General features: G+C 40.0%; 1 protein-coding gene and 1 pseudogene across 1 annotated transcript; both read right to left on the minus strand.

The window, feature by feature from the left end:
* Positions 1-19,206: 19,206 nt before the first annotated feature.
* Positions 19,207-20,547, minus strand: LOC129813495 (uncharacterized; annotated as a pseudogene).
* An 8,916-nt stretch (positions 20,548-29,463) lies between these two features.
* Positions 29,464-49,663, minus strand: LOC129813496 (uncharacterized). The gene is made up of 5 exons (XM_055865796.1): positions 49,369-49,663; positions 48,284-48,423; positions 42,213-42,376; positions 30,128-30,177; positions 29,464-29,931 (listed from the first exon to the last, which is right to left on the minus strand). Exons 1-5 carry the CDS (start codon positions 49,661-49,663, stop codon positions 29,564-29,566), a joined length of 1,017 nt encoding a protein of 338 aa, XP_055721771.1. The 3' UTR covers positions 29,464-29,563.
* Positions 49,664-72,089: the final 22,426 nt, after the last annotated feature.

Raw genomic sequence — 72,089 nt, forward strand, 5'->3', positions numbered from 1 at the left:
TATGATTAAATTCACAGATGAGAGCAAGGATTTCAATCCATATAATAACTCACTTAAAAAAGCTGAAAAGAGAAGAAATGAGAACAGCAACATCGTGCTATACATTTGAGAAACATGCAGACAGACAGCACTGAGAGACCTGACTGTCTAGCTACTTCCTGAACAATAACATCCATAAGCTACATGTGGATCTTTGATTATACAGCGCCTCCTCTTGACTCTAACTTGAAATGTTTTCTGTTATGGCTTTCTTTCTACAGTATATATTGTCAGGTTTTTGTACAGCATTTCTGGGTTTCCTTTCACTGTGGACCTCAGAGCACAGTAGTACAGAGCAGAGTCTGTCACTTCAGCGGATTTGATCTCCAGATCTACACGTTTGGCTTTTTTGTCATGATTTAGAGTAAAACCTGAAGTTTTTTCAATCATATGTTCCATAACCAGTAACTGTGGTGGTGATTTGGGATATTGTCGATACCATTGAAGAGTGTCACCAGCGGTGTAGTTACAAGAGAGTGTAACTCTGTCCGTGTCCAAAGCCAGCACTGCATCAGTATATGGTGCAATTACCTCTTCAGAAATGAATCCTGCAAAATATAATACCGTAAACCCACATGGAAGATTGATATTATTTCCTTGGATAGTGTTTGTTTTATTGTCTATATATATGTATATAAAATATACAATAAAAAAAATATATTGTACAAACACTGTCTCTTACCTTTAATTGTTGTTAACAGTAAAATAGAAAAAAGTAACATAATGGTCTTTGTAAGAAAGACAAACTGACAGTAACGGCAGCAAATCAGACTGATTCCTGTTCTTTCCAAGAGTGTTCTACTGTTGTTGCTGTTGCTATGGTTGTTGCTGCTCCTCCTCCTTAGATTGATTTTATTAATGTAGATAGAATCATGTCTTATAACAAGGATCCATGATCTAATCCTTGGCTTTAGCTCCCCCTACTGACAATATTAAAACAATTAAATGTTATATGTACATTTGAAAGCATTTACCACAATTGATTTATTTACTACAGACTCTACTTGATGGCGTTGCTTTCAAACAGTAGACAGCAGGTCCTTCTAAAACCACAAACGGACAAGTATCTATTCTGGTGAGGGCTGAGTCAGTGAGTTGTCACAGCACAGTCATACAGAAACAGGTTTTAGTAAAGTGTTTCTGGGTTCCCTCTCACTGTCACTCTGGGCTCCACAGCACAATAGTACAGAGCAGAGTCTGTCACTTCAGCAGAAGAGCTACCCAGATCCACACGGGTCTTTTCATCATTTAGTTTCACTGACAGTGGAGGATCCAGACCTGGAGCCTCTGACGGAGACCCAAAATCATGCAGGATAAGCAGGATATACTGAGGATCTGGTACGCAATGTATAATATTAAGGTAGTCTCAAAGTATTGCTCCCCTGAGGTAGAGTACCTCATGATAAGCTGTACACTGCACTATCTACCAAGAGAGTGTTCATTTATATTTTTCTTAACCGTCTATTTACCACCACAAACCAACTTTGGCTCTAAGACCGCACTCATGAGCTGTGTAAGGCCATAAGCAAAGAAGAAAATGCTCATCCAGAAGCGGCGCTCCTTGTGGCCGGGGACTTTAATGCAGGTAAAGTTACATCTGTTTTACCTAATTTCTATCAGCGTGTCACATGTGAAAACAAAGAGAAAAAAACTCTAGACCACCTTTACTCCACACACAGAGATGCATACAAAGCTCTCCCTCGCTCTCAATTTGGAAAATCTGACCATAATTATATCCTCCTGATTCCTGCTTACAAGCAAAACGTAAAACAGGAAGTACCAGTGACTCGCGCAATACGTAACCGGTCAGATGACGCGGAAGCTACGCTACAGGACTGTTTTGCTAGCAGAGACTGGAATATGTTCCGGAATTCATAAAATGGCATTGAGGAGTATACCACATCAGTCATCGGCTTCATCATTAAGTGCATCGACGACGTCGTTCCCACAGTGACTGCACGTACATATCCCAACCAGAAGCCATGGATTACAGGCAACATCCTCACCGAGCTCAAGGCTAGACCTGCCGCTATCAAGGAGCGGAACACTAATCCGGACACTTATAAGAAATACCAGGATGTGTAGGACCTATCTGAGAATGCTGTTCATTGACTACAGCTCAGCGTTCAACACCATATTGCCCACAAAGCTCTTCACTAAGCTAATGACCCTGGAACCAAACCCCCTCCCTCTGAAACTAGATCCTGGACTTCTTGACGGGCCCGCCCCCCGGAGGTAAGGGTAGGCAACAACACATCTGCCACAATGATCCTCAACACAGGGACCCCTCAGGGGTGGGTGCTTAGTCCTCTCGTGTACTCCCTGTTCACCCACGACTGTGTGGCCAATCACGACTCCAACACCATCACTAAGTTTGCTGAAGACATAACGGTGGTAGAGCTGATCACCGACAATGATGATACAGCCTATAGGGAGGAGGTCAGAGACCTGGCAGTGTGGTGCCAGGACAACAACCTCTGCCTCAACGTGAGTAAGAAAATAGAGATGATCGTGGACTGCAGGAAAGGGAGGGCTGAACACGCCCCCATTCACATCGGCGGGTCGAAAGTTTCAAGTTCCTTGGTGTCCACATCACCAACAAACTTTAATGGTCCAAACACACCAAGAAAATCGTTTAGAGGGCACAACAACGTATTTTCCCCCTCAGGAGACTGAAAAGACTTAGAATGTGTCCCCAGATCCTCAAAAGGTTCTACAGCTGCACCATCGAGAGCATCGCCGCCTGGTATGGCAACTGCTTGTCATCCGACAGTAATGTGCTACAGAGGGTAGTGCATACTGCCCAGTACATCACTGGGGCAAAGCTTCCTACCATCCAGGACCTACACACCTACTCATGTATAGGTTTTTCTTTATTTTTACTATTTTCTACATTGTAGAATAATGGTGAAGACATCAAAACTAAGAAATAACACAAATAGAATCATGTAGTAACCAAAAAAGTGTATTTTATATTTGAGATTCTTCACAGTAGCCACCCTATGCCTTATTGACAGCTTTACACACACTTGGCATTCTCTCAACCAGCTTCATCTAGAATGCTTTTCCAACAGTCTTGAAGGAGTTCCCACATATGCTGAGCACTTGTTGGCTACTTTTCCTTCACTCTGCTGTTTAACTCATCCCAAACCATCTCAATTTGGCAGGTATCCTAGTGGTTAGAGCGTTGGGCCAGTAACCAAAAGGTTGCTTGATAAAATCCCCGAGCTGACAAGGTAAAAATATGTTGTTCTGCCCCTGAACAAGGCAGTTAACCCACTGTTCCTAGACCGTCATTGTAAATAAGAATTTGTTCTTAACTGACTTGTCTAGTTAAATAAAAAAAGTAAAACATTTTTTTTTATTGGATTTGAGCTTGGGTAGTTGTGGAGGCTAGGTCATCTGATGCAGCACTCCATCACTCTCCTACTTGGTCAAATAGCCCTGACACAGCCTGGAGGTGTGTTGGGTCATTGTCCTGTTGAAGAACAAATGATAGTCCCACTAAGTGCGAACCAGATGGGATGGCATATCACTGCAGAATGCTGTGGAAGCTATGCTGGTTAAGTGTGCCTTGAATTCTAAATAAATCACAGACAGTGTCACAGGTAAAGGACCCCCACACCATCACACCTCCTCCTCATAAGAGCCAGTTTCTCCATAGCACTTGAAGAAATTTGAAATGTTCCGTATTGACTGACCTTCGTGTCTTAAAGTCATGATGGACTGTCATTTCTCTTTGCATATTTGAGCTGTTCTTTCCATAATATGGACTTGGTCTTTTTCAAATAGGTCTATCTTCTGTTTACCACCCCTACCTTGTCACAAAACAGCTGACTGGTTCAAAAGGGAAAGAAATTCCACAAATTAACTTTTAACAAGGCACACCTGTTCATTGAAATGCAGTCCAGGTCACTACCTCATGAAGGTGTTTGAGAGAATGCCAAGAGTATGCAAGGCTGTCATCACGGCAAAGGGTGGCTACTTTGAAGAATCTCAAATATAACATATATTTGTTTAACACTTATTTGGTTACTACATGATTCCATATGTGTTATTTCATAGTTTTGATGTCTTTACTATTATTCTACAATGTTGAAAATAGTCAAAAATATAGAAAAACCCTTGAATGAGTAGGTGTGTCCAAACTTTTGACTGGTACTGTATATACTAGGTGGTGTCAGAGGAAGGCCCCAAAAATTGTCAAAAACTCCGGTCACCCAAGTCATATACTGTTCTCTCTGCTTCCGCACAGTAAAATCAGTAAAACTCAGTAAAAGTCTAAAAGTATTTGGTTTTAAAAATACTTAAGTATCAAAAGTAAATGAAATTGCTAAAATGTACTTAAGTATCAAAAGTAAAAGTAAAAGTATTAATCATTTCAAAATCATTATATTAAGGAAACCAGAAAGCACAATTGTTTTTTTTATTGATGGATTTCAAGGGGCAAACTCCAACAATCAGACATAATTTACAAACAAAGCATTTGTGTTTAGTGAGTCTGCCAGATCAGATGCAGAAGGGATGACCACAGATGTTCTCTTGATAAGTGTGTTAATTGGACAGTTTTCCTGTCAAAATGTAATGAGTACTTTTGGGTGTCAGGGAAAATGTATGGCGTAAAAAGTACATAATTTTCATTCGGAATGTAATGAAATAAAAGTAAAAGTTGCCTAGAATATAAATAGTAAAGTAAAGTACAGATACCCCCCCCCCCAAAAAAATACTTAAGTAGTACTTTAAAGTATTTTTACTTAAGTAATTTACACCACTGCCAACCTGTACCCCCCAACATTGACTTGGTACCGGTACCCCTTGTATATAGCCTCATTATTGTTATTTTATTGTCTTACTGTATTTTTTTCTTCTATTTTTCATTTTTTACTTTAGTTTTTTAGTAAATATTGTCTTAACTCTATTTTCTTAAAACTGCATTGTTGACTAGGCCCCTTTTTTATCCATTTCCACCTGAATGACATGCCCAAAGTAAACTGCCTGTAGCTCAGGCCCTGAAGCCAGGATATGCATATAATTGGTACCATTGGAAATAAAACACTTTGAAGTTCCTAGAAATGTTAAAAATAATGTAGGAGAATATAACACAATAGATATGGTAGAAGAAAATCCAAAGAAAAACCAAACCAGATTTATTTTTGAGAGAGACCATCCTCTTAGAAATGCAAGAGAAAGCTCATATTGTAAAATAGCTTCCTGGATGCAATTCCTATGGCTTCCACGGGGTGTCAGCAGTCTATGTTGAAGGTTTCAGGCATGTAACTTCAAAAACGAATAAGAAATAAACGTTTTTGTGTAAGGACACAGTCTTAAAAATCTGTGTCTTTGCGCGCCATGATAAAGTTGCGCACCTGCTAAAATCGGTTTCCTATTGAACATACTTCTTTACAAAATTAATTTTATAATTTTAGGGTGTCTGAGAAGTAAATAGAAATGTATTTTGACTTGTTGAAACAAAGTTTAGGTGTATATTTTCGGATTCCTTTCTCTGCAAGTTGAACGAGTGGATTACTCAAATCAATGCCGCCAACTTAACAGACTTTTTGGAATATAAAGAAGGATTTTATCTAACAAAACTACACTACATGTTATAGCTGGGACCCTTTGGATGACAAATCAGAGGAAGATTTTCAAAAAGTAGGTGAATATTTAATCTTTATATTTTCCACTGTGCCAGTGGAAAAATATTTTGATGTGGGGCGCCATCCTCAAACAATCGCATGGCATGTTTTTGCTGTAATAGCTACTGTAAATCGGACAGTGTAGTTAGATGAACAAGAATTTAAGCTTTCAGCCAATAGAAGACACTTGCATGTACCTAAATGTTTAAAATCTATAATAACTATTAGAATTTATTTGAATTTCGCGCCCTCCAGTTTCACCGGAAGTTGTCCCGCTAGAGGGACACCGATCCTTAAGGAGATTTATTTTCAGAGCTTGTAAGTAAGCATTTCACGGTAAGGTCTACACCTGTTATATTCGTTGCATGAGATACCATTGAATACCATCTGCAGATGAGTAGGTGCATGAAAGTGTAATATTGCTACACCTCCTCTCTGATTGGCTCAATGGTCTGCAAAGAGATGCAAAATATATTCTTCTTCTATTATTACTTGTTATCAACCTTTTTTCAATGCTTCAAAACTTAGTTTTGATTATACATAAAACAATTAAGTAGATTACTTACAGTACTGAAAGGTAAATAAATGTGGGTATTGACATTGTGGCTGAAACTGGAAGTTAATATGATAACACACAGCACAGCAAGATTTGTGTTATCAGTTGTACTGCTACGGCCATTACATCTTCTGTTGGCTGTTATACACTCTCTTCTGCTCAGCAAACTGAAAAGAAAGATACATATATCTTCACAACATATAATAATAATGTATAGAAATTAAATGAACAAATGCACAGAAAGAGACAGATGAACAGAGTGATGTTATACCAAAGCAGCATGCAGCCAGAACATGCAGGATCAGCCAATTTCTCATGACTAGTCAGTCAGTTTGAAGTGGAAAAGGTAAGGAGCAGAACAATGTTGATCTATCTATCACAGAGCTTTGACACCCTCTGTCCTACTGTTGATGCTTCATGTTGTTCTGTATTACATGCAGTAGTAGACCATGGGGAGATGTCTGTCTGTATGGCATCCTCTGATTCAGGGGTGTGTGTGCTTTGTTAGGTTGTCCCCTTCAGGTTGACTTTCATACTACACCACCAAGCCGGTGTGAATTGTGAGGAGGAGTAACTACAAATAATAATAGTGTTGCACTTTGTCATATTCCCAAGTGATTATCCAACCAATATTAAAAAACCTGTCTAAGTGGAATTGAAGACTAATGATTGAGTGAATAACACATTTTTCTCACAGAACATTGAATAGGAAGACAGGGAAACACAATTCTCTGATCTCATCCTCTGCCATTATGAAATCAACTGTGGTTGATGTTTATGATTTCCACTTCATCAAAGCATTCTGTATACCACCCCTACCTTGTCACAACACAACTGATTGGTTGAAACGCATTATGAGTGAAAGAAATTCCACAAATTCCACAAATTAACTTTTAACAAGACACACCTATTAATTGAAATGCAGCTGTGTCTGCCAGGGTTAGGCTTGTCATGACCAGTTCAGTTGATGTCTGGGACGTTGTGGAGGTATATCTCTTATCAGGGATATGTTCCCTATCGCTCTGTGATCTGGCACCTTTATACAGTAGAAATTGTGGATTCTGGTAAGGATAATGCCTGTAGCTGTAAAGCAGAAGATATTCACTGCTTGTATAATATGAGCAGCTCAGAGTCACAAGTTCTCCCTCTGTACTGATCACCTAATTATTCGCAGGAGTATTGTGATCCCCAACAATCTGTCCTGTAAAGAAAGAACAGTACAATTGTAACAAAGTGTAAAATCTACGTGGGGGGGAAATGTATTACAGTAATAGTAATTATATTTTAACAAAGTAAAAAGGACAAAAACATATAATTATACATCACAACATGATATAAAACATGATAATAAAAATTGTTTACCTGAGGCTATAATGAGAACCAGTATCAGAGAGTTCTCCATGTGGAACATAGAAATACCAGATCAGATCTCTGCCTTGGTTACTGGTTTCTGTTGCTGCAGTGCTTGCTGCTGAGAGTTTTCTGCAGAGAGAAAGGGGATGTACCTTACCCAGACAGGAAATGTTGTGTTGTATATGACATAAAAATTAAATGTCTATATGCATGTGTGTCTGATTATGTTTTTGTACAGTGTTTATGTGTTTCCTGTCACTCTGGGTTGCAGAGCACAGTTGTACAGAGCAGAGTCTGTCACTTCAGCAGAGAAGATCTCCAGATCCACACGTCTGGCCACTTTGTCAATGTTAACTGACAGTTGAGGAAAGACCCTCATGCCATTTTGAGTGTCTCCTTTTCATTCTCTGTAACGGCTGGTGCTCTCCTCATCCTCGGACGAGGTGAGGAGAGAAGGATCTTCAGACCAATACGCAGCATTTGGGAAATAAGCCATCTTTATTATAAATGCGATGGCAACACGAAACGAAACAAAACACTTTCCAAACTACAAAACAAGAAAACGACGTTGACGAAACCTGAACATAAACTTACATAACTAAACATAAACTTACGTACAGGAAACAGACGACATCGAAACGAAACAAACAAACGCTACAGTCCCATGTGGTACGAACATACATACAGACACAGGAGACAATCACCCACAACGAACACTGTGACAACGCCTACCTAAATATGACTCTTAATTAGAGGAACGCCAAACACCTGCCTCTAATTAAGAGCCATACCAGGTAACCCAAAACCAACACAGAAACAGAAAACATAGAATGCCCACCCAACCTCACGTCCTGACCAACTAACACACATAACAACTAACATAAATAGGTCAGGAACGTGACAGTACCCCCCCCACAAGGTGCGAACTCCGGACGCACCAGCACAAGGACTAGGGGAGGGTCTGGGTGGGCATCTAACCACGGTGGTGGCTCAGGCTCCGGGCGCGGTTCCCACCCCACCATAATCCATCCTAGCTTCCTCCCTCCAAGAATGTCCACCCTCTTTTCTCCCCCACAAAATCCTCTTAATAACATACCCAATAAGGACAACACCGGGACAGAGAGATAAATCAATACAGAGGGATAGATAAGAATATAGAGGTAGATAAAGATAGAGAGGGAGATCAGGATAGAGGGGCAACTCCGGACTGAAAGGCAGCTCCGGACAGAGAGACAGCTCTGGACTGATGGGCAGTTCTGGGTATCTAGCCTTTTTAGGCTGAAGGGCAGCTCATGGCTGACTGACGAATCTCGACGCTCATGGCTGGCTGACGGCTCTCGACGCTCATGGCAGGCTGACGGCTCTCGACGCTCATGGCAGGCTGACGGCTCTCGACGCTCATGGCAGGCTGACGGCTCTCGACGCTCATGGCAGGCTGACGGCTCTCGACGCTCATGGCGCTCTGACGGCTCTGGCTGCTCATGGCGCTCTGACGGCTCTGGCTGCTCATGGCGCTCTGACGGCTCTGGCTGCTCATGGCGCTCTGACGGCTCTGGCTGCTCATGGCGCTCTGACGGCTCTGGCTGCTCATGGCTCTCTGACGGCTCTGGCTGCTCATGGCTCTCTGACGGCTCTGGCTGCTCATGGCTCGCTGGCGGCTCTGGCATATCCTGTCTGGTTGGCGGCTCTGGCAGATCCTGTCTGGTTGGCGGCTCTGGCAGATCCTGTCTGGTTGGCGGCTCTGGCAGATCCTGTCTGGCTGACGGCTCTAGCGGCTCCTGTCTGGCTGACGGCTCTAGCGGCTCCTGTCTGGCTGACGGCTCTGTAGGCTCATGGCAGACGGGCGGCTTTGCAGGCTCATGGCAGACGGGCGGCTTTGCAGGCTCATGGCAGACGGATGGCTCAGACGGCGCTGGGGAGACGGATGGCTCAGATGGCGCTGGGGAGACGGATGGCTCAGATGGCGCTGGGGAGACGGATGGCTCAGATGGCGCTGGGGAGACAGATGGCTCAGATGGCGCTGGGGAGACGGATGGCTCTGGCCGGATATGGTGCACTGTAGACCTGGTGCGTGGTGCCGGAACTGGAGGCACCGTGCTAAGGATAAGCACCTTCCTACTAGTGCGGGGAGCAGGGACAGGGCACACTGTACTCTCAAAGCCTACTCTATCCCTGATGCGAGGTACCGGCACTGGTGACGCCGGGCTGAGGACAAGCACATCAGGATTAGTAGGGGGAAAAGATACAGTTTGTACAGGGCTCTGGAGACGCACTGGTAGCTTAGTGCGTGGTGCCCGAACTGGAGGCACCGGGCTAGATACACGCACTACAGGGAGAGTGCGTGGAGGAGGAACAGGGCTCAGGATACGCACTGGTAGCCTAGTGCGTAGTGTAGACACTGTAGGTACTAGGCTGGGGCGGGGAGGACCGTGGAGATGTACTGGCACTCTTGAGCATTGAGCTTGCCCAACCTTACCTGGTTGAATACTCCCGGTTGCCCGACCAGTGCGGGGAGGTGGAATAACCCGCACCGGGCTATGTAGGCGAACCGGGGAAACCATGCGTAAGGCAGGTGCCATGTATGCCGGCCCGAGGAGACGCACTGGAGACCAGACGCGTTGAGCCGGCCTCATGACACCTGGCTCAAGAGAAGGATCTTCAGACCAATACGCAGCATTTGGGAAATAAGCCATCTTTATTATAAATGCGATGGCAACACGAAACGAAACAAAACACTTTCCAAACTACAAAACAAGAAAACGACGTTGACGAAACCTGAACATAAACTTACATAACTAAACATAAACTTACGTACAGGAAACAGACGACATCGAAACGAAACGAAACAAACAAACGCTACAGTCCCATGTGGTACGAACATACATACAGACACAGGAGACAATCACCCACAACGAACACTGTGACAACGCCTACCTAAATATGACTCTTAATTAGAGGAACGCCAAACACCTGCCTCTAATTAAGAGCCATACCAGGTAACCCAAAACCAACACAGAAACAGAAAACATAGAATGCCCACCCAACCTCACGTCCTGACCAACTAACACACATAACAACTAACATAAATAGGTCAGGAACGTGACATTCTCATACTAGCTCCACCTCTAAACACAATACAACTCATTTTTCAGAGAATCTTCTGAAGTGAATGAATAATAGGAATAAAAATGCATTTTCAAATGCTTTGGTTTCCATCTTTATAACATTCTCTATTTTTAGAAATATAAGTTTCCCTATGCTAAATGTGTTTTTACTTACTCTAACAGCACGTGTTACCACAATAATCTAATCTACAGACCCTCTGTTGACAAGTAATTTATCAGTGTATTACTTTTTGTACATCCTCTCAGAGACTCTGTATCACTGGACGTCCTTCAGGGAACAGTAGCAGAGTGCTGTGTCTGCCAGAGTTACTTGTTTTATCTTGAGTGTAGTTTACGTTTGGGACGTTGTAGATTCATATAGATGATTAGAGATAAAGTCAACACTATTTGCTCTGGCACCTTTATACAGTAAGACCTGAGGTTCCTGGTTAGAGTACTGTTGGTACCAGTAAATGTAGATGTTACTGCTGCTTGTTTCATATGTACACCTCAGAGACACTGATGATCCCTCATGGGGGTGTACTCCTCCTTGTCAGGAGTCACACTGTCTCCAGATACCATTCCGGCAGAGGAAAAATACATGATAAAGCTGATTAAAAACACATGCTTATTTTCACTTTTAAATTACTTTAATTAATCAAAAGAGGTTTTACTACCAATACCATAATGTAATAATCTGATTATAAGGATGCAAGGAGTAAAAATGTTGAGGTGTTGTTTACCTGTAGTCATAATCAGAATGATCAAAACACTGATTGATTTCTCCATCTTCAGACTGATGTTGGCATGCATTCACTCTCCTCTGAAATGCTCTTCTGTGTGTCACTATGGGAGGTGTACAGCGCTGCTAACATCACACCCACCACAGAAGGAAGGCTTGCATTTTTCTACACTAATGCCTAGGATACACTCGTTTTTGTAGGGGTGGTGTATATCCTGTTGTCACAGTGGGCCTCAGAGCACAGTAGTACACAGCGGAGTCAGACTGCTGCAACCTCTGGATCGTCAAGGGGACTGATTTTGAATCTGATTTAAATTCAGTTAAATTGAGATGGGCATCGAATCTCCCCTGGAATTCAATGGCATTATCTGATCCGAAAGTCGCCTGCCTCAGCATATACTTTGGGAAGTCATTAGCTACCTGCTTGTACCAGAACAGGTATGGATTTGTATCTAGAGTATCAAATTGACAGTCCAGTGTGACCTGTTCTCCCTCAGTAACAATCACATCTCCTGGTGTCTGAATGACTGAGTCTTCTCCTCTGCATTCTGTAAAATAATGTAATACACATTTGTATTAGGAGGAAAAGAATCAAGCAACATGATTGAGAGAATAAAAATGCATTAAATTAATACTGGTAGTATTGTACTGAAATGTATATTTACAAAATAAAGGGGTTGGAGAAAAGGCAGTAAGCAAATAAATAAATGAATAGTTATCATACCACAACAAAATGCAGAAAGAACCAGAATATTCTTCAGCCAAGATTCCATGTCTACTGTGAGATGTGTAGGTAAGGAGAGAGCAAACACACTTGTATGTGTCAAAAGCTTTTGAAACCACTTCTTTAACTCTGCCTTATGAAACATTGAGGAGGAGCTTCCACTAGGCTCTCTAAGAGTCTTATATCACACTATCAAATAGCTTTTGTAATGAGGTTGTTAATCCTGTTCTCACAGTGGACTTCAGAGCACAGTAGTACACAGCAGAGTCAGACAGCTATACCCTCCTGATCATCAAGGGAACTGATTTGGTGATTGAGATGGGCACTTGAATCTCTCATCAATACCGCCTGGAGCAATGACATCCTTCTGCAAAACATATTCAGGGTAATCGTTGGTGGATTTAATGTACCAGAAGATGGAGCTGATAACTGGTGTTATATTTATAGCTGAGAGACACATCTTCTCCTTCATAAGCAATCACTTCTCTCTTCAACTGAGTAACACTGTCTGCTGCTCTGCATTCTGGAAACAAAGAAGAATGCCTTGGGACTTTAAGATTCTATCTGACATTATTGTGGGAAATGTTTTAGTCAAATCACATCTATTTAATCTTTGGATAGTTCTTCATGGTCTGTGTATTTAGATATTTGAAAAAGTTAAATTTAAGTGAAATAAAAGAAGATAAAAGAAGGAACGCACTGCTCTTGATAGTATCACTGCTCTTTAATAAGATTTACTTATCAGCCTCACTGCCTTCGTCAGAGCTCAGTGATACTATCAAGAGCAGTGTGCGGATTCTTTCTTTATTCTAATGTTATTCAACTGTTACCATGCACCTGCAAAATAATACAGCTCAGATGTGCGAGTGCCTTTTGAATTTTGAAAAGTGAAATAAAATAAAAACTGGGAAGTTCTAAGGTTCAATCTCAAGTAAAATCAAATCAAATTGTATTAGTCAAATGAGCCGAATACAACCTTACAGCAAAATGCTTACTTTCGAGCCCCTAACCAACAAACCTGAAAAAATATAAGAATAAATACGGATAAGAATAAGAAATAAAAGTAACAAGTAATTAAAGAGCAGCAGTAAAATAACAATAGCTAGACTATATACAGGGGGGTACCGGTACGGAGTCAATGTGCGGGGGGCACCGGTTAGTTGAGTTAATATGTACATGTAGGTATAGTTATTAAAGTGAATATGCATAGAGTAGCAGCGGTGTAAAAGAGGGGGTGGGGGACATCTGGGCAGGGGCAGGGGCAATGCAAATAGTCTGGGTAGCCATTTGATTAGATGTTCATTAGTCTTATGGCTTGGGGGTAGAAGCTGTTTAGAAGCCTCTTGGACCTAGACTTGGCACTCCGGTACCGCTTGCCGTGCGGTAGCTGAGAGAACAGTCTATGACTAGGGTGGCTGGAGTCTTTGACAATTTAGGGCCTTCCTCTGACACCGCCTGGTATAGTGATGTACTGGGTCGTTCGCACTACCATCTGTAGCGCCTTGCGGTCGGAAGCCGAGCAGTTGCCATACCAGGCAGTGATGCAACTAGTCAGGATGCTCTCGATGGTGCAGCTGTAGAACCTTTTGAGGATCTGAGGACCCATGACAAACCTTTTCAGTCTCCTGAGGGGGAATAGGTTTTGTCGTGCCCTCTTCATGACTGTCTTGGTGTGCTTGGACCATGTTAGTTTGTTGGTGATGTGGACACCAAGGAACTTGAAGCTCTCAACCTGCTCCAGTACAGCCCTGTCGATGAGAATGGGGACGTGCTCGGTCCTCTTTTTCCTGTAGTCCACAATCATCTCCTTTGTTTTGGTCACATTGAGGGAGAGGTTGTTGTCCTGGCACCACACGGCCAGGTCTCTGACCTCCTCCCTATAGGCTGTCTTGTTGTTGTCTGTGATCATGCCTACCACTGTTGTGTCATCTGCAAACTTAATGATGGTGTTGGAGTCATGCCTGGCCGTGCAGTCATGAGTGAACAGGGAGTACAGGAGGGGACTCAACACGCATCCCTGAGGGGGCCCCTGTGTTGAGAATCAGCGTGGTGGATGTGTTGTTACCTACCCTTACCACCTGGGGGTGGCCCGTCAGGAGGTCCAGGATCCAGTTGCAGAGGGAGGTGTTTAGTCCTAGGGTCCTTAGCTTAGTGATGAGTTTTGAGGGCACTATGGTGTTGACCACTGAGCTGTAGTCAATGAATATCATTCTCACATAGGTGTTCCTTTTGTCCAGGTGGAAAAGGGCGGTGTGGAGTAAAATACAGATTGCATCATCTATGAATCTATAGGGGCGGTATGCAAACTGGAGTAGGTCTAGGGTTTCTGGAATAATGGTGTTGATGTGAGCCATGACCAGCCTTTCGAAAGCACTTCATGGCTACAGACGTGAGGGCTACGGTTCAGTAGTCATTTAGGCAGGTTACCTGCACAGGGACTATTGTGGTCTGCTCAAAATATGTTGGTATTACAGACTCGGACAGGGAGAGGTTGAAAATGACAGTGAAAACACTTGCCAGTTGGTCAGCGCATGCTCACAGTACTCGTCCTGGTATTCCATCTGGCCCTGCGGCCTTGTGAATGTTGACCTGTTTTAAGGTCTTACTACCATTGGCTGTGTAGAGCGTGATCACGCAGTCTTCCGGAACAGCTGGTTTCGTGCATGCTTCAGTGTTATTTGCCTCGAAGCAAGTATAGAAGTAGTTGTGATTCCCTTTCGTAGTCTGTAACGGTTTGCAAGCCCTGCCACATCCGTCGAGCGTCAGAGCCAGTGTAGTACGATTCGATCTAAGTCCTGTATTTACGCTTTGCCTGTTTGATGGTTTGTCGGAGGGCATAGCAGGATTTCATATAAGCTCCTGCTCCTTGAAAGCGGCAACTCTGGCCTTGAGCTCAGTACGGATGTTGCCTGTAATCCATGGCTTCTGGTTGGGCTATGTACGTACGGTCACTGTGGTGACGACGTCATCGATGCACTTTTTGATGAAGCCAATGACTGATGTGGAGTACTCCTCAATGACATCAGAGGAATCCCAGAACATATTCCAATCTGTACTAGCAAGACAGTCCTGCAGCTTAGCATCTGCTTCATCTGATTACTTTTTTATTGATCAAGTCACTGGTGCTTCCTGCTTTTATTTTTGCTTGTAAGCAGGAATCAGGAGGATAGTATTATGGTCAGATTTGCCAAATGGAGTGCGAGTGAGAACTTTGTATGCATCTCTGTGTGTGGAGTACAGGAGGTCCATCATTTTTTCCCCCTCTGGTTGCACATTTAGCATGCTGATAGAATTTTGGTAAAACAGATTTAAGTTGCCCTGAATTAAAACCTGTTGGGGATGGGGGCGCTGTTTATACTATTTATGCTAATTTGGCTAATTTTTGAAACGGCTTCCCACAAAATCCTTGATCGTACAATATGCATATTATTATTATTATTGGATAGAAAACAGTCTATAGTTTCTATAGGAGTTGAAATTTTGTCTCTAAGTGGAACAGAGCCCATTCTACAGCAATTTCCCTGACATGGAGTCAGATTTGAGAAATGTTGGCCACTCTTCTGAAGTCAGTTAAAAGGGCACTGTCATTGCTATGACTATACGGACACTTCTTACGTCTTCCCCTGGATGCCTTTACGTGATGACGATTCCAATGGGGTCGATTGCGCGTTCACAGGCACTACAAATGAAAAAACCCTGTAGCTAGCAAGCCTTTTCTTGCTGCGTAACGCGCGTGGAGGACACCGACCCTCTCCTGTTCCAAGCGTTAGTTTAGCCTGTTATATTTCTCCGGTCATCTTTTCACTCGTTATAGGAGTTAAAAACATCATAAGGTAGTTAATTTAAAGCGTTTTATAGCAATTTATAGCCGTTTAGTGCGATTTTGGGACATTTATTTCTTTAACGCTGTGAATAGGTGGACACGCTTTCAGTTCATCCCGAACGCAGTTGGCATTTTCACATGGCAAGAGGACAGCTTTCCACCAAAAGACGATTCCTCCCAAGAAAGGATCCTTTGCCCAAGATACTGATGGAAGAACAGCTCAAGGTAGGACATTTTTATTATGATAAATCGTGTTTCTGTCGAAACATTTTAGTGGCTTAGGACGCCATGTTTTTTGACGTAGCTTCGCTTGGCGCAAACTGTATTGAAAAGTAAGGATAAATTAAAAAATGTAATAACGCAATTGTATTAAGAATTAAATTGTCTATCAATCCCTGTCCACCCTATATTTTTTAGTCACGTTTATGAGTATTTATGTATAAGAGTAGATCACTGTCTAAGTGGCGCAAGGACATTTTCTGACCAGCTGAGCTACATTTCACATTGTCTAACCATGATTTTGGTGGCTAAATATAAACATTTTCGATCAAACTGTATATGCATGTTGTAATGTGATGTTACAGGAGTGTCATCGGAAGAATTCTGAGAAGGTTAGTGAAAAAATTAATATCTTTTGGCGATGTTGACTTTTATCGCTCACTTTGGCTAGAATCAATGCTGGGCTGCTAATTGCTATGTGCTAAGCTAATATAACGATTTATTGTGTTTTCGCTGTAAGACACTTAGAAAATCTGAAATATTGTCTGTATTCACAGGATCTGTGTCTTTCGATTCGTGTATGCTGTGTATTTTTACGAAATGTTTGATGATTAGTAAGTAGGTAAACACGTTGCTCTAAGTAGTTTTTCTATTCCATTTGTGACGGTGGGTGCAATTGTAACCTATGCCATCTACCTGAAATATGCACTTTTTTCTAACAAAACCTATCCCATACCATAAATATGTTATCAGACTGTCATCTAATGAGTTTTTTTGTTGGTTAGGGGCTATAAATATCTTAGTTTAGCCGAATTGGTGATGGCTACTGGTGTTGGTGGACAAATAAAAGATGGTGGATTATGCTAATGTGTTTTTAGGTAATAGATGTACATCTTTACATATTGTGTCTTCCCTGTAAAACATTTTAAAAATCGGAAATGTTGACTGGATTCACAAGATCTGTGTCTTTCATTAGCTGTATTGGACTTTAATGTGTGAAAGTTAAATATTTAAAAAAAATATTTTTTTTGAATTTCGCGGCACTGGTTTTTCAGTGGGGGGGGTGGGGGTGTGCCGCTAGCGCCACGCTGATCCTAGACAGGTTAAAGTCCCCAGCTACTCAGAGCGCCGCCTCTGGGTGAGCGTTTTCTTGTTTGCTTATTGCGGAATACAGCTCATTCAATGCGGTCTTAGTGCCCGCCTAAGTCTGTGGTGGTATGTAAACAGCTATGAAAAATACGGATGAAAACTCTCTATTTAGATAGTGTGGTCTACAGCTTATCATGAGATACTCTACCTCAGACGAACAGTAGCTCGAGACTTCCTTAGATACCGTGCACCAGCTGTTATTAACAAAAGACATTGTCCACCGCCCCTTGTCTTACCAGATGCCGCTCTTCTATCCTGCCGGTACAGTGTATAACCAGCCAGCTGTATGTTGATAGTGTCATCGTTCAGCCACGACTCTGTGAAGCATAAGATATTACAGTTTTGAATGTCCTGTTGGGAGTTTACTCTTCCGCGTAGGTCATCAATTTTATTTTCCAAAGATTGCACGTTTGCTAGCAGAATGGAAGGAAGTGAGGGTTTATTCGATCGCCTACGAATTCTCAAATTTTCTTAAAAACTGAACATGTCTAATTCAGAAGTGTCAACCAAGATTGACATTTCAGAGGAGTAAGGTTCTATATGTAATTGCAATACCCTAAACAAACTGACTTACAAATGTCTCAGGATTTTGATACTCTGCACTTTACGTACCTTTAAGGTGATAATATTATTTTGTTATGAAAGAAGAATTCATTATAAAACAGTTCTGAGATCTCGAATGTGAAAACTTTGATGCACAATTACTTTGCTTTGCGCAGAAAGAATCTTAAAGTCCCATGGTCACAAAATGTCAGGATTCCAGTAACATCAGGGTATTGAGAAAAAGATAATGAGAGCCATTTCCTACCAAAGATAAGTGCAGCAAGAACAACAGAATTCCATAGCCAATGTCCCATAATTATCATAGGATACAAAGAGCAAGACAAACTGATGTTACAATATAGAAACTGATGTGCTCTCTTGGTTCCTGTCTTTGTAGCAGCACAGGCCTAGTCCATGCAGCACAGCACAGAGGGGGTGTTCAAATACTGTAAACAAGTCATTTTAGAGTAGAAAGCAACACTTACCTGGTAATGTGGCCTCCTTGTGGTTGATGCTGGCTTTTCCATTACTCTGTACACAATACTGAATATTGCTTTTTCTAAATTCATCTAAGTAACACTACAAGGCCAACTCTAAAAATAAAACAATGGTTTATTTTCTAATGCATGACATATTGTAATGGAATTTTAATGTCTCTTACATCTACCTTTACAACCTGGTCTCAGAGCATTTCATAATGTCCTGTAAGTAAATCCGAACCACTCCATTTAGTATATGTTACATTTCGTATGCTATTTACTCATTTGTGGATGTCAATCATCCATTTTGAAGATATGTTAATACTTACAATTCGTATAATATGCTACGAATAAGAAAAAATAAAATGTGTTACGAATTTGCAAAATGTACAATATGTTATGAATTTGCTAAATGTATGATATGTTATGAATTCCAATTTGCTGTGGCTGTTGTTAGCTACAGTAGGTGACTAGGTGGCTAACACAAACGTTAGCTAGCCGGCTAACGTTTAGCTAGATTAGGGTTTAGGGTTAGGAGCTAGGTTAAAGGTTTAAGGTTATGATTAGGGGAAGTGTTAGCTAAAAGGGTTAAGGATTTGCCTTAAGTAACTTTCTGTCTTATGTAACCATACCAAACATAACATTTCATGCTATTTTGAGTGTCCCGGATTTACATTTACTATGTTACGTTTAGTCTATGAGACTAGGCTGACATTTAGAGCTGAATTGGAAGAGGTAGCTTTATTGGCATAAAAAATGACTTACTCTACAATCATCATCATCATCACTATGATTGTCATAATCTGCTACAACTAGTCTTGGTAGTATCAGGGAGGTAGTTAGAAGGTTAATGTGTCAAAGGTGATGTTGTATACTGTACAGACAAGTGTATTGTCATTGTGTAGCTCAGTATGTTTTTGTAAAGGGGTTGTATATCCTGTTGTCACAGTGGGCTTCAGAGCACAGTAGTACACAGCAGAGTCAGACAGCTGCAACCTCTGGATCGTCAAGGGGACTGACTTGGAGTTGGCATCTAGATCGGCATGAAATCTCTCCTTGAACTCAGTAGCATTGTCCCCAGTTCCAAAATTGAACCGCATAAGCATATACTTGGGGAAGTCGTTTGCTCCCTGTTTGTACCAGAATAGATATGGACTTGGATCGTCTGTTTCATAATGACAGACAAGTGTTATTTGTCCTTCTTCAGTAGCCGTCTCAACTCCTTTTGGCTGTAACACTCTGTCTCCTCTGCATTCTGGAGAGAAATTAAATAAGTTGAAAAAGAAAGGCTGTTTTATGATTTATACCCATTAAATCATTGGGAGCATATAGATTGAGCTAATTTCTCTATTTTTTTATGACAAAATCAAGGGATAATTAATGCAAGGGCAGTAAACAAATATATTTTTTTTATCATACCCCAGCAACATGCATAAAGAATCAGAATCATCGTCAGCCAAGATTCCATGTCTACAGTGAGAAGGGTAGGTAAGGAGAGAGCAAACACACTTGTATGTGTCAAAAGCTTTTGAAACCACTTCTTTAACTCTGCCTTAAGAAGCATTGAGGAGGAGCTTCCACTAGGCTCTCTAAGAGTCTTATATCACACTATCAAATAGTTTTTGTAATGAGGCTGTATATCCTGTTGTCACAGTGGGCCTCAGAGCACAGTAGTACACAGCAGAGTCAGACAGCTGCAACCTCTGGATCTTCAATGGGACTGACTTGGAGTCTGCATCGAGATGGGCATCAAATCTATCCTTGAACTCAGTGGCATTTTTACTTCCAAAAGGAAAACGGCCCAGCATGACCTTTGTGAAGCCATGTAATTCATGCTTGTACCAGAACAGGTAGAGATTTCTAGTATCATCTGCATCAAATTGACAGTCCAGTGTGACCTGTTCTCCCTGAGTAGCGATCACATCTCCTGGTGGCTGAATGACTGAGTCTTTTCCTCTGCATTCTGGAAAATAATGTTATACAGATTTGTATTAAGAGGGAAATAATCAAGCAACATGATTGAGTGAATAAAAATGTATGAATGGTAGTATTGTACTGAAAAATGTGTTTGAAAAAAAGAAAGGATTTGAGCAAAGACAGTAAACAAATTAGAAAAATAATATTATAATACCATAACAACATGCAGCAAGAATCAGTCAATTACTCAGCCAGGGTCCCATGTCTGCTACTGTGAGATCAATGGGAGAAGAGTAAAACCACTCTGATGTAGCTAGGCCGTGATGACAGCATGACATCTTCACTCCTCCTCTTTTTGCACATTGTCAAACATTGATAATCCTGAGGCAAACACTCTACAGAGCTAGATGCGAAATTCAGCCTGGAATGAAATCTCCACTGGATCTCATCACTACTGCTCCCTTCTGAATTATGATCTCTTCTCAGAACATACTGAGGAGACCCTAGTTAACTGGATGTACCTCGACTGGACTACTGGTAGTGTAGTTTACAGTCCTCCTTCAAGGGCAGTAACATGTACACTCTGCTGGTCAACAACCTCTTCACCTTTACAATCTGAAAAATATATATTTTGAGGTTTTATAATACATAATATGCAAAGGTTCATAGAATGAGAGTGTAGAAAGGAGAAGCACTATACCGTATCAAAATAACATGCAGACAGGATAAGTAAAGTATTCCTAAGCCAATGTGCCATTATGATTCATGTGTAGAGGATGAATAGACTGTTATAGACGTTATGTTCCATCCACTGTAGGGGCTTTGCAGTAGAGGAGAAGCTTATTGTATATTCAATTATTTAGTTAAACAGCAAGAGGGATTCCTTGTTAAATTTGATATATTTGGAACCATGAAATATCTCGTTTACATAATGTTATCTTCTTATACAGTATTGAGTAGCTTGGATGAAAAGGTGCCCAGAGTAAACTGCCTGCTACTCAGGCTCAGAGGCTAATATATCCATATTATTAGTAGATTTGGATAGAAAACACTCTGAAGTATCTAAAACTGTTTGAATGATGTCTGTGAGTATAACAGCACTCATATGACAGGCAAAACCTGAGAAAAAATCCAACCAGGAAGTGGGAAATCTGAGGTTTGTAGGTTTGCCTATCCAATATACAGTGCGATATTGGTCATATTGCACTTCCTAAGGCTTCCACTAGATGTCAACAGTCTTTAGAACCTTGTTTGATGCTTCTACTGTGAAGAATGAGGGAAGGAGAGCTCTTTGAGTCAGGTGTCTGGCATGAGCTGAACATGCGCACTCAAGTGAGAGCGACCTGCTTTCCATTGCATTTCTGAAGACAAAGGAACTCTCCGGTTGAAACATTATTGAATATGTATGTTAAAAACATCCTAAAGATTGATTCTATACATCGTTTGACATGTTTCTACGAACTGTAATGGAATTGTTTGACTTTTCGTCTGACCTGTGTGTCATGAATTTGGATTACTGGACTGAACGAACACGCAAACAAAATGAAGGTATTTGGACATAAATGATGGACTATATCGAACAAAACAAACATTTATTGTGGAACTGGGATTCCTGGGAGTGTTCGCTGTAATGTGTGAAAAATCTAGTTTTTTGTGTGTGTCTGTAAAGGGTTCGCTAGCCAACTAAAACTAAATCCTATTTCCTTATTTATTGGTTTCAAGCATGTCACTAATGTCAATGTCACATAAGAAGTTCCTAAGAAATCTATGAAGAACAGTTTGAGGAATTGCACTTACGAACTATGTTATGAACGTTTATTTTTTTTATTTAAGAAACTTATTTTTAAAACAGTAGTCAAGTCAACTGATGATTGGTGTTATGATTGAAACCAATGACTGACCCTGAATGCAACCATGGCCATAATCCCTGTATTCGCAGTGCATATTAACGTAAATGATGGGCAATGACATCACCATGCAGTGGTGTGAAGCATTTAAAACCTGTTTGGGATAGGGGGCAGCATTTTCACGTTCGGATGAAAAGCGTGCCCAGAGTAAACTTCCTGCTACTCAGGCCCAGAAGCAAATATATGCATTCCATTGCATTTCTAAAGACAAAGGAATTGTCCGGTTGTCACGTTCCTGACCTGTTTTCTGTTGTTTGGTATGTGTTTATTGGTCAGGGCGTGAGTTTTGGGTGGGCAGTCTATGTTTTCTGTTTCTATGTTGGTTTTGGGTTGCCTGGTATGGCTCTCAATAAGAGGCAGGTGTTTGACGTTTCCTCTGATTGAGAGTCATATTAAGGTAGGTTGTTCTCACTGTTTGTTTGTGGGTGATTGTTTCCTGTGTCAGTGTTTGTTGCACCATACGGGACTGTATCGTGAGTTCGTTTTGTTTGTAATCAGTACTTGTTCGTTCGTTCTTCGTTGTATATAAGTTCGTAGTCCAGGTCTGTCTACTTCGTTTGTTGTTTTTGTAAAAGTATCAAGTGTTCTTCGTGTGTTTTAGTTTCGTCTTGTTAATAAAGTTCATAATGTATTCACAACCCGCTGCGCCTTGGTCCGTTCATGCACCACAAGACGAACGTTACACCGGTTGAAACATTATTGAAGATTTATGTTAAAAACATCCTAAAGATTGATTCTATACATCGTTTGACATGTTTCTACGAACTGTAATATAACTTTTTGGACTTTTCGTTTGCACTTGTGAATGTATGAATGTATGCCTTTTCAGCGGATGTTGAAATACTTTACTTTAAAGTTCTACTTAAGTCGTTTTTGTGGTATCTGTACTATAAGATTTATATTTTTGACAACATTTACTTCGCTACATTCCTAAAGAAATTAATGTACTTTTTAATCCATACATTTTCCCTTACACCCAAAAGTACTTGTTACATTTTGAAGGCTTAACAGGACAGGAAAATGGTCCAATTCACACACTTATCAAGAGAACATCCCTGATCATCCATACTGCCTCTGATCTGGCAGACTCACCCAAAACAAATGCTTTGTTTGTAAATGATGTCTCTGAGTGTGCCCCTGGCTATCTGTAAATTAAACAAATTATAATAATTGTCCGTCTGATTTGATTAATATAAGGAATCTGAAATGATTCATACTTTTTTAAAACTTTTGATACTTAGGTATATTTTAGCAATTGCATTTACTTTTGATACTTAAAGTATTTATAAAAACAAATACTTTTAGACTTTTACTCAAGTAGTAATTTACTGGGAGACTTTCACTTGAGTCATTTTCTATTAAGGAATCTTTACTTTTACTCAAAAAGGACAATTGGGTACTTTTCCCACCACTGTCACCATGTCAACTATGATGCAGGGGCTGTCTCTCAATTTGGTCCATAAAATATACCTCTCACTCCTGCCTGGAGTTAATCAAGTAGAAAACTGCCAGCCTCATAATCCTGCTTCTCATAATGTGTTTCATTATCTGTTCCAACTGAAGCTAGGCTTAGGGTTAATTCTAGGGTTATGCTCAATTCAGTAGGTAGACAAGAATCCCGGCTTCAACTGGTCCGGGCAGATGTCAGACATTGTGTATGGCATTATGTCAGTGAGCGTGTTGCTGATGCCAACATTGTGAACAGAGTGCCCCATGGTGGGGGTGGGGTTATGGTATAGACAGGAATAAGCTATGGACAATGAACATAAATGCATTTTATTGATGGCAATTTTAATGCACAGAGATACCATGACGAGATCCTGAGGTCCATTGTCATGCCATTCATCCGCTGCCATCACCTCATGTTTCAGCATGATAATGCACAGCCCCATATCGCAAGGATCTGTATGCAATTCCTGGAAGCTGAAAATATCCCAGTTCTTCCATGGCCTGCATACTCACCAGACATGTCACCTATTGAGCATGTTTGGGATGCTCTGGATCGACGTGCGTGTTCCAGTTCCCTCAAATATCCAGCATCTTCGCACAGCCACTGAAGAGACGTGGGACAACATTCCAAACGCCACAATCAACAACCTGACCAACTCTATGTGAAGGAGATGTGTTGCACTGCATAAGGCAAATGGTGTTCACACCAGACACTGACTGGTTTTATGATCCTTCATTCTTTTTAAGACTGAGACGCTCTCCAATACAACCCAACATTGCAAAATTTTGTTCATCCTTTCAAGCACACCCTTCTCATTAACCTGTGGTGAGTTATTCACAATTTTCGATGAACAAATAAGGTTTTATATGTAAGATGGTTAAATATAGAGAGAAATGATTGATTTGCATTATTTGTGCCCTGGTGCTATAAGAGCTCTTTGTCACTTCCAAAGAGCCAGGTTTTGACAAAAACTCAGACTCATTCTTATGTTTAATAAATGTATCGTATCGTGTGTGTGTTGCAGGCTTACAATGATGGCAAAAAACAACATTTGAGAGTGCGCTGACCCTGGTGCTAGAGGGGATACGCAGCTGGAGGTTGACTGTTTGAACGGGTACGGGACTTTAAAAAGTTTGGGAACCACTGATCTAGGAGATATAAGAAAGATCAGGAAATATATACAGTACCAGTCAAAAGTTTGAACACACCTAATCATTAGCTGTGTACAAACTTTTGACTGGTGCTGTATGTAATATTTAACCCATTACATGTTCTATCTTGTTTGTGAGAATTACCCCATTAAACAGTTGGGTCACATTAGTTTGTAGCCCAAACAGAGGAGAGACCAGAGGAGAGACCACCATCATATTCGTGAGACTCTCATCTTTCTAAAGAGTGATCATATGTTCAGACGCTACAAATGTTTTTTGAGAAGACAGATTTTCAGGATGTCTCATGGTCTGACAAACACAGCTGTAGCTCGGCCACCTTCCATCGTAGATGCAGAAGACTGACGTGGTAGAATGAGACACAGCCCATGCGACAAAACAGATATCTATATCTTAAATGAATAGAAGCAAACGATGAGACTCCACTGACACCTATTGACTCTCACTAGTAACTTGCCCTTGAAAATACAAGCAATGTCAAGGTTTCACCTTGTTGGGCAGAATGTTGAACACTAGATGGAACTATTGTATCATTATTATACATAGAAAAATCTTGTCACTGGACTTCATAACAGTTGAGGGCAGTCTATAGGAGGAGGACAGACAAAGAAGATCTGTCATAAAACTGATCAGGAGTCAGAGAGAACATCTCAGTGGTAGTGGCTGAAAAGTGAGAAGCAGTGGACGAGCCACCTGGCTAACTTGGGCCTGATTAATCCATCCTTCAGGAGGTGTAGTGGGCAGCACTTGCAGGATAAGAAGGTTCCTCATTTGAAGACCAGCCAGGAGCTGCAGAAACGGCTGTTTGTGAGTAAATATAAAGAAAACACTTTTCCTCTACTTTCACTTTGCTGACCGCATTTAAATGTTGAGGAACTTCTGAGAATAAAGACACTAAATCCTCACATGAACAATGAATTATTATACATGCAAAAACTTTAATTACTTTTTATATCTAGTGACCCAGGTCAAAAGAGCAGTTTGTCTGGTCCATTACCAGTCAGTTGGCTTCAGCTACACTCCTCTAAAGAGTGCAGTACATGCATTTACCACCAGAGGACCAAACCACTGAGCAAGTCCATGTTGATGTAACAGTATAACTTTAAACCGTCCCCTCGCCCCGACACGGGCGCGAACCAGGGACCCTCTGCACACATCAACAACTGACACCCACGAAGCGTCGTTACCCATCGCTCCACAAAAGCCGCGGCCCTTGCAGAGCAAGGGGCAACACTACTTGTAGGTTTCAGAGCAAGTGACGTAACTGATTGAAACGCTAGTAGCGCGTACCCGCTAACTAGCTAGCCATTTCACATCCGTTACACTCACCCCCCTTTCAACCTCCTCCTTTTCCGCAGCAACCAGTGATCCGGGTCAACAGCATCAATGTAACAGTATAACTTTACGTCCGTCCCCTCGCCCATACCCGGGCTCGAACCAGGGAACCTCTGCGCACATCAACAACTGACACCCACGAAGCGTCGTTACCCATCGCTCCACAAAAGCCGCGGCCCTTGCAGAGCAAGGGGCAACACTACTTGTAGGTTTCAGAGCAAGTGACGTAACTGATTGAAACGCTAGTAGCGCGTACCCGCTAACTAGCTAGCCATTTCACATCCGTTACATTGAGAACAATGACATCATATAATCCATGCATATTGTATGTATATGATGTGGTTAAGAGTCTGTAGAGACAGTAGCAGAATACGAATACACATCAAATTTAATGAATTTTCCTGTCACTGTGGGCCTCACAGCACAGTAGTACAGAGCAGAGTCTGTCACTACAGCAGAGGAGATCTACAGATCCAAACGGTTTATCTCTTCATTCAGTTATTCAGTGTTCAGAGGATCTGCTATTTTTATAAATTCTGTACCTGAGATGTACAGAAGGAACTCTGGCCTTTGTGCTGTGTCTTGGTGATACCAATAGAATTAATCTCCAGCAGTAGCTGTTCTGGAGTAGTTGTAAACCAGGGTAACAGGGGTTCCCTCTAAACAGTACTCTTCTTTCTTGAGTGGAGTGAGGTCCTCACAACTGACACCTGCATAGAGAATGGTTTTAATACACATATAATTAATTGTTGAATAACCTGTCTAGGATCAGCGTGCCGCTAGCGGCACCCCCCCCCCCCCCCCCCCCCACTGAAAAACCAGTGCCGCGAAATTCAAAAAAAATTTTTTTTTTAAATATTTAACTTTCACACATTAAAGTCCAATACAGCTAATGAAAGACACAGATCTTGTGAATCCAGTCAACATGTCCGATTTTTAAAATGTTTTACAGGGAAGACACAATATGTAAAGATGTACATCTATTACCTAAAAACACATTAGCATAATCCACCATCTTTTATTTGTCCACCAACACCAGTAGCCATCACCAATTCGGCTAAACTAAGATATTTATAGCCCCTAACCAACAAAAAAACTCATTAGATGACAGTCTGATAACATATTTATGGTATGGGATAGGTTTTGTTAGAAAAAAGTGCATATTTCAGGTAGATGGCATAGGTTACAATTGCACCCACCGTCACAAATGGAATAGAAAAACTACTTAGAGCAACGTGTTTACCTACTTACTAATCATCAAACATTTCGTAAAAATACACAGCATACACGAATCGAAAGACACAGATCCTGTGAATACAGACAATATTTCAGATTTTCTAAGTGTCTTACAGCGAAAACACAATAAATCGTTATATTAGCATAGCACATAGCACATAGCAGCCCAGCATTGATTCTAGCCAAAGTGAGCGATAAAAGTCAACATCGCCAAAAGATATTAATTTTTTCACTAACCTTCTCAGAATTCTTCCGATGACACTCCTGTAACATCATATTACACAATCCATATAGAGTTTGATCGCAAATGTTTATATTTAGCCACCAAAATCATGGTTAGACAATGTGAAATGTAGACAAGCTGGTCAGAAAATGTCCTTGCGCCACTTAGACAGTGATCTACTCTTATACATAAATACTCATAAACATGACTAAAAAATATAGGGTGGACAGGGATTGATAGACAATTTAATTCTTAATACAATTGCGGAATTACATTTTTTAATTTATCCTTACTTTTCAATACAGTTTGCGCCAAGCGAAGCTACGTCAAAAAACATGGCGTCCTAAGCCACTAAAATGTTTCGACAGAAACACGATTTATCATAATAAAAATGTCCTACCTTGAGCTGTTCTTCCATCAGTATCTTGGGCAAAGGATCCTTTCTTGGGATTAATCGTCTTTTGGTGGAAAGCTGTCCTCTTGCCATGTGGAAATGCCAACTGCGTTCGGGATGAACTGAAAAGCGTGCCCAGAGATTCACATCGTTTCAAAAATAAATGTCCCAAAATCGCACTAAACGGATATAAATTGCTATAAAACGCTTTAAATTAACTACATTATGATGTTTTTAACTCCTATAACGAGTGAAAAGATGACCGGAGAAATATAACAGGCTAAACTAACGCTTGGAACAGGAGCGGGTCGGTGTCCAGCACGCGCGTTACGCACCAAGGAAAGACTTGCTAGCTACAGGGTTTTTTAATTTATAGGGCCTGTGAACGCGCAATCGACCCCATTGGAATCGTCATCACGTAAAGGCATCCAGGGGAAGACGTAAGAAGTGTCCGTATAGTCATAGCAATAACAGTGCCCTTTTAACTGACTTCAGAACAGTGGCCAACATTTCTGAAATTTGACTCCATGTCAGGGAAATTGCTGTAGAATGGGCTCTGTTCCACTTAGAGACAAAATTTCAACTCCTATAGAAACTATAGACTGTTTTCTATCCAATAATAATAATAATAATATGCATATTGTACGATCAAGGATTTTGTGGGAAGCCGTTTCAAAAATTACCCAATTAGCATAAATAGTCTAAACAGCGCCCCCATCCCCAACAGGATAAAATACATTGAAATTGAATTGAATTCATTTTGGCAAGTATGGCAATGGAGTGTATTGCATTGTATTGTATTGTCACGTATTGTATTGTATCACCTACCCATAAATATGGTCAGGAAAAACACTGAATCCAGCAACACCATATTAGATAAACAGAGACAAACTGACAGAAAGATCTCAGCAGTCTCTGAAAGTTTCCTCGTGTTTTTATGTTTCTATACTGTTGTTCAGATCATCCTCCGGACCATAAGTCCCTCCCCTTAACATTCAGTAGGTATGTTACTTATGTATGTCATACAGGATGTCTGTTTCCTCCCATGGTTCTTTACAGGTTTTTGTGAAGTGTCCCTGTGGTCTTCATCGCACTTCAGCAGAGGAGATCTTCAGATCCACACGTTTGGTCTCTGTATCAATATAACCCAACAGACTACCAGGCGACCAATTCTCTTGGAAGTCTGTATCTATCATCCATAGAAGGAATATTGTCATTTTCCCAGCACTGGTTTGATGATACCAGTAGAATATATTTCCAATTGTAGAAGTTGAGATGTAGTTGTAGGACACGTGACAGTGGTTCCCTCCAAGCCATGCACTTCCTTTCTTAAAGGAGCAATAGCATTCTCTAAACTGTCATCTGTACAAATAAAGGGTAGTTGTAATGCATACGTTAAGGAAAATAAAACTAAACTTAAAATATATAATTTTTTAATGCATTATTATTAGGAAAGTGTCACTTATCTACAAATGTGCAGAGCAGCAGCACTGCATACAGAAACATCATCTTGGCTATCTCTCAATATTTGCTCCTCTCTTGCTTTGATGCAGCTCCTCCCATTCTCATTGGTTCATTTCCATGGCATTTGACATGTTTTTGTACAGTATTTCTGTGTTTCCTGTCACTGTGGGCATCAGGGCACAGTAGTACAGAGCAGAGTCTGTCACTACAGCAGAGGAGATTTTCAGATCCACACGTTTTTCCACTTTGTCAATGGAAACTGTCAGACGAGGATGTGGGGGAGTAGCTGTAATTACTAACCCCTCTGGTGTGATGTACAGGAGGAATTCTGGTTTGGATCTGTGATATTGGCGGTACGACTGTAGATTGTAGACATTGCCATCATATTTGCAGGAGAGATTTACATAATTTTCCTCCTGAACAAGCTCTTCAGTAGTAGCAGGGTTTATTGAATAACCAAAACTGTTTCCTGCAACAAATGTAACAATAAAAATTATAGTTGTAACTGACATGTAACACATTTTCCATAGCTGTTAAAAATGTGAATTTAACATATATGATACTATTGTACTATGATATATTTTATGGATAAAAATATGTTCTTCATTCACTGTCAAATAATCTTCAAAGATGAAAGCAAGGATTTCAATCATATAATAACTCACCTAAAAAAGCTGAAAATAGAACACATGAGTAGAGTATCATCTTGCTAGACCTTTGAGAAACACAGAAACACAGACAGACAGACAAACAGCACTGACTAACTAGCTACTTCCTGAATAATAGCTTCCCATAAGATCTTTGATTATACAGCCCCTCTTGACACCAAAGTGAAATACTTTCTGTTGTCTTTCTTTCTACATGTTGTCATGTTTTTGTACAGTGTTTCTGGGTTTCCTGTCACTGTGGACTGCATGGCACAGTAGTACAGAGCAGAGTCTGTCACTTCAGCAGAGAAGATCTTCAGATCCACATGGGTCTTGTCATCATTCAGTTTAACAGACAGTCGAGGATGGGTTGATTTATTATGTGTCTTTAACCCTCCTTCAGTGAGGAGGAGAAAGAATTCTGGTTTTGATCTGGGGTATTGTTGGTACCACAGTAAAGTATCAGTACTGTAGGAGCCAGTATAGTTGCAGGATAAAGTAATACCTTCACCCTCAAATACAAGCTCTTCAGTTGTGGCGGATATTATTTCCTCCCTATAACTGCAACCTGAAATAAATAATGTTAAACATGTTTTGAATAAATCATATTGCAATTCATGTACCGTAAATGCTATATCGACATATGTGTACAATCCAAAATGGCAAAATGCAAAACTTATTCACTTACCAATGACTATTGAAAAAAGCAAAATTCCATGTCAAATGCCATGGAAATGAACCAATGAGAATGGGAGGAGCTGCATCAAAGCAAGAGAGGAGCAAATATTGAGAGATAGCCAAGATGATGTTTCTGTATGCAGTGCTGCTGCTCTGCACATTTGTAGATAAGTGACACTTTCCTAATAATAATGCATTAAAAAATTATATATTTTAAGTTTAGTTTTATTTTCCTTAACGTATGCATCACTATCCTCTCCTCAAACATATTGTAGACTACATACTGTCGTGTCAAAGCACTCATTGACTTTGTAGCTCCACCTCTCTACACTAAAGGTGGTTGGGTATTTGAGTTCTGGGTTGGATTGATGCTAAATGTCATCTTCCTGATTTTGCAGTAGTTCTGAATAGAGACATTTCAGCTCATGACTGCCCTCTATTGGTATTGTCTCAAAATGTATGAATTAGGCAATTACTGCCCTTAACTTCTCTAGGATAGGGGGCAGCATTTTCACTTTGGATGAATAGCGTGCCCAGAGTGAACTGCCTCCTACTCTGTTCCAGATGCTAATCTATGCATATTATTATTACTATTGGATATAAAACACTCTGAAGTTTCTAAAACTGTTTGAATGATGTCTGTGAGTATAACAGAACTCATATGGCAGGCAAAAACCTGAGAAAAAATCCAAACAGGAAGTGAGAAATCTGAGGCTGGTCGATTTTCAACTCATCGCCTATTCAAATCCCAGTAAGATATGGATCTGTTTGCACTTCCTACACCTTCCACTAGATGTCAACAGTCTGTAGAACGTTGAATGAAGCCTCTACTGTGATGTGGGGCCGGATGGGAGCTGTTTCAGTCAGTGGTCTGGCAAAGTGCCAGTTCCTGGTCAAGCGCATTCCACATGATATCGCCTTGCGTTCCATTACTTCTGTAGACACAAAGGAATTCTCCGGTTGGAACGTTATTGAATATTTATGATAACAACATCCTGAAGATTGATTCTCTACTTAGTTTGACAAGTTTATTCGACCTGTAATATAACTTTTTTAAGTTTTCGTCCGACGTTCGCCTGGACCTGCGCGAGCGTTTGGACGTGTACTAAACGTGCTAGCAAAAGTAGCCACTTGGACATAATTAATGGACATTATCGAACAAAACAACAATTTATTGTGGAACTAGGATTCCTGGCACTGCATTCTGATGAAGATTATCAAAGGTAAGGGAATATTTATGATGTAATTTCGTATTTCTGTTGACTCCAACATGGCGGAGAAATGTTGTTTATATCTGAGCGCCGTCTCAGATTATTGCATGGTTTGCTTTTTCTGTAAAGTTTTTTTTAAATCTGACACAGCGGTTGCATTAACCTGTCTAGGACTGGGGTGCCGCTAGCGGCCCCCCCCCCCCCCCCCCCCCACTGAAAAGCCAGGGCGCGAAATTCAAAAAAAAAATATTTTTTAAAATATTTTACTTTCACACATTAACAAGTCCAATACAGCTAATGAAAGATACAGATCGTGTGAATCCAGCCAACATGTCCGATTTTTAAAATGTTTTACAGGGAAGACACAATATGTAAATCTATTAGGTAAACACCTTAGCAAAAGAGACCATTTTTTCTTTGTCCACCAACACCACTAGCTATCACCAATTCGGCTAAACTAAGATATTGATAGCCACTAACCAAGAAAAAACCTCCTCAGATGACAGTCTGATAACATATTTATGGTATAGGATAGGTTTTGTTAGAAAAATGTGAATATTTCAGGTAGATATCATAGTTTACAATTGCACCCACCGTCACAAATCGACTAGAATAAATAGATAGAGCAACGTGTCTTACCTAATTACTAATCATAAAACATTTCGTAAAAATACACAGCATACACTAATCGAAAGAGACAGATCCTGTGAATACAGACAATATTTCAGATTTTCTAAGTGTCTTACAGCGAAAACACAATAAATCGTTATATTAGCATACCACATATGCAAACGTTACCCCAGCATTGATTCTAGCCAAAGAGCGCGATAACGTCAACATCGCCAAAAGATATTAATTTTTTCACTAACCTTCTCAGAATTCTTCAGATGACACTCCTGTAACATCATATTACAACATACATATACAGTTTGTTCGAAAATGTGGATATTTAGCCACCAAAATCGTGGTTATACAATGAGAAAAGTAGCCGAGCTGGTCAGAAAATGCCGTGCTCCATATTAGACAGTGATCTACTCTTATACATAAATACTCATAAACGTGACTAAAAAATATAGGGTGGACAGTGATTGATAGACAATTTAATTCTTAATACAATCGCGGAATTACATTTTTTAAATTATCCTTACTTTTCAATACAGTTTGCGCCAAGCGAAGCTACGTCAAAAAAGATGGCGTCCTAAGCCACTAACATTTTTCGACAGAAACACGATTTATCATAATAAATTGTTCCTACTTTGAGCTGTTCTTCCATCAGTATCTTGGGCAAAGGATCCTTTCTTGGGTGTAATCGTCTTTTGGTGGAAAGCTGTCCTCTTGCCATGTGGAAATGCCAACTGCGTTCGGCATGAATTGGAAGCGTGCCCAGAGATTCACAGCGTCTCAGAAATAAATGTCCCAAAATCGCACTAAACGGATATAAATTGCTATAAAACGCTTTAAATTAACTACCTTATGATGTTTTTAACTCCTATAACGAGTAGAAACATGACCAGAGTAATTTTACTCCCTACACTAATGCTTGGAACAAGCGCGGGTCGGTGGCCGCCACGCGCATGATGCAGCAAGAAAAGAGTTCTTAGCTACAGGGTTTTTTTATTTATATTGCCTGTGATTGCGCAATCGACCCCATTCAAATCGTCATCACGTAAAGGCATCCAGGGGAAGACGTAAGCAGTGTCCGTATACTCATAAGAATAACATTGGACTTAAAACTGACTCCAGAACAGGGGCCAACATTTCTGAAATCTGACTCCATGTCAGGGAAATTGCTGTAGAATGACTTCTGTTCCACTTAGAGACAAAATTTCAACTCCTATAGAAACTATAGACTGTTTTCTATCCAATAATAATAATAATATGCATATTGCACGATCAAGAATTTTGTAGGAAGCCGTTTCAAAAATTACACGATTTCCATAAATAGTGACAACAGCACCCCCTATCCCCATCAGGTTAAGAACAAGTGTATCTTTAATTCTATGTAAAACATGTATCTTTCATCAAAGTTTATGATGAGTATTTCTGTTATTTGACGTGGCTCTCTGTAATTTCTCCGGATATTTTGGAAGCATTTCTGAACATGGCGCCAATGTAAACTGAGATTTGTGGATATAAATATGCACATTATCGAACAAAACATACATGTATTGTGTAACATGATGTCCTATGAGTGTCATCTGATGAAGATCATCAAAGGTTAGTGATTAATTTTATCTCTATTTCTGCTTTTTGTTACTACTATCTTTGGCTGGGAAAATGGCTGTGTTTTTCTGTGGCTATGTACTGACCTAACATAATCGTTTGGTGTGTTTTCACCGTAAATTATTTTTGAAATCAGACATGTTGGTTGGATTCACAACAAGTGTAGCTTTAATTTGTGTAATTTCATGAAAGATTGATTTTTATAGTAATATATTGGAATTTGGCGCGCTGCATTTTTACTGGCTTTTGGCCAAGTGGGACGTTAGCGTCCCACACACCTGGACACACCAAACTTCAGAGTGTTTTATATCCAATAGTAATAATAATATGCATATATTAGCATCTGGGACAGAGTAGGAGGCAGTTCACTATGGGCACGCAATTCATCCAAAAGTGAAAATGCTGCCCCCTATATCAAAGAAGTTAACTTCTTATGGCTGCAAGCCCGACGCCGGTACACTTATGACAACAGCCAGCTCAAAGTGCAGGGCACGAAATTCAAAATATATTTTTTTTAAATATTTAACTTCATGATGGGCTTGCAGCTTGTTTCTGGCTATTGTGGTAAGCTAATATAACGCTATATTGTGTTTTCGCTGTAAAACACTTAATAAATCGGAAATATTGGCTGGAATCACAAGATGCCTGTCTTTCATTTGCTGTACACTATGTATTTTTCAGAAATGTTTTATGATGAGTAATTAGGTATTTGACGTTGGTGTCTGTAATTATTATGGCTGCTTTCGGTGCAATTTCTGATTGTAGCTGCAATGTAAACTATGATTTATACCTGAAATATGCACATTTTTCGAACAAAACATAGATTTATTGTATAACATGTTATAAGACTGTCATCTGATGAAGTTGTTTCTTGGTTAGTTTGGTTGGTTCTTGGTTAGTTAGGTTGGCTTTGTGCATGCTACCTGTGCTGTGAAAAATGTCTGTCCTTTTTTGTATTTGGTGGTGAGCTAACATAAATATACGTGGTGTTTTCGCTGTAAAACATTTTAAAAATCGGACATGTTGGCTGGATTCACAAGATGTGTACCTTTCATATGCTGTATTGGACTTGTTAATGTGTGAAAGTTAAATATTTAAAAAATATATATTTTGAATTTCGCGCCCTGCACTTGAGCTGGCTGTTGTCATAAGTGTACCGACGTCGGGCTTGCAGCCAGAAGAAGTTAACCTGTTGGGGATGGGGGCGCTGTTTAGACTATTTATGCTAATGTGGCTAATTTTTTAAACGGCTTCCCACAAAATCCTTGATCGTACAATATGCATATTATTATTATTATTGGATAGAAAACAGTCTATAGTTTCTATAGGAGTTGAAATTTTGTCTCTAAGTGGAACAGAGCCCATTCTACAGCAATTTCCCTGACATGGAGTCAGATTTGAGAAACGTTGGCCACTTTTCTGAAGTCATTTAAACGGGCACTGTCGTTGCTATGACTATACGGACACTTCTTACGTCTTCCCCTGGATGCCTTTACGTGATGACGATTCCAACGGGCTCGATTGCTCGTTCACAGGCCCTACAAATGAAAAAAACCTTTAGCTAGCAAGTCTTTTCTTGCTGCGTAACGCGCGTGGAAGACACCGACCCTCTCCTGTTCCAAGCGTTAGTTTAGCCTGTTATATTTCTCCGGTCATCTTTTCACTCGTTATAGGAGTTACAAACATCACAAAGTAGTTAATTTAAAGCGTTTTATAGCAATTTATATCCGTTTAGTGCGATTTTGGGACATTTATTTTTGCAACGATGTGAAAAGTTGGTCACGCTTTTCAGTTCATCCCGAACGTAGTTGACATTTCCACATGGCAAGAGGACAGCTTTCCACCAAAAGACGATTTCTCCCAAGAAAGGATCCTTTGCCCAAGATACTGATGGAAGAACAGCTCAAGGTAGGACATTTTTATTATGATAAATCGTGTTTCTGTCGAAACATTTTAGTGGCTTAGGACGCCATGTTTTTTGACGTAGCTTCGCTTGGCGCAAACTGTATTGAAAAGTAAGGATAAATTAAAAAATGTAATAACGCAATTGTATTAAGAATTAAATTGTCTATCAATCCCTGTCCACCCTATATTTTTTAGTCACGTTTATGAGTATTTATGTATAAGAGTAGATCACTGTCTAAGTGGCGCAAGGACGTTTTCTTTACCAGCTTGTCTACATTTCACATTGTCTAACCATGATTTTGGTGGCTAAATATAAACATTTTCGATCAAACTGTATATGCATGTTGTAATGTGATGTTACAGGAGTGTCATCGGAAGAATTCTGAGAAGGTTAGTGAAAAAATTAATATCTTTTGGCGATGTTGACTTTTATCGCTCACTTTGGCTAGAATCAATGCTGGGCTGCTAATTGCTATGTGCTAAGCTAATATAACGATTTATTGTGTTTTCGCTGTAAGACACTTAGAAAATCTGAAATATTGTCTGTATTCACAGGATCTGTGTCTTTCGATTCGTGTATGCTGTGTATTTTTACGAAATGTTTGATGATTAGTAGTTAGGTAAACACGTTGCTCATTGTAATTATTCTAGTCCATTTGTGATGGTGGGTGCAATTGTAAACTATGCCATATACCTGAAATATGCACTTTTTTCTAACAAAACCTATCCCATACCATAAATATGTTATCAGACTGTCATCTAATGAGTTTTTTTGTTGGTTAGGGGCTATAAATATCTTAGTTTAGCCGAATTGGTGATGGCTACTGGTGTTGGTGGACAAATAAAAGATGGTGGAATATGCTAATGTGTTTTTAGGTAATAGATGTACATCTTTACATATTGTGTCTTCCCTGTAAAACATTTTAAAAATCGGAAATGTTGACTGGATTCATAAGATCTGTGTCTTTCATTAGCTGTATTGGACTTTAATGTGTGAAAGTTAAATATTTTAAAAAAATATTTTTTTTGAATTTCGCGGCACTGGTTTTTCAGTGGGGGGGGGGGGGGAGTGCCGCTAGCGCCACGCTGATCCTAGACAGGTTAAACAGATAAAACAAACAGCAGATACTGTTAACTTCTTATGGCTGCAAGCCCGACGCCCGACTTCATGATGGGTATCACAAAAATCCAAGTATCATGTAGTAGCCTAAACCTATCGATGTTACATTTTACTTGGTGAATGGAATATAAATAACAGTCATCCAATATTCTGTAAAAGAAATAAGGCCATGCTTGTAAAAAAATGTATCGTCCTCCCTCATTTTAAATGGCACCAACCACCACTGGTGCCTACTGTCATCCCTTTGAACCTCCCTTTTCCCCAGATTATTATTATTAAGTTACGTTTCAGGAGATCCATTCAGACCTCCCCTTTCTGTGTAAAATGCCAATTTCCCGTAAACCAGAAGGTTTCAAGTTCTGTCTGACAACCGCTCAGCTATATCATGGATGGTGGTGCTTATGCATCAAAGGGGGAATTGTTGTGGCAGAATTTGAGTGAGATGTTGTAACTTCTCAAGGGTTATGCTCTGTTCTGTGTTGATCTGTGATGTTAGGTCTTTCATAGACTCCTGTTATGTCTGCACCTTAATACAAGGACATTGTCTTCTCGAACTGTATAAGGATCCACCCCTTTTTTCCTGTATAAGGATCCACCCTTTTTTCCTGTATAAGGATCCACCCCTTTTTTTACATTTTTGCCTAAAATGACACACCCAAATCTAACTGCCTGTAGCTCAGGACCTGATGCAAGGATATGCATATTCTTGATACCAATTGAAAGGAAACACTGAAGTTTGTGGAAATGTTAAATGAATGTAGGAGAATATAACACATTAGATCTGGTAAAAGATAATACAACGAATAAAACATAAAATGCTGTTATTTTTTTGTACCATCATCTTTAAAATGCAAGAGAAAGTCCAAAATACATTATTCCAGCCCAGACGCAATTTATATGTTGGCCACTGGATGTCAGCAGTGTATTTGCAAAGTTTTCTACTGATCCAATGAACCATTGCATTTATGTTCAAAATGTTGTATCAAGACTGCCCAAATGTGCCTAATTGGTTTATTAATACATTTTCAAGTTCATAACTGTGCACTCTCCTCGAACAATAGCATGATATTATTTCACTGTAATAGCTACTGTAAATTGGACAGTGCAGTTAGATTAACAATAATTTAAGCTTTCTGCCAATGTCCGATATGTCTATGTCCTGGAAAAATTTTATGTTACTTACAACCTCCTGCTAATCGCATTAGCCTACGTTAGCTCAACCGTCCCACGGGGGACCCACCGATCCTTTAGAGAATAAAATAACTGTTGTGTAAACAATATGATTATATTATCACCTCCCACTATATAAGGAACATGTAACCATTTACTCTGACTGCGATCGGAGACGGATCTACCTGCCAGCTGCTTGCGTTAAAATATTTACTATTATACATTTAAATGAGTCCCATAGGGCAGCGCACAATTGGCCTAGCGTCATTAGGGTTTGGCCGGGGTAGGCCGCCATAGTAAATAAGATTTTTTTGTTCTTAACAGAAAGAGTGCCTTCAGAAAGAATTCATACCAATTGACTTATTCCAATTTATTTTGTGTTACAGCCTGAAATAGAATTGTATTAAATTGATTTTTCTCTCACATATCTACACGCAATACACCATAATGAAAAAGTGAAAACATGTTTTTAGAAATGTTTGTAAATTTACTGAAAATGAAATACAGAAATATGTCCACAGTGCAAGGTGTTCTACATTGGATGGACAAAGAGACGCCTTCAGGACCGCTTAGCGGAACACAAGTGTGCCATAAGGGTAGCCAATGAAGACTACCCAATACATTTACATTTACATTTAAGTCATTTAGCAGACGCTCTTATCCAGAGCGACTTACGGCAAGCCACTACAAGTGCTTACACCATGGCAACCCTGCCTCCCTACAAGCTATGGGTATTGATCGTTTTCTGGCCTCATTTAGAAACAGCTAAACCAAAGGGAAAGTTTGGGTGTTTACAAACTACAGGCCACTAAGGGTCACAGAGGTCCCTTTGCTGTCATCTAGTGGACTTTTTGCTCTGTTGCCCTCAGGTATGTTTAGACAGTTGTGGTCCATGTATTCTGTATTCTGGTGTACTGTGAAATAGATGATATCCTATTCATAACACTTTGCCCAATTAAATTCAAGGTTAGAACTACCTTTCTAGGGGTTCTGATGCTTCTAGCCTTGAGATGCATTTTTGGTGGCGTGTCTTCAGTATTTCACTTTTTTTCAAATCAGGGTTGATTGAAGAAATACGACATTGTATTATCATATCCTTGTACTCCCGACGAAGGCCATGCTGCCGAAACGTGTCAGAGTTTTTAAACTTTGTTTCCATTGAACATGGCATACAAATAAAGGCATTTTAATTAACTATATGAAGAGTGCCTTGGTCCTCCTTTCTTTTGGATGACTGTAATTACCCCTTTTACCAAAGAGCTCCTTCTGTCTACGAAAATCTACTATTCTGTACCTTAGCAGCACTTCCCTTCACTCCTTCTTTTTTTTCTACAGAAACATCTCATTTACATAAGTATTCAAACCCCTGAGTCAATACATGTTACAATCCCCTTTGGCAGCGATTAAAGCTGTGAATCTTTCTGGGTAACGCTAACATGCTGACCACACAGCTCGCAAGCGTTGCAAAACAAATTTACACATACATGTAATTGAATAATTTCATTCAAACTGCTCACGCGCGCCAATGAGCGTCTGCGTAGCCAGGCGCTAAAATATAACTTGGTTCAGTAACTTCATCCACAGTGATTGGATATGAAGAATAGCACCCACTATTGCTAATATTAAAACGTATCCTAGTAACATGCTGGTAAGTGTTATTTAACACAGTGAAAAGAGTGAATACACGTATAGTTATGACAGAATGACTCCCCTGGTTTCTCACTGTCAGCTATAAAAGGCATTTCCTTTCCTCTGCCTCAATTATGCAACACCTCACCTTTACTTAAAAAACGTCACACCACACGCACCCACGTGCACACACAGTGTTTTTGCCAGGGGGCTGTATATGCTGTTGTCACAGTGGGCCTCAGAGCACAGTAGTACACAGACAACTGAAACCTCTGGATCGTCAAGGGGACTGATTGTATCTTGTCATTTAGACTTGCATTGAATCTCTCCTTGAACCCTGCAACATTGTCTCCAGATCCAAAAGAATAACGGCTCAGCATATATTTAGGGAAGTCATTTGTTCCATGTTTGTACTAATATAGATATGCATTATTAGCACTGGTGGTGTTATATTGACAATTCAGTGTTATCAGTCCTCCTGTAGAAATCAAACCTTCTGGTTGCTGTTGGACATGGTCTCCTGTGCCCTCTGGAAGACCAAAACAGTCTGACGTTTAGCTCACATGAAAATGGAGGTAGCCTAAAGCAATTATCAATTACATGAATGTTCCATGAAGTGAGTATAATAAACACATTTTTTCATGTGAAAACGTTCAGATATTCTTTTATGATGCTTAGAATTCCATTTTGCCTAAATGGCACCAAAAAATGAATCCCTTTTTTATTTGACCATTACAATCTGTTCTTAGGATGAAACTGAAAAATAACATCTTGTGTAGAAAGTAAACATCCTCACCTCGATGGTGCCAAGTGTGCTTATGTCTGCATAACGAGGAACTAGGGAAAAAATGTCAACTTTTGACTATTTCTGGTCTAGCGATCGATGACAGCAGAGTACACTGCCCAGCCTTACATAATTAGAAAGAGGAGATAATCATGTTTAAAATTGTGTCCAAATCGAAAAAATCGAAAGATACACATTGCGAGATATTTGGCAAAATAGACAGACATACCTATATTTCGCTATAGGAAACATGGGGACGAACTCAGAGTTCCATGAGTCATTTTTTGTTGTTGTTTACATTTTAACTAACAACAACGTGGGCAGGTCTCATTGCCAACAATAGCAAAGCAGGCATTATGACGTAGAACAATCAGCTGGGAATAGAACGTTCGGAAGGCGAGTTGGTGCCACGGTGCTCAATAGAGCTAATAGGAGCTGCCAGGGTGAAAAAAGCCCTAAACTAAGGCCTGTTTTTTTCGTGAATACTTCAAAACTACGGCAAGCAGCTGGGACATATGGTAATATTGTATTAATATTTTGCAATGAACTAGCTTTTATAAGAAAAAGTAATGTTAAAAATGTAATGTGTCCAGCCTAATACTGGATAATCAAGGGGACTGACTTTGCTGTGAAGTTCAGACGGGCATCCTATCTCTCTTTGAACTCTGTAGTAGTTTCCCCAGTTGAAAACGTATCCCTTCTCAGCATAAACATGGGGTTGACATTTGCTAGTTGTTTGTACCAGAAGAGATATGGTGATTGAGAAGTTTTATCAAATAGAAAAGTGATTGTTGTTAGTTGTCCTTCTACGACCATTACATCTTCTGTTGGCTGTCTTACATTCTATTCTGCTCTGCACCCTGAAAAGGAAGATACATACATCTTCACAACATATAATAATAATGTATATAAATAAAATGAACAAATGCACAGAAAGAGACAGATGAACAGAGTGATGTTATACCAAAGCAGCATGCAGCCAGAACATGCAGGATCAGCCAATTTCTCATGACTAGTCAGTCAGTTTGAAGTGGACAAGGTAAGGAGCAGAACAATGTTGATCTATCTATCACAGAGCTTTGACACCCTCTGTCCTGCTGTCAACCTTGGTCCACGACTGGGGGCTGATACAACTGGAACACCAGCTACCGACTACCATCCACGTCAAAACCCTCGTACCAAACTCTACCTACTAGAGTGAAGAAGAGAGAAACACTATATCGCCTGGTGTGTGCACACAGCACAGGTGTGACCACACTTCTCTGATCTAAACCTCTGTCATATGATATCAAATTGTGGTTGATGTATAATTATGCTCCAGACAACAACAAAGCATTTTTGGTCTGCAAGTATTTGTACAGTGCTTTATACACTTTGTATCACTGTGTTGAGTCAAGAGCACAGTAGTAGAGAGCTGTGTCTGCCAGGGTTAGATGTTGTATGATCAGTTCAGTTGATTTCTGAGACGTTTTGGATGTGTATCTCTTATCAGGAATATATTCACTGGTACTTGATCTGGCACCTTTATAGAGTAGAAACTGAGGAGCCTGGTTAGGATATTGCCTGTACCAGTAAAGCCAAGGTCCGTTTTTGCTTGTATCATATGAACAGCTCAGAGTCACAGATTCTTCCTCTGACTTGATGACTTCATGGCTTAAAGAAGTAATTTCATTCGCAGCTATCAGTTCTGTGAGAAAAATAGAGTAAAACAAATGTCACAAATTATAGGAGCTACATGCTGTAATAATAATGTATATAAATAAATGAACAAATGCACAGAAAGAGACAGATGAACAGAGTGATGTTATACCAAAGCAGCATGCAGCCAGAACATGCAGGATCAGCCAATTTCTCATGACTAGTCAGTCAGTTTGAAGTGGACAAGGTAAGGAGCTGAACAATGTTGATCTATCTATCACAGAGCTTTGACACCCTCTGTCCTACTGTTGATGCTTCATGTTGTTCTGTATTACATGCAGTAGTAGACCATGGGGAGATGTCTGTCTGTATGGCATCCTCTGATTCAGGGGTGTGTGAGCTTTGTTAGGTTGTCCCCTTCAGGTTGACTTTCATACTACACCACCAAGCGGTGTGAATTGTGAGGAGGGATAACTACAAACATCAATATTTTAGCACTTTGTCATATTCCCAAGTGCTTTTCCAAACAATATTAAAAAATACCTGTCTAAATTAAATTGAAGACTACTGATTGAAAAGTGAAGAATACATATTTCTCACAGTTCATTGAATATGAAGACAGAGAAACACTAGTCCACCTGGTGATTGCACACAGCACAGGTGTGACTACAGTTCTCTGATCTTAACCTCTGCCATTATGATATCAAATTGTTGTTGATCCACACAACAACAAAGGATTTTTGATCTGCATGTTTTTGTACAGCATCTAATAGACTTCGTATCACTGTGTATATTCCCTGAGAGCACAGTAGTAGAGAGCTGTGTCTGCCAGGGTTAGGCTTGTTATGACCAGTTCAGTTGATGTCCGAGACATTTTGGATGTATCTCTTATCAGAGATGTGTTCACTTCCGCTCTGTGATCTAGCACCTTTATACAGTAGAAACTGAGGAGCCTGGTTAGGATAATGCCGGTACCAGTAAAGTAGAATATAATCGCTTCTTGTTTCATATGTACATCTCAGAGACACTGATGATCCCTCAGTGGGGGTGTACTCCTCCTTGTCAGGAGTCACACTGTCTCCAGATACCATTCCTGCAGGAAGAAAAATACATAATAAAGCTGATTGAAAACACATGCATATTTTTCACATGTAAATGACTTAACTTTATCAAAATATGTTTAACTACCAATACCATAATGTAATAATCTGATTATAAGGATGCAAGGAGTTCAAATGTTTAGGTATTGTTTACCTGTAGTCATAATCAGAATGACCAATACACTGATCATTCTGACCACAGTAGCACACAGCAAAGTCAGACAGCTGTACCCACTTAATAATCAAGGGGACTGATTTGGAGTCTGCATTGAGATGGGAATCAAATCTCTCGCTGAACCCAGAGGCATTTGTCGTTCCAAAAGAAAAGCGCCCCAGGGTGAACTTTGGGAAGCCATTTACTTCATGCTTATACCAGAACAGTATCAAATGCATCAAATTGACAGTCCAGTGTGACCTGTTCTCCCTCAGTAGCGATCACATCTCCTGGTGGCTGAATGACTGAGTCTTCTCCTCTGCATTCTGGAAAATAATGTAATACACATTTGTATTAAGGAGAAAATATAAAAACATATGAATTTAATACTGGCAGTGTTATACTGAAAAATACGTTTGAAAAAAGAAAGGGACTGGAGCAAAGGCAGTAAATTAATACGGAAAATAATATCATACCATAAAAAAATACAGCAAGAATCAGTACATTTCTCATCAAGGAGTGCATGCCTACTGAAAGATGGGTAGGTGAGGAGAGAGCAAACTTGTGTCATTGTCACAAGTGTAGAGAGGAGTAAGCAAGAGGCAGTCACAGGTTAGTTTATTGAGTCTATTAAAGCGCTATAATTATAAACGCGGGACGAAACCCAAGGTGCATAATAATATAGTACACAGGAAATAGTAGGAGAGATTCCTCTCAGGAAAACAAGCAACATTTACAATGACCAACAAAGACAAATTGCAGAGGGAGTATATATACAGTGATAGAGTGGGGATTGGAACCAGGTGTGTGTAATGATGAAGAGACAAGGTTTATGAGTGAAGGGCGTTTCCCAGCAACAGGTTCGGCAGCTGCTAGAAGGCCGGCGACGCCGAACGCCTGAGCTGGACAGGAGGGGGAGACAAAGTGAAGGCTGGTGTGACAGTCATAGGCTTGTGAAACCACTTCTTTCATTCTGCCTTAGGAATCATTGAGGAGGAGCATACACCAGGCTCTCTAAGAGTCTTACTGTATATCACACTATCAAATCGTTTCTGGAAGGTGGCTGTATATCCTGTTGTCACAGCACAGTAGTACACAGCAGAGTCAGACAGCTGCAACCTCCGGATTGTCAAGGGGACTGACTTAGAGTCTGCATCGAGATGGGCATCAAATCTCTCCACAAATTCAACTGACTGGTAGTCTAAAAGAAATGTGAGATAATGTCTAGATGCTTTTTTTAGTGGAGATCAAGTTAATAGCTTCCCTGCCTAGGATGATGAGACAGCGGATTGTGCAGTGAGAACAGAGTAAATAGGCATTTTAACGTCATAGATTTAGATGGTGGTAACTTGTGGAATGGACACCGGTTTGAATGCACTTTTAACCAGTCAGCATTAGGGATTTCTGGATTGGATCGCTGCTCAATGTCATCTTCATGACTTTGCAGTAGTTCTGAATAGAGACAATTCAGCTCATGACAGCCCTCTATTGATATTGTCTCAAAATGTATGCTCGTCACAAAAAACAATGGAGAAGAATAAGACAAGTACTGCCCTTAATCCTCTAAGGAATCAAAACAACACAACAAATGTCTGGTGAAATTGTCAACAAATGCCTGGCGAATACCAAACATTCCAGAGTAAGAACTTTATACTAATGGTCAAGCATGGTGGTGGTAGTGTGATGGTTTGGGGATGCTTTGCTGCCTCAGGACCTCAGGACGACTTGCCTTAATAGAAGGAACCATGAAGTCTGCTCTCTATCAGAGAATTATACAGGAGAATGTCAGGCCATCCCTCTGTGAGCTGAAGCTGAAGCACAGCTGGGTCATGCAGCAAGACAATGTTCCAAAACACATAATCATGTCTACATGAAAATGGCAAAAAAAATGCAACTAATTTAAAGTTTTGGAATAGCCTAGTCAAAGTCCAGACCTAATCCCAATTGAGATTTTGCGGAAGGACTTGAAACGAGCAGTTCATGCTTGAAAACCCACAAATGTCGCTGAGTTAAAGCAGTTCTGCATGGAAGAGTGGCCTAAAATCCTCCACAGTGACGTGAGAGACTGATCAACAACTACAGGAAGCGTTTGGTTGGAGTCATTTCAGCTAAAGGTGGTACAACCAGTTATTGAGGGCAAGGGGGAAATTACTTTTTCACACTTGCGCATTGGCTATTGCGTTACTTTGTGAAAATAATTTATGAAAATAAATTAAATAAGTATGTTGTTGTGTTATTTGTTCACTGAAGTTCCCTTAATCTAATATCAGGTTTTGGTTGAAGATCTCATAACATTCACTATAAAAAAATATGCAAAAGTAGAGAATATTTTAAAGGGGGCAAATACTTTTTTACATCACTGTATTTCCCCTTAAAGGTGCAATATGTAGAAATCTATCTGCCATTTCCTGGTTGGTAAAATTCGAATAGTTTGCCGAATTTCAGTTTATGTGACAAATCAAGCAGTCATTGTGTAGAGAATCATTGTACCATCTAAATCGCTGTGAAATATATTTTCCATAACCAAAAATATTGTATTTTCAGGTGTTTGAGGCTGAAGTACAAAACCGAAAGTAAAAGACGCAAAAACAAAACTTAAGAACATGGAGCATAGAAATAGTGTACATAGAACAGATCTACCACTTCTTAGACTTGCTTTGAATGAGAATGACAGATCTATATCTCACATTTCTATGTGAATAAGACAAAAATGGGCCCATCAAGCGCATTTGGTGTCATCATGTGGTCTCTGACTTGTGTTCGGACTCACTTAGGTGGAAAAAACTTAAACTTGCGCCTTTTTCAATGCTGAATTGAATTCATTAAGAAAACAGAATGGTGTCATAATGTATTTTCTTCCCTGAAACATCCTTTCTGATTTTATAAGTAATTCAATAAATAATCATCTAATCTGATTACAATATTTTTGCTGGTAATGTAACTTATTGTAGTTTTTTGTAATCAGTTACTCCCCAACCCTGGGTCTGGTAGACAACCAAATGTGTTTAGAGTATGTCCCTTTCAATCCTTACATTGTAGCATTGATGTTATCAATCTATTTAACGCTTCAACACTTAGTTTGTTTAGGATGATATAAACCAGAGAGAAAAGGTTCCATCATACCGAAGTAGAATACATCAAGATCCAGCCAGATGATCAGACAGAGTACCATGGTTATACAGAACACACTGAGAGTGACTGTGAGTTACAGTAAGAGGTAGAGATCATCTCTCTCTCTTCCATGTCCATCTCAGCCTGTATATCACCATCAACTGACAGACATGAAGGAGGAGCCTGCTCAGAGAGAGGAAATGTATTGGTCAATATTACCTTGTCAGTATTATATTATCACTCTTTGCAGTTCATTAGAGACAAAGAGAAACACCTACCTCTAGCTCAAATAATATGATAAGTATTGACAATGACATAAATGTTTTATGAAGTGAGTGTGATTAACTTATTTGAAAATACATGTTTGAAAAGGTACACATATTCAATTAATATTCTTCTACTGTATATGCTGGACCAACTAATTAACAAAAATATGTCTCCTGTAATCATATGTACAGTACGAACAGGATCATTTCTGTAGCTCCTCCCTTTGCCATAAAACCCACTGTGGCTCTTAATGAAGTGTGGTGGTGGTGAGGAAGGTTTGGTTTACTAAATCACTGTAAACATGGCATCAATGGCATTTATATGAGCGGGGACACCGGTGTCGAGGTAATTGAGGTAATATATACTTGTAGGCAGAGTTTTAAAGTGACTATGAATAGATAATAACAGAGAGTATCAGCAGCATAAGGGGGGGGGGTGCAAATAGTCTGGGTAGGAAGTGCTATTTTCAAATAACACTTGACAGTTACCTTGAATAAACTAAAAGTATGTAATGTAAGACTAATACTCACCAACAAGTGCAGAGAGGAGAAACACTGGGTAGAGAAACATGGTGATGGGTGTAACAGTGTGTTATCAGGAGGCAGAACTGAAGACATCCCACTGTTCCAGTCAGATAGAGGAGAATCATCTCTCTACCTCGCATCTTAGCTCCTCCTATTCAGTAAATGGACCCACATTACATCAACATTATCATCTGTGATGAACAAATATGACTTAATTGATGGATCATCATGAACATGATATCTGATCACTTGTATGCAGATGCGTGCCTATTACATAGTGTTTACTAGTAGGAATTTATTAGTCAGGTTCTTGTCGTGTTTCTGGGTTTCATGTCAACGTGGGCCTCAGAGCACAATAGTACAGAGCAGTCTCACTTCAGCAGAGGAGATCTCCAGATCCAAATGGTTTACTCTTCATTGAGTTCCGTAGATATTTGAGTGTTCAGAGGATCTGCTTTCTTTATAATCTCTGTATCCAGGCTGCATCACATCCAGCCGTGTTGGGAGTCCCATAGTGCGGCGCACAATTGGCCAAGCAACATCCGGGTTTGTCCGGGGTAGGCCGTCATTGTAAATAAGAATTTTTCTGACTTGCCTAGTTAAATTAAGGTTAAATACAAAACAAACAAAAAAACTGAGATGTACGGGAGGAACTTTCACCTTTTTCCTGTCTTGGTGATACCAATAGAATTCATCTCCAGCAGTAGCTGTTCTGGAGTAGTTGTAAGACAGGGTAACAGGGGATCCCTCTAAACAGCAATCTTCTTTCTTGAGTGGAGTGAGGTCTTCACAACCGACACCTGCACAGAGAATAGTTTTAATACACATACATTTAATTGTTAATGAAAATGTATTTAAATTGAATATATTTCAAATGGACAATTATGGCAATGCAGTATATTGAATGTATGGTATTGTCATGTATTGTATTGTATTGTATTGTATTGTATTGCCTATCAATAAATATGGTCAGGAACAATACAGAATCCAGCAACACCATATTAGATAAACAGAGACAAACTGACAGAAAGATCTCAGCAGTCTCTGAAAGTTTCCTCCTGTTTTTATGTTTCTATACTGCTGTTCAGCCCTTCCTCTACCATAAGTCGCTCCCCTTAACATACAGTAGATATGTTATCTATGTATGTCATACAGGATGTCTGTTCCTTCAATGGTTCTTGACAGGTTTCTGAGTTTCCTGTCACTGTGGTCTCCAGGGCGCAGTAGTACAGAGCAGAGTTTGTAACTTCAGAGGAGATCTTCAGATCCACACGTTTGGTCTCTGTATCAATATAACCTAACAGACTACCAGGCTACCAATTCCCTTGGAAGTCTGTATCTATCATCCATAGATGGATTATTGTCATTTCCCAGCACTGGTTTGATGAGATTCTACTGCTATTTCCAGTTGTAGAAGTTGAGGAGTAGTTGTAGGACACTTGACAGTGGTTCCCTCCAAGCCAAGCACTTCATTTCTTAAAGGAGCAATAGCATTCTCTAAACTGTCATCTGTATAAATAAAAGGCTAGTTGTAATGCACACGTTAATGAAAATAAAATTAAACATAAAACCTAATATCCTTTTTTATGTGTGTCACTTACCTACAAATGTGCAGAGCAGCAGCATTGCATACAGACACATAATCTTGGCTATGATAATTTATTCCTCTGTTGCCTAGCTGTATCTTAATTCATTTCTGCTTACTGTAGCTCCTCCCCTTTATCATTGGTTTCTTCCCAAGGCACTTGACAGGTTTTTGTACAGTGTGTCTGGGTTTCCTCTCACTGTGGGCTCCAGGGCACAGTAGTACAGAGCAGAATCTGGCACTTCAGCAGAAGATATCTCTAGATCCACACGGTCGGTATGAACCTGAGCTGACATACGAGGAGGGACAGGTTTCTGGACATATCCTGATTTAGTGATGAGAATCAGGAACTCTGGTTTAGACCTGGGATACTGACGATACCACTGTAGATTGTTTACAGAGCCAGTGTAGCTGCAGGATAGTGTGATGGTATCACCCTCCACACCAACCACCATAGGCCTAGTGGGATTAATGTAATCTTGAAAACTGACACCTGTCAGAAAAGTAAAAACAAGTTGCTGTTTTGCTAGATTTTGACAACTATCAAATATATTATGGAGTTGGAATTAAAATCATGAAATTGAATACAGCACTCACCAACAAGGACTGAGAGGAGACATGATGAAAGCAACAACATAGCTAGTCTTTTAAATACTGTATCTATGACACAAAAGAGACAGAATTGAAAATCTCTATAGCAATCTTTCAGTCTTGCTGATTGGAGAAAATGTTGTAGCTCCACCTACCACCAAATACAGGGGCTGTTGAACATCCACATTTGTTTGTGTATGCCATGCAATCCTTGTTTAATATTAGTATTGATGCATTTATTTTAACAATACTACTCCATTCATGTTAATGCATTTTGAAGAAAAATGTGTTAAATGAATGCAGTTCAATTGTTGCTGTTTTTGATTTTTTTTTTACTTTGTTATTTCATTCTAAAAAACAAGTTTTCTAATGAATGTCAAATATGATAAAATACAACACTAACACGACATCTCAAATGAAATGTCACGCCCTGACCATAGTTTGCTTTGTATGTTTCTATGTTTTGTTTGGTCAGGGTGTGATGTGGGTGGGCATTCTATGTTGTATGTCTAGGTTGTCTATTTCTGTGTTTGGCCTAGTATGGTTCCCAATCAGAGGCAGGTGTCAGTCGTTGTCTCTGATTGGGAGCCATATTTAGGTAGCCTGTGTTCCTTTGTGTTATGTGGGTGGTTATTTTCTGTGTCTGTGTTTCACCATACGGAACTGTCTCGGTCGTTTGTCGGTTCATTGTTTTTGTTCATTGTTCAAGTATTCTTATTAAAATGGATACTTACCACGCTGCGCATTGGTCCTCCTCTTCTCATTCCAACGACGAGTGTTACATGAAATAAAATTATAAAAAGTGTACAACAACATAAAACATATGTAAAAGAAAACAATATAAATCAATTGTTGTTTTTTGTATTTAATTTAACTTTTTGTTACATTTATTTATTATTCTTTTAGTTACTTATCATTTTTGAAAGGAGGTTTGGGAATATTGATAACTTGAACACTTCTTTTTATAAAGCTGCTTTTGAGTGTTCAGAGATAAAAGACCGTAGTTCTTCTGACTGGCATGGAAGTGACTACAGCAGGGGTGGGAAACCTTGGTTTCAAAAGCTGAATGTGGCCCTTGAGACAATATGAAGGGCTACATCTATATGCGTGACAAAACATATGAAGACTTTGTTCACGTTGACACAACTAGTAGTGTAGATATGCTACTAAGATTGCAGAACAATTCTGTCACTGTACTCTCTCTACCCACAATCAGACTGACAGCCACAAAAAGGGCAAACTTTTGAAATATTAAAAAATATTTTTATATGACTGGAAACAGCAGACATCTGTTAAACCCTTTGTGCTAGACAAGCCGTTAGCAGCACACCGACAACATCCGGTGTCGAAATTCAAAATACAAAAAACGTAATATTAAACATTCATGAAAATACAAGTGTCTTACATCATTTAAAAGTTTAACTTCTTGTTAATCCAGCCGCTTTGTCAGATTTCAAAAGGATTTATGGCAAAAGCACACCTTGCGATTATCTGAGGACAGCGCCCCACGTACATTTTGCAAACCAGCAGAGGCTTCACGAAAGTCAGAAATAGAGATAAAATAAATCACTTACTGTTGAAGCTCTTCCTCTGTTTGCAATCCCAAGGGTCTCAGCTACATAAAAAATGGTCATTTTGTTCAATAAAGTCCTTTATATCCCAAAAAAGTGAGTTCAGTTGGCGCGCTTGATTCAGTAATCTACCTGTTTCCCTCGTTCAAAACGCATGCAAAGGAATCCCAAAAGTTACACCAATAAACTGCGTCCAAACAATTCAAACAACATTTCTAATCAATACTCAGGTAACCTAATATGTAAATAAACTATCACATTTAAGACGGAGAATAGTGTGTTCAATACTGGAGATAAATAACGAAGTGCGCGCCCTCATCCACGTGCGCTACAAGACTACAGTCAAAATGAGAGCCACCTAGAAAAACTACAAATTCTAGCTCATTTTTCAAAAAACAAGCCTGAAACCCTTTCTAAAGACTGACATCTAGTGGAAGCCATAGGAACTGCAATCTGGGAGGATTTCCTTTGATTTTCCCATAGACAGCCATTTCAATGGGTGGTGACCCTAAAAAAATTCCGGATGGATTCTCCTCGGGTTTTTGCCTGCCATATCAGTTCTGTTATACTCAAAGGCATTATTTTAACCGTTTTAGAAACTTCAGAGCGTTTTCTAGCCAATACTACCAATTATATGCATATCCTAGCTTCTGGGCCTGAGTAACAAACTTTTTTCTCTTATTTGTGTCACTCAGATTGAACTTTAGGAATGGAGATGTTTTTTTATCTTCTTAGGGATAGGGGGCAGTATTCGGAAGACACATTTGACTTCATGTTGATGGTCTACAAATGAAAAGTTCTCAAATCATCTCAGCCCAAATAAAGTACAAACTGAGCCATTGTAGTAAGCATTCAATGTCAAATGAATGGAGACAAGGCCAGTATCCAAGTGCATTGCTGGATAATTTAAAAAAGACTTGAAAACACGGAAAGAAAACATAAGCCTTGCCTACCCCCCTCTTGGTGATTTCAGTCTTAAATGTGAGCAATGGGTCGGGTCACCCCTCTTGGAAAGGGCATCAAAGTCTGGTGTCATTTCTGAAGTAGAGATCCTCAGAACAGCTGACAAGTGGTTTGTTCAATTTGACCTGTGACGTGATTTGTTGTAGTTCATGACTGAGAAAGTATATTCACACACGTGTACCCGAATAAAACCAGCATCCTCTGGGTGTGCTTTTTCATGTTTGGAAACTGTTTTATTCAGTGAGCCATAAAACGGGTATTTTGTGGCTGTTGTACTTCTCCTTCAATGCAATGTCACACTGGATGTCGATGAGCTCCACTTGTGTTTGGTTGTGCTTGGTCACTGTCGAAAGACAGTGGGCATGATACAACCTCCAGCTCAGTCTCAATCTTGCCAAGTCTGCTGTATGTCTCAGTGCGGCACTGTAATGCGGGCATATTCAGTGTGGCCAGTGCCGGAAAATGAGCGAGAGACCGGCGGCTCATTTGCCTGCTTGGGAGAATCCAGGAAACCATTCCCTGAAACACAGACATATACATACAAACCCACAACACAGAAACTGTGGAACGTAACACGCCCATCCCAAAACCTGCAAACTTACAGTTTGCAATAACAAAACCCAACACGCATCCCCAGTTACTGAACCCATGATAGAGCGTTGGCAACCACATTCGCCGAACCCTTCACATACTTAATATGTATATTGTATCTTTGTACAATCAGAGCCCACCGCATAAGGCGACGGTTCTGATTGTACATTTGCTTCAAAAACACCAAAGGATTATGGTCCGTGAAGACCAGTACAGGCAATGCAGCTCGCATATACACTGGAGCTCGCATATACCTCAAAAAACTCTGAGGTAAGCAATTAAGCCAGCGTCTCTTGTTCAATGGTGGAGTACCTTGACTGACACGAGTTGAACTTACGGGAGAAGAAACTGACGGGCCGATCCACTCCCTCTTCATCTTCTTGCAAGAGAACTGCACCCACCCCCACTATACTAGCGTTTACCTCCAACTTCAAAGATTTGTCAAAGTTGGGGACCGCAAGACTGGGGCACTACAAAGGAGTGCTTTGGCGGATCAAAAGCATAGTTACATTCTTGGGACCACTTAAATGGTACTTTGGGACTAAGCAGAGATGAAAGGGGAGCTACTACCGTCGAAAAATTCTTACAGAACGTACGATAGTACCCTACCATCCCCAGGAATCTGTGCAACTGGTGGCGAGTCGTGGGAGCAGGAAAAGCAACAATTGCTTCCACTTTGCCAGTTACTGGGCACACTGACTTCGTCCCACCTGCTTCCCTAAGTAAGTCACAGTAGCCTTCCCAAACTCACACTTGACAAAAATGAGGGTTAAAGAAGCATTCTCCAACCGCTGAAACACACTTCTCAAGGTGGCGAGATGATCAGACCAAGTAGACGAATGATTCACCACATCGTCAAGGTAAGCAGTACAATTTGGCACATCCGCGAACACAATGTTAACTAGGCGCTGAAAAGTAGCAGGTGCATTACACATTCCAAAGGGCATCACAGTGTATTCTACGAAGTTATCAGGCATAACGAAAGCCGAGATGTCAGAAGCTCGAGAGGTCAGATGCACCTGCCAATAACCTTTTAGCAAATCTAATCGTAAGCAGCAGAGCCAATTCTATCAATGCAGTCATCTAAGCGAGGTAGAGGAAAATAATCTGACTTTGTAACTGCATTTATGCGACGATAGTCCGTACATAAGCGGGACGTACCGTCGTGCAGATTTGCTTTCCCAGTGAGTTGACATGTTTTACAAAATTGGAACACGTCAGACTTCAAACCTGGCCAGAAAAAAATGTTGAAGGACTCGGTTATAAAAACACAATTTCCCTGCAGTTTCATATTTAGATTGTTCAGATGCCCCAGTATGGCCACACCGAAAGCTAAGTCACCCAGCCAGTCTGTGTCTTTCAACTCGGAGAAGTCGTCAGCTTTACCAATCGTAGCAAGGAAGATACCTATCTCCCCTCTCAGTTTCCACACACGGCGAAATACATTTCCCAGGCTTAGCCAGTGCACATTTGAATGGTACAAAAAGTCCTGGTGCTCTGCCTCTGTGTTATTGAGCAGCTGGATGAACTGACGATGGTTAAGCCCCCTTGCCTGTTTAAAGTAGAGAAGTTGTACAACCACTTTGACATCATTTTCCAGCTGTAATACACTTTTACACAGGGCTTCCTGATGAATAATACAGTGAAGAAATATAAATTCCTCCGAGTTAGGTCTTTCTTCTTTTACATTGTCTTGTAATCTTTTTAGTAGGCCAATAGTTTTACCGGTTCGATTTGGTGATCCATCTGTTGTGAGGTTTGCTCCACGGAAGGTTCATTTTTTCCAAGCAAGCAGACACCCTGTTAGCGTGCTTGCTTGAAAAATAACGATTGAGATTATATAACTTAAAAACGGCAAAACCTTCTTGGCATATCAGACAAACCGCCTTAAGTCCAATATTAGCAAAAAATATATATGTTACTGTCCATTCTTCTTTGAACACATGAAATTCAAAGTCATTTTTTCTCATTATCGCAGCACTCATTTTTCACGCCAAAAGTCGTCAAGCCATGAAGTGGCTTTGATGACTGAGCGTATTCTGAATCTGACTGAAGGCCCAAATACAGAAGGCGCTGACAGGCTACAGCACCCTCTATTGGAGGATGTATGTATATCATGGAATGAGTAATTTTAGGCCATAAATTGTAACTCAAATATAATAATATTTAATACATTTAAAAAATGTCTCGCGGGCAGGCTTGAAGTGCCCGGCGGGCCCCCTCATAGGTTTAAGGATAATTAGGACAATCAAACTAGGGTATTTGATGCAGTGGTACTTCATTCATGTTATACTTCATATCGAAGAAAAGAGTAAAACATTTATAATTGATCTGGACATGAAGTTAGGGTTAGGGTTATGGCTAGAATAGAGGTGTTTAGTGTTTAAGACATATTCATTAATCTGCCTGTTGATAACTTTCTCCCTGTAATCAGATGTTACAGGTTTTTGTACAGTGTTTCTGGGTTTCCTGTCACTGTGGGCGTCAGAGCACAGTAAAACAGAGCAGAGTCTGTCACTTCAGCAAAGGAGATCTCCAGATCCACACGGGTCTTCTCTTTGTTCAGTTTACCAGAGAAGCGAGAGTCAAGAGAATCAGCTCGCTGTTCAATCCCAGTGTAGTGCGAGATGAGCAGAAGATATTGGGGAGCTGATCCAGGAAACTGTTTATACCATAGTAGATTGTTTGCTGAGGAGTAGTTGCAGGAAGTAAGAACATTACTACCCACTTCTGCATGCACTTCATGTTGGTTTGGCTCGATAGTCTGCTCATAACTGCCTCCTGCAAATGGGAAGAGATGAACATTGAGTAATTGTTTTATTAAGATTAAAGTGTATTGTTGTAATTTTCTAAACAGAAAACTTTTCTAAACAGAAAACATGACACTACTTTGAAAGCCATAACTTACCTATTACTGAGAACATAATAATTGACCAGATGAACAACATGGCAGGGGCTGGAAGTCAAACTGACTAATAGCACAACATAACCTGAATACTCCAAACCAACTTCATCTGCAAGGTTTTCTGTTGATCATTTCTGCTTAGTTTGCCTACAAGCTCCACCCCAAAGTGCAGTTGCTCTAAAGATGCTCAATGTCTCCTCTCATTTGTCCTCTCTTCAGTGATACTGCATCTCTCATTCCCTCCTCTGGTGGGAATGAGGGGAGGGGGGGTCAGGGGGAATGGAGGTAGATCAAATCAAATTAAAGTTTATTTGTCACGTGCGCCGAATACAACAGGTGTAGACCTTACAGTGAAATGCTTACTTACAGAATCTAACCAATAGTGCAAAAAAAGGTGTTAGGTGAACAATAGGTAAGTAAAGAAATAAAACAACAGTAAAAAGACCCATGCCATATACAGTAGCGAGGCAATAAAAGTAGCGAGGCCACATACAGACACCGGTTAGTCAGACTGATTGAGGTAGTATGTACATGTAGATATGGTAAAAGTGATAATGCATATATGATGAACAGAGAGTAGCAGTAGCGTAAAAGAGAGGTTGGCGGGTGGTGGGTGGCGGGACACAATGCATATAGCCCGGTTAGCCAATGTGTGTGAGGACTGGTTGGTCGGCCCAATTGAGGTAGTATGTACATGAATGTATAGTTAAAGTGACTATGCTTATATGATAAACAGAGAGTAGCAGCAGCGTGAAAATAGGGTTTGGGGGGGTTGGGGGGGGGGGGGGGGGCACACAATGCAAATAGTCCGGGTAGCCATTTGATTACCTGTTCAGGAGTCTTATGGCTTGGGGGTATAAACTGTTGAGAAGCCTTTTTGTCCTAGACTGGCACTCCGGTACCGCTTGCCATGCGGTAGTAGAGAGAACAGTCTATGACTGGGGTGGCTGGGGTCTTTGACAATTTTTAGGGCCTTCCTCTGACACTGCCTGGTGTAGAGGTCCTGGATGGCAGGCAGCTTAGCCCCAGTGATGTACTGGGCCATACGCACTACCCTCTATTTTGCTCCTTTGCACCCCATTATTTCTATCTCTACTTTGCATATTCTTCCACTGCAAATCAACCATTCCAGTGTTTTACTTGCTATATTGTATTTACTTCGCCACCATTTCCTTTTTTGCCTTCACCTCCCTTATCTCACCTCACTTGCTCACATTGTATTTTGACTTATTTTTCTACTGTATTATTGACTGTATGTTTGTTTTACTCCATGTGTAACTCTGTGTTGTTGTATGTGTCGAACTGCTTTGCTTTATCTTGGCCAGGTCGCAATTGTAAATGAGAACTTGTTCTCAACTTGCCTACCTGGTTAAATAAAGGTGAAATAAATAGTGCCTTGCTGTCGGAGGCCAAGCAGTTGACGTACCAGGCAGTAATACAACCAGTCAGGATGCTCTCGATGTTGCAGCTGTAGAACCTTTTGAGGATCTCAGGACCCATGCCAAATCTTTTTAGTTCCCTGAGGGGCAATAGGCTTTGTCGTGCCGTCTTCACGACTGTCTTGGTGTGTTTGGACCAACCATTCTAGTTTGTTGTTGATGTGGACACAGAGGAACTTGATTCCCCCCATTATTGTATGAATCACATATTAAGTGTTTTTCTACAGTATTTCTGGGTTTCCTGGCACTGTGGCCATCAGGGCTAAGTAGTTCAGAGCAGAGTCTGTCACTTCAGCAGAGGAGATCTCCAGAACCACACATTTGGCCTTTTTGTATTGATTTAGATAGAACTCGGGTGTTTCAAATGCAGTTTAAGAGAAAACATTTTCAAAGTTAAAGACAGGTGTACTCATATCATGTGTTGTCTTTGTAATCTTTGATTTGAAAAATAAATACACCTTAACATATTCACACTCAGTTTCAATGATAATGTCATTACTTACCTATCAAGTCAAAAAAGAGTAAAAATGAACAGAACAACATTGTAGATGGTAGGATGTGTAGAACAAGCACCAGATCCAAACTGGTTCTCTCTTCATTCAGATTAACAGACAGTCGAGGTTCATCAGGTTTAGCTCTTATTACAGAGGGCTTTGAGGTGACTGTAGTGTAGAGGAAGAATTGGGGTGCTGATCCAGGGTACTATCTGTACCACAGCAGAATATCTGATTTTACTGTATAGTTACAGGAGATCTTAACTCAACTACCCTCTAAATAATACTCCTCAGGGCTGGTTGGAGTAATATCATCCTCTAAAGTATCACCTACAAGGGCTGAAATCAGTAGAATATAACAGAGTAGCATCATGGTCTATGTTACAGATCAGACATCAGACTATTATGGTTAGCTAATAGAAATACATATTGTGTTTTCGCTGTAAAACATTTTAAAAATCGGAAATGATGGCTGGATTCACAAGATGTTTATCTTTCATTTGTTGTATTGGACTTGTGATTTCATGATATTTATATGCTATTATTTACTTGTGGCGCTATGCTAGGCTATGCTCGTCAGCTTTTACTGATGAGGATGCTCCCGGATCCGGGATGGGTGTTAAGTAAAGGTTAAGAGAGAAAAGGAAAATGGAGAGCTCCTCTCGCGCGCGCAGAAACTATTCGGAGGACACCTGACTACTTTTGAAAAATCACATTCATTTTTCAAAATATAAGCCTGAAACTATGTCTAAAGCCTGGTCACAGCCTGAGGAAGCCATTGGAAAAGGAATCTGGTTCATACCCCTTTAAATGGAAGAAAGACGGTCCAGGAAACAGATTTTTTTTATTTTTAATATCACTTCCGGGTTAGATTTTCTCAGGTTTTTGGCTGCATAACACATGTTGTTATCCTCACAGACAATATTTTGACAGTTTTGGAAACTTTGGAGTGTTTTCTATCCTAATCTGTAAATTATATGCATATTCTACGATCTGGGCCAGAGAAAACGTCAGTTTACCTTGGGAACGTTATTTTAAGAAGAAAAACATTCTGACCCCTAGCGTCAAGAGCTTTTTAATGGAGAGTTTATTCTTAACTACAAGTGCACAAAAACAAGACTGAATAGAGCAGCATCATAGCCACTGGGTGAAAGACAGAGACTTCTCTGTAAAATTATCTTCTATTGGAACATTCATTCTCTGGGTGAATCAGTTCCAGTCATTATATGTTATGTGTAACACTAAGCTCCTCCTCTTGACACAATAGAATGGGTGCATGTTGACTCCACTTGATGGAACTATTGTCAAATAAAACTTGGAACTACAGAGAAGAAATACTCTCTCAGGCGATGTTAGGTTTTTGTACAGTGTTTCTGGGTTTCCTGTCACTGTGGGCGTCAGAGCACAGTAGTACAGAGCAGAGTCCGTCACTTCAGCAGAGGAGATCTCCAGATCGACACGGGTCTTCTCTTTGTTCAGTTTACCAGAGAAGCGAGCATCAAGAGAACCAGCTCTATATTCAGTCCCAGTGGAGTGTGGGATGAACAGAAGGTATTGGGGAGCTGATCCTGGAGACTGTTTATACCATAGTAGATTGTACGCTGAGGAGTAGTTGCATGAAAGAAGAACATTACTATCCACTTCTGCATACACTTCATGTTGGTTTGGCTCGATAGTCTGCTCATAACTGCCCCCTGCAAATGGGAAGAGATTAACATTGAGTCATTTTTTTATATATTTTTTTATTTATCGTTGTAATTTTCAAAACAGAAAACATGTCACTACTTTGAAAGCCATAACTTACCAATTACTGAGAACGTAATAATTGACCAGATGAACAACATGGCTGGGGTTGGAAGTCAAACTGACTAATAGCACAACAGAAGCTGAATACTCCAAACCAACTTAATCTGCAAGGTTTTCAGTTGATCATTTCTGCATAGTTTACCTACAAGCTCCACCCCAAAGTACAGTTGCTATAAAGATGCTCAATGTCTCCTCTTCTCTCCACTTCTCTCCACTTCTCTACCTCCTCTCATGTATCCTCTCTTCAGTGATACTGCATCTCTCATTCCCTCTACTGGGTAGTGTAGGAGGTAGATTCCCTCCATTTTATTGTATGAATCCCATATGAAAGGATTTTGTACAGTGAATCTGGGGTTCCTGTCACTGTGGCCGTCAGGGTGTAGTACTATAGTACAGAGCAGAGTCTGTCACTTCAGCAGAGGAGATCCCCAGATCCACACAGGTTCTCTCTTCATTCAGATTAACAGACAGTCTAAAGTCTTGTCGATCACCTCACACCTTATATGGATTATTGTTAGTTGTTACGAGATAAAGGAATTAGAGACCTGATCCAGAGTACTGTCTGTACCACAGCAGACTATCTGCCTTCACTGTATAGTTACAGGAAAGCATAAGCAGTCACTTCTCTCTTCGACAGAGTAACACTGTCTGCTGCTCTGCATTCTGGAAACAAAGAAGAATGCCTTGGGACTTTAAGGTTCTATATGACATTTTTGTGGAAAATATGTTAGTCACATCACATCTAATTGATATTTGGATGGTTCTTCATGGTCTGTGTTGTCAGATTTTTGAATAAATTAATTTTAAGTGAAAAAAATGTAAACTAGGATGTTCTGTCTGCATAAACCCATTTCAACTTGTTGCCATAAGTTTCTATCTGCAATCCAATCACAAGCCTGAGCAAATAAAGACAGACCAATCAGAACACGTCTTTGCCATCTCTCTCTAAGTATGGTCTAAGCTGATCTGGCCAGCAATAATGGCATGCAAGCAAAATAACAACACTGTCAGAAGTCTTGAAGTAAATTATGTTGTCACATGGTTGTTCAGTGATGATAGTAATTTGCCTGATGATCATCATACATTTCCTAATGTATTTGATGAGGTGTTACTACTCTATCTTGGTCACATAGTATACCATATTATTCATGTATTCAAATAGCTACAGTTTTTTTAACTGAACTAATTCAGAAGTGTCAGATAGAACCAAGATTGACATTTCAGAGGAGTCACATCTAATTGATATTTGTATGATTCTTCATTTGTAGTCAGATTTTTGAATAAGTAAATTTTTAAGTGAAAAAAAATTAAAACTAGGATGATCCATCTGCATTAAGTGTTTTACAGCGAAAACACAATATAGAATTATATTAGCTTACCACAATAGCCAAACACACAAATGCATTTATTCACCGCAAAGGTAGCTTTCGCAAAAAATCAGCAAACGATATAAAATTAATCACTAACCTTTGGACAACTTCATCAGATGACTGTCTTATAACATCATGTTATACAATACAATTATGTTTTGTTCAAAAATGTGCATATTTATAGCTACAAATCCTGGTTATACATTGTGAATACGTAGCATCGATTCACCAGAATCTCCGGAGATATTTTGGACACTCACCTAATCTGACCAAAGAACTCATAAAAAACTTGACATAAAAATACTTGTTGTATGGCAAATGAAAGATACACTGGTTCTTAATGCAACCGCTGTGTTAGATTTAAAAAAAATACTTTACCATAACATACAGCTTGCGTTATTGCGAGACAGCGCTCACCAAAACGGCGGAGAATAGGACTCAACATTTTACACAGAAATACGAAATAACATCATAAATGTTTTCTTACTTTTGCTGAGCTTCCATCAGAATGTTGTACAAGGAGTCCTTGGTCCAGAATAAATCGTTGTTTGGTTTTAGAATGTCCATTTCTTCTGTCGAATTCGCGCCACAATGCTAGCCAAGGTTGCTAACATTCCCATCCTCTCTTGACGCAAAGAACGGAAAACTCCAAAAGTCCCTATAAACGTTGAATAAACTGATAAAACTCGGTTGAAAAAAACTACTTTATGATGTTATTATCACATGTATCAAATAAAATCAGAGCCGGAGATATTCGCCGTGTATACCTAACGCTTTTCAGAAGACAATGTCGAGCTCCGCCGCACGCCTTAAAAGACAAAGAAAATTCCGGACCTGTCACTCCAAAAGCTCTCATTCGACCTCAGATCAAGCTAGACACCCCATTCCACCTTCCACCGCCTGTTGACATCTAGTGGAAGGCGTATGAAGTGCATGCACATCGATAAATAAAAGCCAGTTGAATAGGCAGGCCCTGACACAGAGCCTCGTTTTCAGATTTTTCACTTCCTGTATGGAAGTTTGCTGCAAAATGAGTTCTGTTTTACTCACAGATATAATTAAAACAGTTTTAGAAACATCTGAGTGTTTTCTATCCAATAGTAATATTAATATGCATATTGTATGATCTAGAAAAGAGTACGAGGCCGTTTCATTTGGGCACGATTTTTTCCAAAGTGAAAACAGCGCCCCCCTATTGACAAGAAGTTTTAACCCATTTCAACTTGGTGCTATAAGGTTCTATCTGCAATCCAATCACAAGCCTGAGCAAATGAAGACAGACCAATCAGAACACGTCATTGCCATCTCTCTCTAAGCTGATCTACCCAGCAATAATGGCATGTAAGCAAAATAACAACACTGTCATTAGTCTTAAAGTAAATGATGTTGTCACATGGCTGTTCAATGATGATAGTAATTTGCCTGATGATAATAATACATTTCCTAATGTATTTGATGAGGTGTTACTACTCTATCTTGGTCAAATAGTATACCATATTATTCATGTATTCAAATAGCTACAGTTTTTTTAACTGAACATGTCTAATTCAGAAGTGTCAGATAGAACCAAGATTGACATTTCAGAGGAGTAAGGTTCTGTCTGTAATTGCAACACCCTAAACAAACTATCACAGTCAATGTCCCATAATTATCATAGGATACAAAGAGCAAGACAAACTGATGTTACAATATAGAAATGGGTGTGCTCGCTTGATTCCTGTCTTAGTGGCAGCACAGGCCTAGACCATGCAGAACAGAACAGAGGGCATGAGCAAATACTGTAAACAAGTCATTTTAGAGTTGAAAGCAACACTTACTTGGTAATGCGGCCCCCTTGTGGTTGATGCTGGTTTTTCCAATACTATGTACACAATACTGAATATTACTTTATTCTTAATTCATCTAAGTAACACTACTAGGCCAACTCTAAAAATAAAACAATGGTCTATTTTCTAATCTATGACATTTTGTAATGGCATTTTAATGTCTCTTATGTCTACATTTACAACCTGGTCTCAGAGCATTTTGTATTATCCTGTAAGTAAAGCCGAACCAGTCCATTTAGTATCATATGTTACATTTCAAATGCTATGTACTCATTTGTGGATGTCAATTTGAAAACATACAATATGTTATTATTTGCAAATTGTACAATATGTTATGAATTTGCTAAATGTATGATATGTTACGAATTCCAATGTGTTGTGGCTGATGTTAGCTACAGGAGGTGACTAGGTGGCTAACACCAGCTAGCTGGATACTGTTGGCTAGATTAGGGGTTAGGGTTAGGAGTTAGGTTAAATGGTTAAGGTTAGGATTAGGGGAGTGGTCATCTGAAAGGGTTAAGGATTTGGCTTAAGTAACTTTCTGTCTTAAGTAACCATAACAAACATAACATTTCATGCTAATTTGAGTGTCCCGGATTTACATTTACTATGTTACTTCTAGTCTATGGGACTAAGATGACATTTAGAGCTGAATTGGAAGAGGTAACTTTTTTGGCATAAAAAATGACTTACTCTACAATCACCATTATCATTGCAATTATTATCACCATCTGCTACCACTAGTCTTGGTAGTATCAAGGAGGTAGTGAGAAGGTTACTGTGTCAATTTCAAGGTAGTGTTGTATACTGTACAAACAGGTGTATTGTGACTATGTTTTTGTAAAGGGGTTGTATATCCTGTTGTCACAGTGGGCTTCAGAGCACAGTAGAACACAGCAGAGTCAGACAGCTGCAACCTCTGGATCGTCAAGGGGACTGATTTGGAGTTGGCATCTAGATCGGCATGAAATCTCTCCTTGAAGTCAGTAGCATTGTCCCCAGTTCCAAATTTGTGTCTCATAAGCATATACTTGGGGAAGTCGTTTGCTCCCTGTTTGTACCAATATAGATATGGACTTGGATCGTCCGTTTCATAATGACAGGGAAGTGTTATTTGTCCTCCTTCAGTAGCCGTCTCAACTCCTTTTGGCTGTAACACTCTGTCTCCTCTGCATTCTGGAGAGAAATTTTATATGTTGAAAAAATTAAGGCTTTTTGATGATTTATACCCATTGAATTATTGGGAGCATATAAAGTGAGCAACTTTCTCTATTTTTCATGACAACATAAAGGGATAATAAAGCAATGGCAGTAAGCAAATCAAAAAATGTATCATACCCCAACAAAATGCAGAAAGAATTAGAATATTCTTCAGCCAAGATTCCATGTCTACTGTGAGATGTGTAGGTAAGGAGAGAGCAAACACACTTGTATGTGTCAAACTTTTGAAACCACTTCTTTAACTCTGCTTTAGGAAACATTGAGGAGGAGCTTCCACTAGGCTCTCTAAGAGTCTTATATCACACTATCAAATCGTTTTTGTAATGAGGCTGTATATCCTGTTGTCACAGTGGGCCTCAGAGCACAGTAGTACACAGCAGAGTCAGACAGCTGCAACCTCTGGATCATCAAGGGGACTGACTTGGAGTCTGCATTCAGATGGGCATCAAATCTATCCTTGAACTCAGTGGCAATTTTACTTCCAAAAGAAAAACGTCCCACATGACCTTTGTGAAGCCATTTAATTCATGCTTGTACCAGAACAGGTTGAGATTTCTAGTATCATCTGCATCAAATTGACAGTCCTGTGTGACCTGTTCTCCCTCAGTAGCAATCACATCTCCTGGTGGATGAATGACTGAGTCATCTCCTCTGCATTCTGGAAAATAATGTAATATACATTTGTATTAGGAGGAAAATAATCAAGCAACATGATTGAGTGAATAAAAAAGTGTGAATCTAATACTGGTAGTATTATACTGAAAAATATGTTTGAAAAGAAAGGGATTCGAGCAAAGGCAGTAAACAAATTAGAAAAATAATATTATAATACCATAACAACATGCAGCAAGAATCAGTAAACTACTCAGCCAGGGTCCCATGTCTGCTACTATGAGATCAATGGGAGAAGAGTAAAACCACTCTGATGTAGCTAGGCCGTGATGACACCATGACATCTTCCCTCCTCCTCTTTTTGTGTATTGTCAAACATTGAGAATCCTGTGACAAGCACTTTACAGAGCAAGATGTGATATTCAGCCTGGAAACAAACCTCCCCTGGAACTCAGTATTGCTCCCTTCTGAATAACGATCTCTTCTCAGGACATACTGAGTAGAGTTCCTGGTTAACTGGATGTACCAGAAGAGATCAGGAGATGTACTACTAGTAATGTAGTTACAGCTGAGTGTTACCAGTCTTCCATCAAGGGCAGTAACATGTCCACTCTGCTGGTCAACAGCCTCTTCACCTCTGCAATCGGAAAAAATGTATTTTGTGGTTTTATAATACATAAAATGCAAAGGTTCATAGAATGAGAATGTGAAAGGTGAAACACTATACCGTACCAAAATAACATGCAGCCAGGATAAGCAAAGTATTCCTAAGCCAATGTGCCATTATGATTCATGTGTAGAGGAAGAATAGACTGTTATAGACTTTATGGTCCATCCACTGTAGGAGTGCTGCAGTAGAGGAGAAGCGTATTGTATATTCAATTATTTAGTTAAACAGCAAGAGGGATTCCTTGTTAAATATGATATATTTTGAAAAATGAAATATCTAATTTACATAATGTTGTCTTCTTATACAAGTCATTTGAAAATTACATTTGAGGTCATCTGACAAATACAATAAAATGAAAATATAATCAAATCTTATATCCACTGAGGATTTAGAACAAAATTAGAAAGAGAGGCACAGTCTACAGTAGCCTATGGATCAGTCGAATATAGACCTGGGCTATGCTGCCCAATGCCACAAATAGTTATCCTTACTATGCATTAATACCCTCTACAGTCTAAGCCCTGTTTTATCTGAGGGAGGGGGTTGTCCTAAGCTACATGGAATTATTTTAAGAAGGTCATAAGAAGCAACATTTAGCTATTTGATTTTGAATTTTAAGATCCCTTGAAGTATTAAAAAAATATAAGACAAAATATTTGTATGAAATGTTTTCTTTGGTCTTCCTGCAATTAGCCCATACAAATGCATTGACTAACACTACATGGAACAAAATATACAGTAGTCTGTCAAATAAATTAAAAGGAAGTTTTTTCTGAACTGTCTATATCTGAGACATATAAGAAAGAAAGATCAGGATTTATGTTTTTTTAATATATTTTTTTGGCACTAAAAGGTCTCCAAATATACTGTACTTCCATTTCTTTTTTAACTGGTACCGTGGGACCTTCAGATGAGTCTTGAGGCCCGTGGGCATCCTAGACCAAAACAACTGACATATACGTTTTCGTGAGTTTCACATTTGTTTGTGAGTCTCACCTTTCCACGAGGGGTTATATTAGTGTGTAGCCCAAACTGTTCTGACGCTACAGACAGAAGTTGGCAGATAGGCAGTACCGACTTCAGACGAGTCCCAAGACGCGTCTGAAGTCGGTGTGTGTGGGCCATAGAGCAAAATGGACAACACCAGTGTGTTTTTCAGAGTCTCATCTTTCCATAGAGGGGTCATACTAGTTTGTAGGCCATTCGGACGCTCCAGAGGATTTTGTGAGAATACCCATTAGTCTCATGGTCTGGCTTTTTGAGCCAGACCATGCAAACATTTTTCTAGCTCTGTAACCTTTCACTGCAGACACATCAAATATAGGGTTTTTTAAAACACTATTCAAGTCAACTGATGATTGGTTTTATGATTGAAACCAATGACTGACCCTGGATGCAACCATGATCATAATCCCTGTCTCTGCAGTGCATATTAACGTAAATAGTGGGCAATGACATCACCATGCAGTGGTGTAAAGAATTTAAAGATCTACTTAAGTCATTTTTGGGGGGTATCTGTACTATATGATTTCTATTTTTGACAACATTTACTTCGCTACATTCCTAAAGAAATGAATGTACTTTTTAATCCATACTTTTTCCCTGACACCCAAAAGTACTCGTTACATTTTGAAGGCTTAACAGGACAGGAAAACGGTACAATTCACACACATCCCTGATCATCCCTACTGCCTCGGATCTGGCGTACTCACCCAACACAAATGCTTTCTTTGTACATTATGTCTGTGTGTTGGAGTGTGCCCCTGGCTATCTGTAAATTGAAAGAAATATTATAATTGTGCCATCTGGTTTTCTTAACCTGTCTAGCCCCCCCCCACATTCCACTGAAAAGGCAGCGCGCGAAATTCAAAAAATATTTTTTTTAAATATTTAACTTTCACACATTAACCAGTCCAATACAGCAAATGAAAGATAAACATCTTGTGAATCCAGCCAACATGTTCGATTTTTTAAATGTTTACAGCGAAAACACCACGTATATTTATGTTAGCTCACCACCAAATACAAAAAAGCACAGACATTTCTTTCACAGCACAGGTAGCTTGCACAAAACCCCCAAATAGAGATAGAATTAGTCACTAACCAAGAAACAACTTCATCAGATGACAGTCTTATAACATGTTATAGAATAAATCTATGTTTTGTTCAAAAAATGTGCATATTTCAGGTATAAATCATAGTTTTACATTGTAGCTACAATCACAAATAGCACCGAAGCAGCTAGAACAATTACAGAGACCAACGTGAAATGCCTAAATACTCATTATAAAACATTTATGAAAAATACATGGTGTGAATCCAGCCAATATTTCAGATTTTTTAAGTGTTTTACAGCGAAAACACAATATAGCATTATATTAGCTTACCACAATAGCCAAACACACAACCGCATTCATTCACAGCAAAGGTAGCGATAGCGAAAAAAACAGCAAAAGATATAAATGTATTCACTAACCTTGACAAACTTCATCAGATGACAGTCCTATAACATCATATTACACAATACAGATATGTTTTGTTCGAAAATGTGCATATTTAGCTGTACAAATCGTGGTTTTACAATGTGAATTCGTAGCCAAACTGCACAAAATTATCCGGATATATTTCTGACACTCACCTAATCTAATCAAAGAACTCATCATAAACTTTACTAAAAAATACATTTTGTACAGCAAATGAAAGATACACTAGTTCTTAATGCAATCGCCGTGTTAGAATTCTAAAAATAACTTTAGTACGACATACAGCTTACGTTATAGCGAGACAGCGCCTGCAATGATGGCGGAAAATAGTACTAAACATTTTCCACAGAAATACGAAATAACATAATAAATGGTTCCTACTTTTGCTGAGCTTCCATCAGAATCTTGTACAAGGGGTCCTTTGTCCAGAACAATCGTTGTTTGGTTTTAGAATGTCCTTTTCTCCTGTCGAATTAGCAACCAATGCTAGCCAAGTGGCACGAAGCTGTCCATCTTCACCAAACGCAGAGAACGGAAACCGCCAAAACTCCCAATAAACTTTCAATAATCTGATAAAACTATATTGAAAAAACATACTTTACGATGATATTATCATATTTATCAAATAAAATCAAAGCCGGAGATATTAGCCGTCTATAACGAAAGCTTTTCAGAACGCAATCCAGGGTTCCTTCCCGCGCCTTGCTGAACAAAGGAAATAGTGGTCACGTCATTCCAAGAGCTCTTGTTCGACCTCAGATCAAGCTAGACACCCCATTCCACCTCTCACTGCCTCTTGACATCTAGTGGAAGGCGTATGAAGTGCATGTATATCCATAGATTTCAAGCAAATGAATAGGAAGGCCCTGGAACAGAGCCTCGATTTCAGATTTTTCACTTCCTGACAGGAAGTTTGCTGCAAAATGAGTTCTGTTTAACTCACAGATATAATTCAAACGGTTTTAGAAACACGTTCTGCTGCCTGCAACATCCTCCAGCATGACCGGTTTGGCGGTGGGTCAGTCATGGTGTGGGGTGGCATTTCTTTGTGGGGCCGCACAGCCCTCCATGTGCTCGCCAGAGGTAGCCTGACTGCCATTAGGTACCGAGATGAGATCCTCAGAGCCCTTGTGAGACCATATGCAGACACATGCACATTTGTGGCCTGCTGGAGATCATTTTGCAGGGCTCTGGCAGTGCACCTCCTTGCACAAAGGCGGAGGTAGCGGTCCTGCTGCTGGGTTGTTGCCCTCCTACGGCCTCCTCCACGTCTCCTGATGTACTGGCCTGTCTCCTGGTAGCGCCTCCATGCTCTGGACACTACGCTGACAGTCACAGGAAACCTTTTTGCCACAGCTCGCATTGATGTGCCATCCTGGATGAGCTGCACTACCTGAGCCACTTGTGTGGGTTGTAGACTCCGTCTCATGCTACCACTAGAGTGAAAGCACCGCCAGCATTCAAAAGTGACCAAAACATCAGCCAGGAAGAATAGGAACTGAGAAGTGGTGTGTGGTCACCACCTGCAAAACCATTCCTTTTTTGGGGGTGTCTTACTAATTGCCTATAATTTCCACCTTTTGTCTATTCCATTTGCACAACAGCATGTGACATTTATTGTCAATCAGTGTTGCTTCCTAAGTGGACAGTTTGATTTCACAGAAGTGTGATTGACTTGGAGTTACATTGTGTTGTTTAAGTGTTCCCTTCATTTTTTTGAGCAGTGTATATTCTGTTTGGTGGGGGAATTCCACAACACAGACACCTGTAGTGTTGACATGCTGCATGCATCATTTAATCATTTGATGATTCTTTACTGACACTTATTGACTCTCACTAGTAACGTACCCTTGAAAATACAAGCATTGTTAAGTTTTCACCTTGTTGGGCAGAAGGTTGAACACAAGATGGAACTATTGCGTCATTATTAGATATACATTTGCTTTTGAGTGTTCAGATATATAATTCTGTAGTTCTTCTGCATGGAAGTGAATAGAGTCTTCATAGGTGTAAGGAAACTTAGGAGTATGAAACTAGGGTATTTGATGCAGTGGTACTCCATTCATGTTATACTTCATTATGAAGAAAATTGTTTGAAATTAATATCTGATCTTGACATGAAGTTGGGGTTATGGTTTTAGGACATATTCATTCTACTGCCTGTTAAAAACGTTCTCCCTGTAATCAGATGTTATAGGTTTTTGTACAGTGTCTCTGGGTTTCCTGTCACTGTGGGCCTCAGAGCACAATAGTACACAGCAGAGTCAGACTGCTGTAACCTCTGGATCGTCAAGGGGAATGATTTTGATTCTGATTTAAATGTAGTTAAATTGAGATGGGCATCAAATCTCCTCTGGAATTCAATGGCATTATCTGATCCGAAAGTCGCCCGTTTCAGCATATACTTTGGGAAGTCATTAGCTCCCTGCTTGTACCAGAACAGGAATGGATTTGTATCTAGAGTATCAAATTGACAGTCCAGTGTGACCTGTTCTCCCTCAGTAGCGATCACATCTCCTGGTGGCTGAATGACTGAGTCTTCTCCTCTGCATTCTGTAAAATAATGTAATACACATTTGTATTAGGAGGAAAATAATCAAGCAACATGATTGAGGAAATAAAAGTATAAACTTAACACTGGTTGTATTGTAGTGAGAAATATATGTTTGATAAAGAAAGTAATGAGAGCAAAGGCAGAAAACAAATCATTCAAATTATATTATAATACCATAACAAAATGCAGCAAGAATCAGTAAATGACTCAGCCAGGGTCCCATATCTGCTACTGTGAGATCAGTGGGAGAAGAGTAATACCACTCTGATGTAACTAGGCAATGATGAGATGATGAAATCCTTGTCTCCTCCTCTTTCTGTGTATCGTCAGCTTTTGAAATTGTCTTAACACTCTAACCTGAGTTGTTGTTCAGTGTCTGAATCTCTTGTTGTCACTGTGGGTATCAGAGCACAGTAGTACACAGCAGAGTCAGACAGGTGCAACCTCTGTATCGTTAAGGGGACAGAGCTAGATGTGAAATTCAACCTGGAATCAAACTCTTCTTGAACTCCTTCACTATTGCTCACAGTAACATGTCTACTGCTGGTCAACAGCCTCTTCACCTTTGCAATCTGAAAAAGTAGTTCAATTAGTTTAACTTATTTTTTATAAAAATTAATAGGCTAAGATTCAGACGAAGATTATAGGCACTATATGTCACGCCCTCCAGGTGTCGCCCATCGTCCCCACTTATCCTCTGGGTATTAATACCTGTGTTTTCTGTCAGTCTGTGCCAGTTTGTCTTGTTTGTCAAGCTTACCAATGTTGTCGTGTCAGCTCCTGTCTTTTCCCAGCCTCCCTTTTTCTCATCATCATGGTTTTTGACCCAGGTATTAATACCCAGAGGATAAGTGGGGACCCTGACCCTGTACCCGCCCGTCTGACCACTCAGCCTGTCCCTGACCCTGAGCCTGCCTGCCGTCCTGTACCTTGCTCCTACTCTGGATTATTATCGACCACTGCCTGCCTTGACCTGTCATTTGCCTGCCCCTGTTGTTACAATAAACATTGTTACTTCACACGGTCTCCACTTAGGTCTCACCTTGATCCCTGATGCTATACCGTACCATAATAGCATGCCGCCAGGATAAGTAAAGTATTCCTAAGCCAAACTACCATTATGATTAATGTATACCGTAAGAATATACTGACCACGTTTACTCCACACACAAAGCTCTCCCCCGCCCTCCATTTGGCAAATCTGACCATAATTCTATCCTCCTGATTCCTGCTTACAAGCAAAAACTAAAGCAGGAAGTACTCAGTGACTCAGTCAATAAAAAAGTGGTCAGATGAAGCAGATGCTAAGCTGCAGGACTGTTTTGCTAGCACAGACTGGAATATTTTCCAGGATTTCTCCGATGGCATTGAGGAGTACACCACATCAGTCACTGGCTTCATCAATAAAGACGTTGATGACGTCGTCCCCACAGTGACCGTACGTATATACCCCAAGCAGAGGCCATGGATTACAGGCAACATCCGCACTGAGTTAAAGTGTAGAGCTGGACACTAACCTGGAAGCTTATAAGAAATACCGCTATGCCCTCTGACGAACCGTCAAACAGGCAAAGCATCAATACAGGACTAAGATTGAATCGTACTACACCGGCTCCGACGCGCGTCGGATGTGGCAGGACTTCCAAACTATTACAGACTACAAAGGGAAGCACAGCCACGAGCTGCCCAGTGACACGAGCCTGCCAAACAAGCGAAATTACTTCTAAGCTCGCTTCGAGGCAAGTTACACTGAAACATGCATGAGAGCTGTTCCGGACGACTGTG

Source organism: Salvelinus fontinalis, chromosome 17 (assembly GCF_029448725.1).
Source record: "Salvelinus fontinalis isolate EN_2023a chromosome 17, ASM2944872v1, whole genome shotgun sequence".
Lineage (NCBI taxonomy): Eukaryota > Metazoa > Chordata > Actinopteri > Salmoniformes > Salmonidae > Salvelinus > Salvelinus fontinalis.

Coding starts and splice junctions, on each gene's coding strand:
- LOC129813496 (XM_055865796.1), bottom strand. CDS start 49,663: ATGGTGGTTGGTGTGGAGGGTGATACCATCACACTATCCTGCAGCTAC. Junction 48,424..49,368: donor ACTGTACAAAAACCTGTCAA/GTGCCTTGGGAA, acceptor TTCTCTGTGCAG/GTGTCGGTTGTGAAGACCTC. Junction 42,377..48,283: donor ATCACCAAGACAGGAAAAAG/GTGAAAGTTCCT, acceptor TATCCTAACCAG/GCTCCTCAGTTTCTACTCTA.